Source organism: Pelecanus crispus, chromosome 2 (genome assembly GCF_030463565.1).
Source record: "Pelecanus crispus isolate bPelCri1 chromosome 2, bPelCri1.pri, whole genome shotgun sequence".
In the NCBI taxonomy this organism is placed as follows: domain Eukaryota; kingdom Metazoa; phylum Chordata; class Aves; order Pelecaniformes; family Pelecanidae; genus Pelecanus; species Pelecanus crispus.
The window spans coordinates 47,648,039-47,708,986 of record NC_134644.1 but is presented as its reverse complement, the minus strand read 5'-3'; the positions used below and the strand labels follow the sequence as shown (position 1 = coordinate 47,708,986).

The 60,948-nt window shown below is 44.2% G+C and overlaps 1 protein-coding gene across 1 annotated transcript; it reads left to right on the top strand.

Annotated features, from left to right (window-relative positions):
• Window positions 1-23,684: 23,684 nt before the first annotated feature.
• ABHD5 (abhydrolase domain containing 5, lysophosphatidic acid acyltransferase) lies at window positions 23,685-37,168 on the top strand. Its single transcript, XM_009489420.2, has 6 exons — window positions 23,685-23,727; window positions 24,117-24,489; window positions 27,382-27,536; window positions 31,017-31,128; window positions 31,678-31,864; window positions 34,202-37,168. Exons 1-6 carry the CDS (start codon window positions 23,718-23,720, stop codon window positions 34,289-34,291), a joined length of 927 nt encoding a protein of 308 aa, XP_009487695.2. The 5' UTR covers window positions 23,685-23,717; the 3' UTR covers window positions 34,292-37,168.
• Window positions 37,169-60,948: the final 23,780 nt, after the last annotated feature.

Sequence of the window (60,948 nt, the reverse complement as noted above, 5' to 3'; positions counted from 1 at the left end):
AGTCGTGGCCATAGTCTTCTAGGTTTCCCAGTCCACAGGCAGCCGCTCCCAGAGCGGGATCAGACACAAGTCTTGGAAGTGGCACAAGAAAGCTTGCCCTCCTGCACAGCATGGAAGTGAAAGGACAAGAGGCTGAGACAGATTGTTTCCCTATGCAGGGCAGGCCTCAGGCACAAGGACCACAGCAGGACACTAGCCTTGCTTCAAGAAGCGTCTCCTGTATCACCAACATCCCTGACAGCTTCCAGGACTTTGGGTATCTGTAGAAATAGCCTCCTTATGCTCACCAGAGGCGGGAAACATGTTGGTTGGAAGATGCTGGCAAAATTCATGTCAAGGAGGTCCTCCACGTAGTTGAACACTTCTTGGTCAACCTATACTGATTTTAAACTCCTTTCCCACACCCAGATATGTCTAAGAAACAGGATGACATGGAGCAGTCACACTAGGAACGTAACAAGCGTGCTGCCATTGGTCTCACACTGCCACTACAGTTTGCAGGGGAGCACTGTGACAGAGTCTACAAAGCAGTAAGACAGATAAAAAGTTGACCAAGCTGCCTGTGGGCTGCAGTGCCCTTGAAGACCACTGGGGCCTAAGAGTGCACAGTAATATGAATCTGCAGACTCTACCAAAGACTGACATGGTTATTACTTTTCCTTTCTTCACTGACTTATCCAGGGTTGAAACATCTAGCTCCAGACTGCCATAATACCGAGGTCTGGAACGAGGCAGCAGAGGCTCAGCTGATGTCAGGATTCCCCCCAAACCTCAGCAACACCAAGAGCTCTTCCCAGAGAAACACAGATGACAGGACTCTGGACAGATGTCCTCATTTACACATCCTGAGTGCTGTGTAAATCTTCAGTCCGCCGGCCCTAGTTGGGCTTCTGCTCAGGCTTAGCCACAGCTAGCTCCAACACCTGCAGCTCCAGTCCCTGAGGCATTTGACAAACATAGTAAGGCTTCTCCCCTGAAGAAGCATGGCAGATAAGCTAAGTCCTCCCGTGACAGCAAGGCATGGATAGGAGCTCCCAGGGACATCCTATGACAGCTTCAAGGTCCTCTTGCCATCACGAACAAGTTAATTTGCAGAAACCAATCAGTTTTATTCTGCTTCTTCCTTGTTCTCCTGAGTCCCTGCAAAATGTCAAAATAAGGTGGCTCTCCTTTTCAACCTGGGCTACCTGGGATGCAAGGCTCAAATTTTCAGCTGGAAGTTATGCCTGAATTAAAACTCGGAGGACATGTGGAGCAGACACTCAGAGGAAAAGGCTCTGTGGGAGCAAGAAACAAGGGGCCTGCAGAGGCTGTATGGTAGTCAACTACACGCTTGATGAAGCAGCACACGGTGCAACTAATGTGAGCCCCGTCGTTCGTGAGCTGGGGTGCCATCTTAGCTTTTGCTACCAAATCAGAATAGGCATAGCATACGATGTTCCTTTCATCAGGCTGCCAGTTTTATCACTTTCATATAAATAACAAGCATGAACAACCTTTTCCCCCTCAGTCTGTATGTACTTGGCCTGGTCAGCCTTCTCTATGGATTTTGCTCAGACTGATTTTAGCAAGCCATTTGTGATGCAGTTTAGAGAAGTAGCTTACTAAGTGGGTCATTACAAAAAACATGGGTGATAAACACTATTGTGCTCTTTTCATGCTGCCATTAAGTCACAAGCTCTAGCAGACCAGTAGCTACTTCTGTTGGATCGAAAGTAGTATCACAAGCGTAATACATATAATACAGAAATTCTGTGTATTTGAAGAATATTGACATAGACAATAGTACAACCCCAAATCTTAAACAGCTAAGAACAATGATACTTACTGTGAACTGACCTCTAAGATAGATAGTCTCAAAGTTATTATGTGAAATCCAGAGTGAGCAAGATGGTTCTGACACTCAAACTTCTGTAATGTCATCTGGAGTCTTTTCTCTAGCATGGAGATTGATTTTTTTTAATCTCAGTCCAGGACAAGGAGGATTTGTGAGGTCAGCTGGATTGCTTTTCTTCCCCCAGCAAAGGGAACTTGTTTTTTCTTCTAATGCTAGCAGGAAAAAATGTTTGCCCCCAAAAAAGTATAACAAAGGAATGTGTAAGGATAACAACAAAGTGAGCAGACATCTGTTGGTTTGGGTTTTTTTTTTAAATTTTGTTTTATCACTGTGAGAAAAGAAAGTCTCCCTATTTTAACCTTATCTATGTTAGATGATGGGATCTGAAAATAAAATTCTGGCTTACAGTAGCACCCTCTTATTAAAGAGGGTTATTAAACTAATTCAATAAAGAGAGCCAGATGCAAGTCCCACTAAAAATCAACATAGAGAGGTGAGAGACTAAACAGCAACAGGGACCATTCCCTTAGAGTGAGAGACATTTTCAATGTCCCCCAAAAGTTCTCTGAAATACAAAATGGAAAAACTCATCTGAACTATTTGCTTTTCATTATGATACAGCTGTCCTTCATTCATTTACACCATAACATCAGCCAACTGATGCATGACCCTCTTTTTTTCTGTCAGCATTATTGCAGTCATTTCTTCGTGCACAGAAATACAGCTGATTTATCCACATAATCAAATCAGCTCTAAAGAAACTGAGTCATTTCTATCAAAGGCTGAGAAAAGTAAGAGAAAGAGGGGCTGCTGAAGGTGAGTGGGCTACTCCTACATTTACATTCTTAAACAAGTGTAACCAATTAGTGCTTGTGTGAACACCACTGAATTAAAATCACAGAGATAATTGCATCTGAACACTTGCATGTTCCAGGAGTAGGGCATTAATCTTGCTTATGAGGTTTTAAACTTACTATTCCACTGAAATTAAGAAGAAAAAAATCATAGTATTCAGAGCTATTGTTTCAGGCTCTTTGCAAATTCTAGAGAGCATCATTGCAAATGTGTACCAGCAATCATATACTTTTGCACTCATAGATATTCACATTCAACCTTTCAGAGCAATAATGAAAAATAAACACACTCTTCAGAGAAAAATGTCAGATTGCCAAACCATTGTGACACAGCCAAACAAACTTTAGCTGAGATTGTGTAATCTCAACAATCACTGTTGTTAAAATTGCAGAATGGTTTTAGCCGAGAATAACTTCAGCTATTACCAAATTAACCTTATGTCTTTTATCAAAGGATTTCAGAAACCAAAAGAAACAGTAAGCAATCTTCCATCTGTTTTTCTAAAGTGCTTTAGCTCAGTGGCAAAATTCAGAAGAAATGCAAGACTTAAAAACTTCTTGCCACTCCTTCCACTCATTGCACCTTGATGCTTTATTTCAGTTAAGGTTTGTTGATTGTTCAATACCAATGCAGTCCTTACACAGCTGAAAAATAACACAGCCTACATTGTGAGGCTAAAAGCTGTCTAAAACAAGCGCATCCCTTTCCTCCAGCATTCTCCTCCCCATAGACATGGCTGCACATGTCTTTCAAAACACTTAAAAATGAAAATTGCAATAGGCATTCTACTGGTAATTGTCTCAGGGACAGATAATATTTAAGTTGCATCCCAAGCTCCTAATTTGCTGTATAAAACCAAACACAAATTACCAACCTGGAAACCTTGTGCTGACTACCATTGCTGCCATCTCTGTGGGCCCTGCTAAGCAAACTGGCGAATGACCTCTGTTTGTGGAGGGGCTGAGACTTTTGTTTGGGTTCTGCTACCTCTCCTACTTTACCTGTCAGCTGTGTGCTGGCATGGAGGCCTTGCTACCTCTCCGATACGTAATTAGTCAGCATTCAGTCCCCCAGCTGTTACACTATACGTTACGCAGTGGGAAACAGGCTCATCAGTATGTTGTCCCAAAGATGGGTTCTTTACCCGGTGCGCAAGAACCAGTTCACACACCGACTCGAGATATTTGCTTTATTCCATTTCTGCGCAGAGATGGGCGCTAGGCAGTAATTCAACAGAGCTAGCACACCCCGTTATCCTTGAATCACATATTTATACAATTAAACAGAGTCACTACGCCTACTGTTAACACCTAGTTGTTAGTCGTTGGTTATTTCTACTTTTGCTTCGACACCTACTTGTTAGTCGTTGGTTATTTCTGCTTTTGCTTCGACACCTACTTGTTAGTCGTTGGTTATTTCTGCTTTTGCTTCGACACCTACTTGTTAGTCGTTGGTTATTTCTGCTTTTGCTTCGACACCTACTTGTTAGTCGTTGGTTATTTCTACTTTTGATTTAAAGACAGAGCTCCCTTTAAAATTGCTATGCGTGCTCGGTGGGTGGGGGGGGGTCTCCCTTTGGAGGTGGGTAGCTCTTCCAACAGAGGTGTGTTTTTCGTGTTATAATTAGCTGGTTCACTTAGGGGACGCTAATTAGTGGACGTTGCTGACTAGTACAAGAGGAGCGAAGGGGAGTTCTGACGCTCAAGGATGCCTGCTCGTTGTTTTGGGGATCTCTTGGCCTGCTGCCCCTCGTTGCAGGTACCCTGGTGCCCATGTCCCTCAGTACATTCATTCACCAGGCAGTCATCGGTGAGACGCGAGGCCCACAGGGCAGAGCCGCTCCCGAGGGCGACGGAGCCGAGCCCCGCCGGGCCTTCACACACCCCCCGCCCCCCGCCGCCGCCGGGCCTTCACCCCCCCTTCCGCCGGGCCGGGAAGCCTTAGCCCTTCCTCACGGGCGGGCGCTGCCGGCCGGCGGGCGCTGCTACCTCGGCATCGGGCCCGGGGGCCGCGGGGCCTACAAACGGGATCCCGGCAGCCTGGCTGCAGCAAGGCCGCGGGCGGCTGGGAAGCGGCTGGGAAGCGCCGGGGCACCCTCCCTCCCCTCTCAGGGGTACCCCGACGCCGCGGCGGCTGCAGCGGGGCCCGCCCCGCTCCATGGCGTGCGCGGCCGCCGCCGGGATGACGCAGGGGGCGGGCGGGCAGGCGGCAGGGAGGGAGGAGCCCGTGATGGCCGGTGCCGCCGCCGCCGCCGTCGCGCTGTCCCTCGCTGCGCTGCCGGCCGCCGCCCCTCCGCCGCCAGCTGCCGGCCGCCGCGCCGCCGCCATGGCCGAGGAGGAGACCTCCAGCGAAGGGTGAGTGGAGCGGGCCCGGGACGACCCGCGTCCCCGCCATCGGTGTCCTCGGCGCGGGGAGGAAGCCTCTAGAGGCGCCCGGGCCGTAGCCCGCCGCTGCAGGCTTCGCTCGCCCGCCTGCCCCCGCCGCAGCCCGTACGAGCAGGTGCGCTGCCAGCAGGCCGGCGGCGGCCGGGGTGGGCTCCCGCCTCCCCGGGGCGGCCCGCCGGGGTCCCTGGCCCCGCAGCGCCTCCGGTGCGGCCGCCCCGCCTGCCCCTCTGCGCTCCCGCGGCGCCCCGCTGCTCTCTCGGCGGACGGGCACGCCGCCTGCCATTTTCCCGGCCGCACAGACCGCCTGCCAGCCGCGGCTGCCGCGGGTGCCTACGGGCGGGCTCCCGGGAGGTTTTGCCACCAGCTGGGTGCAAGCGCCGTGCCCCTGCTGCTTCGCCTGGGTGTATGAGCTTCGTGGTTCCTGGCCCAGCTGTTGTAATTGCACACCTGCCTACACGTATACGTACGCATTTCGCTGTCTCCTTTGCTTTGGCACATATGTACATGCTCTTACTGTCACCTACCCTTCCTTTACACTCCAGAGTCCAGTATGCACACGCCTGTATATATACTGCTGCCCTGTGCTTTTGCGTCCCTTTGCAACTTTACCTGTCCATCCAAATATCCTACCTTCTCTTTCCATCTGTTCTATACGTTCACCAAGATGTAAAGCACGCAGTTGTCAGCCTCTCTGCCACTGTATCGTCATTCTTCTGTGTAATCCTCGATACAAGCAGGAGATGAGAGCACATCTTTAAATTATAAACCTGTATGCTGCTGCTCTAACTTTTCCCTTTTCTAGTCCTGTATACCTACCGCATCCCCAGCTATCTCTACTAACCTTTTCTTTCCTTTCATTATCCCAAGGCATTCACATGTACCAAAGTAACTCCTCCGGCATCAATTATCCTGTCCCTGTTCTTAACATACATCCCTAATACTTGTTTGTAACTGCTTACTCACACCCTCAATATATGACTTCATTATAGCTATTAATCACTCTTCTGCCTGAAATTACGTAGTTCCGCACTATATCTTTTGTCTGTGTACATTCAAATGGTTCCATAATAACCAAGTTACTAATCAGTGGTCTGCTCTTCTTCAATTCACATGCTCTTTACTCGTGTATGCTTTCTCATACCTTGTCTTTCAGTGTATGTTTTATTTCTCATTGTACACTTCAGCTTCCAGATCTGTTCTTATACCTGTTCTTATATATAAGAACAGACCCATTCTTACACCCTTCCATTACCCCCAAATACATTGTCTGCCCTCCTTTGCCCCACTGTAGAATAATACAGTCGTCCTATCTCTGACTCTGTTCAGCAAACGTACTTAATGCATCTGCTGGTCACTTATCTCTCAGTTTGTTCCACCATATTTTATGGTTCTAGTCCAAAAAATACTCTATCAGAAAATATCTAGCTGTGCTCTAGTCATACATGTGCTTTATCCCCTCTGTCACATGTGTAAATGTGCTTTGTATGTTTACATGAATTTTTCCAATTTCTCCATCCTTTAAATATCCGGTGATGTATCTCATTGCTGATTGCCTGGCCCTCAAAAACTCATTTCTTGCCTTTTCTGCTCCATCTCCCTTCTCTCATAATTAACTTGTGTTATTTTGAGAAATTCCACTTAAAATTCTTTAGCTACTTGTATGAAAATCATGCTGTGCATTTGTGAATTCATATCAAGGATGTTACTCTTTGCATGTTGTCACATTACATGTCTGTTCTGTTATCTTTCAAAACTGCCTGCATTCTCAGTCTTGGTCTCTTTTCAGTCCTTTTTCCAACTTCTGGCTTTGGTATTTCATCTTACATATTTTTCTGCTCTACCAGCTCAATCTGACCAGAACTAGACTATCCATCTTTTCCAAACTCCCTGTTACGCCTTTATCACCATATATACACAGCATTCTCTTTTCAAGTATAAACTTCAAAGGCTTCCCTTTCAAAGCACTGTGCAATTTTGTCTACTCTCTAACTCTGTGCTCTCCTCCTTTCCTCAAACTTAAAATAGCTTTTTAAAATAATCTTCCCCCTCACCCCGCCTTCTGCAACACTACCCATTTGAAACTACAGTCCCCTTCGTGGTTCTGTGTTCTTTCTGACCCATTCACATTCATAAAATAGACATCATTTGTAAAGCCTCTTGTTGATGGTTTGCGGGTTTTCTAAGGAAGAGTCTTAAAATAGCTCTGCCTCAACCTGTTTTGTTTGTATGTTCATTCAGCGCATTAGCCTGAACTGTATTAGCTGTCTGGTTTGATCACATGGAGTGCTGAGTGCTGCTGAGACGGTGCCAAGCGCCCTCAACTTCAGTAGCCTGTCAGGATTGCAGGATTGTAACACTAGATGATCTGGACATAAGGTTCGGAATCGCAGGCTAAATTTTCAAAAGGATTATGACAAGTTCCTCATCATGGTTTACTCAGCTGGACAGCTTTTAAAGCGGGTTGATTTTCAGGACGTTGTCAGTGTCCCCCTTCTGGACAATCAGGCCATTTGATGTGAAATCTTTCAGACTAAGCCCCCCAATTCACTGAAGACTTCCAAGAAGAAAATCTCATCCTTCTTTTCTGTGAATTCAGAAAGTACATTAGCTTTGATGAAATGTTAGTGCTCCAAGCTGTTAGTGCTTTTATTGGTCTGTTTCTAACAATAGTCAAAATTAGCATTTCTTCATCTTTTCAAGTTGAGCAAAGCTCGGTACACAGGGGAAATTTATAAACAAGTGAAATGTGTTAAGTGTTTTTGGATTTAAAACTCTGCAGCAGTGAGAGGAAGAGTTGCCATATGCCATCAAAACCCTGGATTAAATTGTTAGTGACAGGTATATACAAACAATAAATATGAAGTTTACTTTATCGCTTTGAGCAAAATAGCATGACTCAACTTGTTACGCAACATGCTCAGTTTGTTGAAATCTCGTAACTCTGTAGGTGTGGTGAAAACAGAGTAACAGCGGCTGAGCTACTTTCAAGATCTCAGCTGAAAGATACTCATGACATTGCCCCAACTTTGAATGAGAAGATTAGCTAAACAAATGTTTTGGTTTTCATCATGGAAGGGATTACTTGGTTAACATGTCACCTGCTAATGATTTCCAAACCTCTTCACAGCCTTGGACCATCTCTGCATAAGTTCTAGATGCCGACTTCTGCCTGTGAGGCAAACAGCCTAGCATAAGCCTTTTGCCAGTAGTGAATTCACTTATACTCACTCTGGATTCAGCAGGGCTGCTTGTGGCTTGTAATATAACTAGTAATAGCAACTAGTAAATGTATGTGTATGTATACGGAAAAAATCCCAAAACCAGAATGCTGCGTTTTTCCCCCTCTGAGATAAATAGAATAGCTTACTTTAAAACAGAAATTTTCTGCATTTATGACCCTACACCAAATTGCTTGTAAGTACCCTGTAGTCTCACAAAATAATGGCTTGGAGTAATAGGTAAAAACATACACTGCAACACCAGTAATTACAATTATTTTTGTACTATCCTTCAAGCTTGTATTACAGAATTCTTTTTATAACTTTGAAGTGAGCTGTTTGATTAATAAAAGAGGAATAGTTTATTAGGCTTAATAGAACCTAAGTCTGCCTGTTAGTAGGATGGTTCAAAGGTGTATCATAGTGGTATGTTAAAGCATAATATTACAGCATGAAGGGACACTCAAAATTTTTCCTTGTTTTTTTCTTTGCGCATTGCATCATCTGGGTTTTAAGGCAAACTGAGTGGGTAGACTGCTGAAAGCAGGGTCCTGCTTACTTTTCTTTGTGAAAAGAGACTATTTCAAAGGGCCTTTTCTATAGCAGAGGCGACGGACAGCAGGTCTGGGACCTACAACTTACATTTTTAAATAGCAAGTGAGACATAAGTGCAATGTGGTAAGCACATGTGGGAAAAGGCTAGAGGACATTTCCTTCCTCTTTTCTGATTTTGTCTTTTTCGCTGGCAGGTTTGTGTCAGTCCTAGCTTAGGTGCTTAATGCCTTTTGCATTACACTTTCAGATGAGCACACAAATGTATGTGTGAGTGTGTTTTCAGGTGTTTGTAGGGTTGTTTCAAACAGTTTTCCTGATTGCCATAGACCCTCTCTTCACAAAGTCATACAAGGACAGGAAGATCTCTCTTCTCCTGCAACATAGACTCAAGGGAGAGAGGGAAAGGTGACAAAATATAATAGGGGCTATCTCCTCATTCCAGTGGCAGAAGAAAGATGGTCATGGCAATGTGGTCGTGGCCCTGTCCCTGGACAAGGAAGAATCTCATCTAAATGCCACTGTGAGAGGCTTGATTAAACACTATAGGAGAGCAGTGATGTTCAGCTTTTCCCACCTGGCAACTGCAGGCAAACATTATGGAAAAAGGTTTAAAAAAAAAAAAAAGCAGTGATTATATACAAGTAGATGATCTGTTTAGCTCTTTTTACTTGGTTTTGACTGTTCTTTGGATTCCCTTGCTTATGGGTATTCTTCGACTTATGCTTAGGACAGAGATTCAGAGAAGAGTTTCCTATTTGTTAATTTTTTTCATTTGCTTCATCCATTTCACACTGGTCCTCCACAGTTATACATGATGTACTTACCTTTGTGAAGGGGATTTTTAGATTTCAGGTAGACCCATTTATGCATTTACCTGCCACTTTTCAAGTTCCCTCAGCTTATCAGGAAATTAAATGACAGAATTGCTGGCATGGAGTCACCAAAGGACAACGGCCTGGGTCAAGATCTGTTCATGAGGTGACAGTGAGGCCCCTGGACTTTCTTTCATGGTTTAAAAACAAACCAAGTAAAATTAGGGCATCCCATACATTTAATTTATAATTCAGTAAATACATTTGTGATTTTTCAGGTAATTCTTTAGTTCTTTTTAGTTCTTTATGGTTCCTATGGGAGACTGCCTTAGGAAACATCAGCTAGACGTTTGAATGCCACAGCCTGCACACATCTAGGCGGAGAGGTTTTCTCCTCCACTGTTTCTGAAACTTATTCTTATATTAGATGATAGGAGGAAAGGCCACATCAACGTGCTCCAGCGAGCTGTGGAAGGTCTCCCCCTCTCTTCGAGCAGCAGGGCATCCTCTCAGTTGCTCCTTTCCAGTGGCCTGTGGAAATGCTGGTTGCCGCCTTCGGTGAAGCAGCACTGAAGTTTGTGGTTTCCGCTGCCATCACTGGGTGTGCAGGCGCTCCCATGCTATGTGTGTGCTTCATGCTTCATGTATGCAGTAGATGGACGTAAGTTTTTACGGATACCATCACTAGAGAACAGACACTTTCAGTGTCTGGCCTGAAGGCTTCCACTGCCTCCCCTAAACATCCCATAGAATATCCTGCTCTCCTTCAGTGATTACCTGACCAAGTCATCTGCTATGACAGAAATCCCCCATTAAAAAAAAAAATCTGACTCAATTTTCAGCCATCCGGCTCAAGAAAAGCCATATGGCTTTAACGACAAATATGAGAAACAGAGGGAGGAAGATAGTAATTATGTAGTAGCTTTTAATTTACGTATAGGATGTTACTGGTCGGGGGTAGGGCAGGTTAAAGAGGCAGCATTAGGAAGTCTGCTACTAATTGTGTGGGTCAAGTGGAAACTTTCCAAGTATCAAGCAAAGACTCTACTACAAAAGTTGTCAAAGTAGGATTAGGGAACCTGTGAGTGAGGGGAGTTGTAGCTCCAGTGGAAATTAAAGTGGAGTCATAAATCTAGAGGGGCAGCTAGCTGTGGGGTTGCCGTAGTGTTGGTGACTACAGGTCGTGGGAGAATGCAAACATTAGCCAGTATTGCTTGCATTTGGGTATATTCAAAGGTTTTTAGAGCCTGCTAGGGGGCTGGTAGGCTCAGTTAGAGACCTGACCCTCCAAAAGGGACAGTGTCTGTATCAGGAGGATCTCTGACTTTTCTGAACTTTTATGGGAGAATCTGAACAACTTTCCCAACTGATAAATTATTAAAGCATCTTTTCTCTTCCCTTTTATATAGTGGTTTATTAAGATTGCTTCTTGAGGAAATTTTGATTCTCATGCTTCATAAGTTTTGAGTATTTATTTGCAACTCTGACTTTCCTTCAGGGTAGGTTTTTGTACATGATTTGTATTGATAGCCAGAGAGAAGAGGGCATGGGAGGAAAGGTGAGCGTCTGTGTTTGCATTGGCTCTGAAAGATCCAGATGAGAAGCTGAACAGCGGGAGAGAGGTCAGTGGAGAAGAGAGATTTGTGAGTCAGTGAAGCTGTGTAAGGGAATGAGGTCAGTCTGGAATGAGGTTAAGAGGGTAAAAGAGGAGGATTTTAAGTGACACCAAGAAAACATGGTGAGGAACGGCAGAGGAGGAAGGTGCTCTGAATGAGTTGCAGTAGAAAACTCAGGGTCATAGGAGACTACAGAAAGGAGGGGAAGATACAGGTGTAAAAATGCATTCTGTGACAAAAGATGCAAGAGCACCTATTGCCATTGAGAAAGTCCACTCACATATTGAAGTGAGGAAGGGAAGGGTACTGCAATGAGGAAAAAAAAGAAATGGGGTATGTTAGTGCTAGCAGACTACTGTAGAATTTTTTTCTTGATTTCATTTAGTAAGCGTCATACTGACACTAAAGGCATGTTAATTATATCGTACCTTTCCATAAGGGGACATTTGATGCAATGGCTTTTTAGACCCATTTAACTTCTTACCTATTTTTAAGACTACTTACATTCCTTGACATCTAAAGCATTTGTAGTGTAGGCATGTACCCGAAACAGTCTGTTATGGAAGGGGTTGTGCACTTCTTAGGTTTTCCAAGAAGTGGCAGTGAGGCTAAGTAGCCCAAAATGTTGAATACCACTTCTTGAAGTTTGACATAGGTAACTGTTAGTCGCTGTAGGTGACTGTGATAAAGGAACACAACGTAGAAGCTGTTCTAATGATCTGCAGTGAAACCACACGTCTTCAGTGTGTATTCACACTCAAGTACAAATGGGGTTTGTGTATAGTGTGTTTGGAGCTAAGGGAAATAATCATGTGGCTTAGATAGTCTTTTATCTGTGTTCTTATTTGGCTCCTTATGGAAAAATTAAAACATCCCTCTCCTACTTAAGTTGTGAACTCCCTCTCCTATTTAAGTTGTGATCTAAATTGTGTGTGATACACTACGGAATATAAACAAAAGATAAGCGGGGTAGAGTGGGGGTGGGCAATGGTGCAGATTTATGAGAGGTGCCTGTTACATGTGTGTTTTGTTCTTGTCCTGTTTGATGGAACTCAGGGACAGTCTGAAATGCGGGCCTCTCATGGTAGGTGTGAGAAGGCTGACAAATAAGATTTAAGCAAGCTTGAGGTTATGCAGTATCTGAAGGGCAACAGGAGTACGTCAGGTGGATTAATAAAATGAAAGTAGTAGAAAGTTATCTGAAGGGCACCAAGAGGAAAGTTTCGTTTTCTTTATTTTAATTAGGGTTTTCTTCACAAATTCTTAATGCAATGTGTTGTTTGTAAAAACACTTAACAGCCGTGGCAATGCCAAGTTCTATCAGATGTGAGTTACTGTGGAGGAGGCAGAGGGATGCAGGCCCTCAGTGGTGCCTAACCTGTGTGCTATACATGTGATCTCTGTCACAAGGTTGAGTAGTTTTAGTGGGACTGTGCAGCTGCCCCCCTTTCCTCTGCATCTTTCTCTCTGTATTCTGTATGCTTCCATACCTGGTCTGTAGTTGCTAATATGATTTTTCTCTAGATTGTGTTTGATTTTAGCTTTTAAATCGAAATATAAAATAATGGGTCCCTAGAGGAGATGGAAGGAAATAATTGAGGGCTTGCTTAGCTGGTTACTATTAGCAGTTAGTGGACCGTAAAGTTTTTAAGGGGAAATGCCTCTATGTTAGAGAGCACGTTCTAAGTTAGGGAGGAGCAGTGTTCCTGAAAGCTTGTTAGAATTAACTAGTTCTCTGCTCTGTAGTATATTTGTGGCCTGACTGTAGGGAAGACTTTGGGATGTTTTGGAGGACGGTAGGACACTGCCCTTGTTTGCAGGTTTGGAACCTATATAGCAGTTAAGAGTAATAGGAATAAGTAATAGCTGTATGACTGCATGCATGGTTTCTTCATTATTGCACATATGCTTAATGGTTTCTCGCATTGGGTGCTAACACAGCTACTTTGTAAGCAGTATGAGCGTTACAGGTTGCAGGTCTGGGTGACAGTCCATGGATAAACTTCATTCTTGTGGTACGTACTGAAAAAGCACATGCCCTGAAATGGACGCCTGTGGGTTTATCTGGAAAGGGGATGGAAGAAATGACAAAAACATATAAAAAGGATACATAAGGATTAAAAAAAAAAGAAAGGTAATACTAGGAGACAGAGAAGAAAATGAAGAGGGGGCCACAGTGGTGCAAGGTACACAGCAAGGTGTACCGATGACTGGGGTTCAGCATGGGAGGGAGCAAAATTGTAGGTCCTCTCCACTGCCCAAATGCTCAGGTTGCCCGAATGTAAATAACACAGTAAACTTGAGTATCGCTGAAATAGCCAGAAAATGCTCATTGGTTATGGATTCACATTCATTATTTACATTTTCAGGTTAATTTTGATTAATAATAGTCCTGTGTAGCCCTGTTAATATAAATAGAGACAGTAATAAAATTAGCTTCTAAATTTTTACATTAGTTCTGATGTTGAATGTTCTGAATACAGAGTTCAAGATGCGGTAAATACATGAAGAATGCATTGTTTTTACCTCTGACCTAGTGTAGCAATATTCTGCAATAACCTATCATGGGCTTTATGTTGGAATGGGGCTGATGTACATTACACTTCCTAGAAATGTTATGCAGAGGTTTTCAAAACATTCTATTTTAATGTTACTGAAGTATCCAAGAGTTTCACAACACCTAATTGCATGGAACATCTTGGCTCAAAACTCATCTAAACAGAACTTCATAGGCAGGGTTATAATGTCATCTGGCGAAAAAAAATTGTTTGCTTTTTAACCCATTCACAGCAATTTCATATTTTTTTTCTTTGTCACATCATGAAAATGGTAAACAGACATTTGTTAAAGCATTGAGGGTTTTTGTTCCCATAACATGTTCCTAATTCTTGCTTCTGGGTCTTGCCTCCTTACTATGCTCCTCAAGGTCTTTCCCCGAGGATTACAACATTTTTGGTCTTTTCATGCAATGATTATGAAGCAGAACATGGAATATTTTTCTTTTCCTGATGTTTGGCTGCAACTGCCAGAGCCTAATTTTTTTCCTAGGAACATCTCATTCAAATTTTTGTTGTGGTTACCACATCTGGCTTCTACTGTACATGCAGAAGTTCTGCCCCTGGGTATACAGCCTTTGCAATAACAGTTACTGGACATAGATTGTGTATGCTTGAATGATCCTGACTGTATTCATTATTTGCAGAAAACTGAAGCGCTAAAGAGTGTGCTGCACTTTGGGTACAGGAAGGAAGGACTTCAAGGACTCTTAAAATTGGTTATGCTCTTAAGTTCTCATGAAACCATATCTAGAGCCTTGTTCCCGAGACATCCCTGCCCAGTTAAATCCAGACTGACTGAGGTCATGATGATGTGTTACTGTCTGTCAGTGGCAGCTCTGACTTAAAAGCTTGCCATCCTCATCGCCTCGCTAGTCTTTTTTTCCACCTTTTTGGCCCGTAGGTCTGCTGGTTAACTGTGTGGCTTTTCTGTAGCTAGGTCTCCATAATTATCAGGTTTAAAACATAGTTTCTTTTAAAGCTCAGTCATTTCACAAATCTGATAGAGCGGCCACAAAATAGTTGAATTGGCAAAATGGAGGGAATACTAAGCTTTTAGATCTGATCTGTCTGCTGGTAGGTAGTGGGGATGGCCTGAGATTCAGGCATTATATCACCCAGTTTACCGCATACTGACACCAGCAGGAATAAAAACACAGAAGTAGGGTGCTTCTCAGAGTTGGACTAACACACAGACTTCTCTGTGTGTTTTATCTTTCTCGTCTTAAAAAATTGCTTTCCTTAACAGACTAACACTAACACTGCAGTCAACTACTTCTGTCAAAGGTTTAGGTCTAATATATATTTATTTGCTGCATCTTCGTTCTCAGTTTCATGCAGAGCATGTTGCTTTCACATGATAAACGTATTTTTCTAATTTCCTAAACTTTCCAAATTTAATTAGGAAATTTGAGTCCTCTTTCATGCTAATAAGTAGTGCATTCTGTCATTTTCAATTAAATGTGCTTTGCTTTATAGTTTTTACTTAATTTCATAATTAATAAAATAACACCATTATGTTCTTATATATTATTTGAACAGAAGGAGCATTTATCTTTGTCTTTAAGAATGTATTTTATTTGCTTCTATACCTTAAAACTTTCTCAACCCCAACTTTCCTTCTCATAGCAAGGTTTCTGCTTTGAACTAGTACCAAGCTTGAATGTGTAATTTTCTTAAATATTAAATTATTACAGTTGTTGAAATGCTAAAGAGAACTGCTGGCTTGTCTGAAATCATATAGGAGAACTTGAACCTGTTCATAAAATTAAATCCACAATGATTAAGTGACACCCTAATTTTAGTGGTACTACCTTATGTGTTTCAAATTTCTTATCACTATCAGTCATTTACTATTGTGTTACCAAACAGAAAAAATGTTATCAAATTTGATTCAGAGATACACAGTTCCAATATGTAATAAAAAGCTTTCTTGATTTGAAAATAGTTCCCACTTCAGTATCTCCTCCAGTTTACTTTTCAATTTACTGGAGTTTTAGAAAGATGTTTTCTTGTTCTTTCACACACTAGTTTGAAAGAGGTTTATTGCATTTTTCCCCAAAGTTTTTTTTTCCCCCAGTGATTTGTTAAACAGCCTACATTCAAGAGGAATTCTCCTGGGAGTAAATAGAGAGCAAGATGGAACTTGGATATAGTGAATGCTGGAAAGAAAAATATTTTTCTTTACTTAAATAGTAGGTTTTTTTGTAATGGTAGTGTTGCTGGTAAATGTTAATAAAGAAGCATTAATTCTTGCAATCAGTTATGTAAACACAGCATTCAGTATTTTGGTGTTGCAGGACATTAATGAAATGGGAAAGGGAAAGTTTATTATAACTTAACTCTATCATGGACATAAATTAGCCACATGTAAACCTGCTACTTTTCTCTGACATTTTGACACACAAAGTCCTATTTGATTGTGTCATCCTTGACTGTTCCTTTTGCTTTGTATTGTTTCATGTTATTGCCTGTAAACTTGAAGTTTAGTAACAAAAATAGAATTTGCTCTGAAAACTTGGCAGTGTTGACGATGGAAGAAACCACACCCTACTTACCTTTGTGTAGACTACTGCTGATGCTGAGGAAAACGCAGAAGACATTCAGTAAACAGACTTATTTCTACTATTTCTCTTAAGAGAAAAGAAAAAAAGATAATGAAAAGGGTAAAAGGGCATCTCTGGTTATTTCACTTGAGCATCCATCCATACAAAATTCTGTGTTAACTACAATGTGTTCTTAGAGCATTATAGTAAAACAGTTTTACTTTTAAAATGGGCACTTTGCCCTAAATTTGATATATTGACATCTTGCCCCATTAGGAATACCTGATGTTCCTTTTCACTCCTTCCGTTTTGCCCATTCTTAGTATTTCTATAACAATTGAAAGGGCTGAGTGAGTTGCTTTTCCCTGCAGGTGGTTGCTCCATTCTTTTAATTATTCTCTTTTGAGTGTTGCTTATGGATTAATGATAATACTTAAGTATTTAGGGTTTGTTTTGATAAAATACTGAGCACTCTAACCTCAGTTCAGCAGAACACTTAAATATGTGACTAGTTTCACTGAAATACAAGGCTTAAGTGTTTTTGTGTGGTGGGGTTATGTGAGACCTTAGAAGAGGAAGCCTTACGATGCTTATCGTATTTAGATTTCAACACATTGGCAGTTCTGAATTTCTTTGCAAGCCCAGTCCTTTATGCGGCAACAAGGTGGGAGAGTCTGAGCTGTCTTTCCATTAGCTTACCCTTGTTTTTCTGTTGTAGTGAAGATTCTCTTAATTTGGGGCTAGCTCGAATTGATGTATGTTCATAACCGCCATGCCAGCCGGATGGCCCTGAACATCACAATACCATTCCTCCTGGTGCTGGGCAGAAACAGTACAACAAATTCTCTGCATTAATTTGGTTTTGTTTCCTTCCTTCTAAATATCTGGAATTGACGCCCATCTACAAGAAGGGCCGAAAGAAGGACCCGGGGAACTACAGGCCTGTCAGCCTGACCTCGGTGCCAGGAAAGATTATGGAGAGGTTCATATTGAGTGAACTCAACAGGCAAGTGCGGGTCAACCAGGGGATCAGGCCCAGCCAGCATGGGTTCATGAAAGGCAGGTCCTGCTTGACCAACCTGATCTCCTTTTATGACCTGGTGACTCCCCTGGTGGATGAGGGAAAGGCTGTGGATGTTATTTACCTGGACTTTAGCAAAGCTTTTGACACCGTCTCCCATAATATTCTCCTTGGGAAGCTGGCAGCTCATGGCTTGGACGGGTGTAGTCTTCTCTGGGTAAAAAACTGGCTGGGTGGCCGAGCCCAGAGAGTAGTGGTGAATGGAGTTAAGTCCAGTTGGCAGCTGATCACGAGCGGTGTTCTCTAGGGCTCAGTTTTGGGGCCAGCCTTTAATATCTTTATCGATGATCTGGATGAGGGGATTGAGTGCACCCTTAGTAAGTTTGCAGACGACACCAAGTTGGGTGGGAGTGTTGATCTGCTGGAGGGTAGGATGGCCCTGCAGAGGGACCTGGACAGGCTGGACTGATGGGCTGAGGCCAACTGTATGAGGTTTAACAAGGCCAAGTGCCGGGTCCTGCACTTGGGTCACAGCAACGCCATGCAACGCTACAGGCTTGGGGAGGAGTGGCTGGAAAGCTGCCTGGCCGAAAAGGACCTGGGGGTGTTGGTCGACAGCCGGCTGAACATGAGCCAGCAGTGTGCCCAGGTGGCCAAGAAGGCCAACAGCATCCTGGCTTGTATCAGGAATAGTGTGGCCAGCAGGAGCAGGGAAGTGATTGTTCCCCTGTACTCGGCGCTGGTGAGGCCACACCTGGAATACTGTGTCCAGTTTTGGGCCCCTCAATCCAAGAAAGACATTGAGGTGCTGGAGCGTGTTCAGAGAAGGGCAACAAGGCTGGTGAAGGGTCTGGAGAACAAGTCTTATGAGGAGCAGCTGAGGGAACTGGGGTTGTTTAGCCTAGAGAAGAGGAGGCTGAGGGGAGACCTTATCGCTCTCTACAACTACCTGAAAGGAGGTTGTAGTGAGGTGGGTGTTGGTCTCTTCTCCCAAGTAGTTAGCGATAGGATGAGAGGAAATGGCTCAGGCTGCACCAGGGGAGGTTTAGGCTGGAAATTAGGAGAAATTTCTTCACGGAAAGGGTAGTCAAGCATTGGAACAGGCTGCCCAGAGAGGTGGTGGAGTCACCATCCCTGGAAGCGTTCAAAAAACGGGTAGATGTGGCACTTTGGGACATGGTTTAGTCTAGTCTACCCTTGATTGGTTTAGTGTGGACTTGGTAGTGTAGGTTAATGGTTGGACTGGATGGTCTTAAAGGTCTTTTCCAACCTAAACGATTCTATGATTGGTTAATTCTGAGAGTCAGGAGAGGGGAGGGTTAGGGTTTTTGAAAGATCAGCTTGATTCTAATAAGATTTAAGGGTAAAGGGTAAAGCTTGAAATGGTTCACCAGTGAGTTCACTCAGTGTTTCAGCTTTTTAAGTTTTTGAGCTTGTTCCCTAGCTAAAACCTTGGTAGTTTGTCACATTGTTTTGACAAATTCAATTAAAAATATTAAATATGTTCATTTGCTGAGAGCAAGACAAAAACAGATATGCAGCTCTGTTGCTTGTGCATTGTTACATTCCCGTAATCCTTTGCTTGTGAGTTATTGTGTAATTGTTGTATACCCTGAGCTCTGGCTTCCCGATTGATGTAATTTTTAAGTCCAAATAATCCTCATGACAGGAAAGTCTACTCTCCACACTTCTGTCACTGATGCATGTTTCAGCACCTGTTTCTTGGTCTATATTGGGAGTTTTGGTTACCTTACTAACTTCCAAATTCTTAGGGAAAAGCCATTTTTTATATTCAGTGTTGTAGGAAGATCTCTACATGTCCTGTCTCGGTGGGTCAGCAATTTTTGACAAATCGTCACGTAGCAAATGGCATTGCTTTCATTTACTCTGATTTAGCGGAGTGCCGTTGCTTACAGGTTTTTCATTTTGGTTTTTGGCCACACAGGCTTTGCAGAGATTATTGCAGCTAGCTCTGCAATGGTGGTGTACGTGGGAAAATAACCTCTGTTGAATGATGTTAAGCTTAGCAAGTCTTGTAAGCCATGCATTCATATAACTCTAATGTAAGTAAATTGTAAGCTTGAAAAGTGAGAGAATGGGCTCCATGTATGTACACTTATATCTCCTAGATAGTTATAAGCAACTTCTGCTGAACATTTGTTGAACATCTTTATGTGGTAGAGTTTCATTTTTTAAATCCACGTTACAAGCCAGAAATCAGGTAGACTGTACAGCTGTTTGCGTGCGTACCTCAGTGTTACAATAGATGTTTTCAGTTCTTCAGAATTATCTAAGCTTTCATGAGCTTTTTGTGGAGTATGTTGAATTTGTAACTGGCTACAGATCTGTCAGTTGTCTTGCATGTAAACGATTCTCACCAAGCTAAATAGGATTGATCTAGCTGACAGAATAGTAGTGTCAGAGTTACCCATTTGCCATGTTCTTCATCCACTTTGACCTAATTAGTGGAGCTGGATGGATGGGTCAGGTTCACTATGCCCCTGCTTCTACTTGATCCTCAGTTCTTTTGAACGTTACCTTCAGGCAGTTAAAGCTGTGCTGTGACAAGAAGTTCTTGATTCAAATTAACATTCAGGCAACTAAGGAAAAGAAGTATTGTCCTTTAGTTACATCTTACATAACATTCAATTATTCTTTATTCCTTAGATGTCTAAAGATAGGAATCAATATTTATTTTAAAATACTTATTTATTTATTTATTTATAGCCTTTCTTATGTTTGGACCCAGGGAAACAGGACACTTGCTCCAACCAGCCAACGTGTTAGGTCCTGGCTGGCAGCTTGGCCCCTGCACACAGCAGTGGCAGCTCCACGTTGTCAGACGTCTGTGCCCGTGTCTCTTTTGTTTTCATTATTTATTACGGTATTTGGTCGTCGGCATAGGCTAGTGATGGTCTCACTAATCTTCTAGCTTCACACTAATCACCTTGACTTTCTCCATAACTAAGGGCGTTCGGTGGGTGTCTCTGGGGCTTTCCCTTACCTTCTGGTCTCCTGCCCCAGGTGTGTTACAAGAAGTGTGGAGGTCTGTTGGCAGACAGAGGGACTTCTTCGAATGCCTGGCGGGTCAGCAGCCCCCCACCTGCTGGCCTCTGATTTTTCTGGCCTCCTGTATTCCAGAATTTTTCAGGTGGCTGTGAAAAGTGTAACTGACCCCAAATAGGAGATGTGAGGAAGCATCCTATGGCATGCTCTGCCTTGCTGATTGTTGCTTATTTCAGCGTGGATGTGCACACTGGCTTATATTACTGCACAGCCACAAATGAATATACAGGTTAAATTGCACTAGCTACGTGCCTTGGTAATTTGACGTGTAACACCCATATATACAGTCAGTATAAAAATGATAGAAATTTGGCCTGTCAGTTGCCAGATTTATTTCACACTTTTTAATATAGCTAGCAGCTAAGCCTGGTGGATTACCTAACTCCAAATACAAGATTCCATTGTTGAGTTTTCTTTTTGTAAAAAGAAAGATGGAAACAGTGTCTGGGAAGTGGTGGGTGATGAGAGCAGAGTGGGGTCTGCCTCTTCTGGCAGTGGGTAGCTCAATTACAATGTGACACTATTGCTGAAATCTTTAGTATTCTTTTATATCTTATCACCGTTGCTGGTGAGCAGACTGTCTTGAAAGGTCCATTGCTTCTTTTGTGACATTACATAGCTCTTTTAACTTTATATCACAGAAATAAAAATGATAGGCCATGTAAGCAATTGACATTTTTGTGTGCGTTTAGAAGACACATTTAGCACAGATGTACTAAAGAAATGATACAGCCACACTCTAGTCTTCCAAAGCTGTCAGAGAAATGTTTCAAATAAATTAAATTGTTGATTGTTCTCCACATGTGGAAAACATCTAGCAATGTGGTAAATCAGTTTTGGAAGGAGAGGGGGAAAACCAAAGGATTAAGTCTTGAATATAGGTAACTAAATACTTTCTTTCTAAAATAACTTTCCAGAAAAGTGATCGTTTTTTTTGACAGAAAGCTTTCTTCACTTGCTCTTTTAGTTCAGCAAGTATGGAATGACTGAATTGCAAGCATTATTTTAAGTGTTTCAGCTTGCTGACTGTATTTGTTAAGCTATGTGCATGTAATGTCTTTTCTGAATGAGGATCTTGGTATTTATAAACAGTACTAATAACTAACAAAAGAAAGAGTGGGCATCTGTGTCACAACTTTCCCATTCTGATACAATTTTCTAAATGTTTTTCCTGAGTATCCAGGTGTCTCCCTAAGACTGGGAAATAAAATTCCGGCACTGTGAACTGTAGATTTTATTTTTATTTCATTGTGGTCATATCTCTGCACTATCTTCATGTTGCAGCTATACATTTCTGAAAAAAAAAAAAAAAAAAAAAAAAATCTTTAAAGAAGTTTCTTTGCTGAATCAGTGGTTTTGCCAGGAAGAAACATGTCATATAGTTTTGGCTTGGGGAAAATAGTGACTGTTTTTTGTGCTTCTGACCTAAGAGTTATGAATGAAAATGCCTAGTTGAGCATATAACTAGCAGAAAGTTTGGTGACATAGCTGTTGTTTAATAATTTACCAGAGTAATTCATAACATTGGACACAATTAGTGATATTGTTAAACTCAGATTTCACAGTTATTTGCTGGTGAAACTGCTTTTGGCTGGTGCCAGCTTTAACCTCTTAAAAGTCTTACTTTTAAATAAATGCGTAGATTAATGTGGAAGCAAAACACTTGGATGCCCATTCCTGTAAGATGCTGAGTTCCATCATTTCTTAGATTGCATGAGGACATGGCGTGGAAGGACATTCCACCATCCCTTCCCGGTCCCTCAGTACACCCCTGTAACGATTCCCACGGTCCAGTGGTTTAGGAAGGTTATTTACAGAACAGCCAGACAGACACCAGTCTGTTTCTGAGAGGAGTCAGCAATACTGAATAGCAGTGGGCATGGGTGATTGGATGATTAATCCTTTTTGATCTGGTATGGTTTGGGGTTTCTTTTCTTCATACCATCTAATATGTTTCTATGAATCTGAACAGTGCTGCTTGCCATTGCATTGTGCATCCACAGAAAACCTTCCGTGTTGTATCGTAAACTTAAGTAGCTATGCAGCTGGAGTAGCTCAGCCCCTTAAAAAGGTGGGGAGAAGGTCCTTTGGATAAAGAACTTGGGGGGCCAGATCTGTAAATTGTTATCGTTGTTGTGTACACTCTGAAAAATTGGACATTAGTAACCTTGTAGTCTTTTAACATTAATTGTTGTACAACTACTACTCGCAGCATTCAGTCCTGAAAATACTGTAACTAACTAGAAAGCAGTTCAGTGTAGGAAAAAAGTGCTAAGGAAAGTAGATTGATTGTGAGTTTGGTGACTTTATCCTTTTTCATATAAGGAATGGTCCAGGGTCCTACAGTAGCAGCCTTTGCACTAGTAGTCTGAGCCACTCCAAAAACAGGCGAGGGGGGCAGGGAAAGAGGATTCCATCTTGAAAACAAGGGATAAATTAGCACCCAGGAAGAGCTGTACTCAATTGCTGTGTCCTTTGAAGCACTGTCGGTGAGGCAATGCTGCTAGCTGAGTCATTCCCCCTGCTTTCAGGGTCAAGCTAGTACTACCAAGATAGTAACTGACAGCTGGAAAAGCAGCTTCTGTTGGGGGAATTGAAATTGCTGTTTTGTTTTGCTCTGGGACTTTGTTTCCGAGTTGGTAATGAAGGCCCTAGTTCTTTGCTTTGCTAGAATAAACCTGCTTATTTTTCACTTTTTAAATTTATCTAGCGTATGAATCCATTCAGGTGAGGCTGGCGAGCGCACAGTTCCTTGCTTTTTTGCAAGTAGTAGGTTCATGCAGGGTAACGTGTGTGCAGGCAGACTTACTTGAGGCTAGAAACCCCAATGGTTGTGTTCTGCATCCTGCCAGGCTTGTCGGGTTGGCGTGAGGGCTGATGTTTTCAGGTTCTCAGAAGAAGCCTGCTCAGACGGAGATAGATCAGCACGCTCTGGTAAGGAACACACAGTGGAGAAACAATGTGCTGGTTGAAGAACGCCCCTGATCATGACACCACTTCTATAAAAGTCAGGAGAAAGTGAACTCCCTCCCACTGCACACTCCTGTCCTGCATGGCCTGTAATTTACATAGGCTCTTCTATGAAGAGCAGCAAAAGAAATGTCTCGAAAGCATCAAATGGTGCAAAAAATTTACCACCTTGCTCAAGAAATTTTTATTCTGTATTGCTGTTCTAGGTTAGGATGGTTATTCAGCTGGCTTCCTGCGTGGTGTCCCACATCACTTCTACACCTTAAAGAGGCTGAAGACAAAATGCTAAAATGTAAGTCTTTGGTTTTTAATAAGATTTATAGATATAACTAGATTTTCTATAAATTTATGTTAAATATAACATCAAATATATGATCTAGTTAAAGCTGTCCCTGCTTACTGCAGGCGGGTTGGGCTAGATGACCTCTAAAGGTCCCTTCCAACCCAAAGCATTCTATGATTCTATGATATAATCAAAGAAGTTTTTAAATATGGCTTTTACACTGTGATGAAATAAACAGGTTTAAAATTATATTTTCATTGTTCCCTTCTTTAGATATTTGATTGTAGGCTCTCTCCTTTGAAAGGGAGCTCCTATTTAAAACGGTGGTTTCCGTAGAATGTACTTCAAATTTTATCAGGCATGTCTGGCAACATCACTTTTTCCTACTTTTTCTTCAGGTATTGCAAGCACATACAATAAACAATATGTGTATATATCTAATGGAAATAAAATATGGACACTGACATTCTCTCCAGACCTTTCACATAAAACTCCACTTGTTCTCCTGCATGGATTTGGAGGCGGTGTTGGAATGTGGGCTCTCAATTTTGAAGACCTCTGTGAGAACAGGACCGTTCATGCTTTTGACCTCTTGGGATTTGGACGTAGCAGTAGACCACACTTTGACACTGATGCTCGGGAAGCAGAAAATCAGTTTGTGGAATCCATAGAAGAATGGAGAAAGGAGATGGGATTAGAAAAAATGATTTTACTTGGACACAACCTAGGTGGATTCCTGGCTGCTGCTTACGCATTAAAATACCCATCAAGGTATGTGAAAATAAAGGAATGAAGGAATTCCTTTTCTGTATTTGACTAGTGACTTTTAACACAGATTTTATTTCATTAGGCTCTTTACAGACCATCTTTAAGTTAATGGCTGTGCTGATTTAAAGAAACTTGATACTGAATTTTAAGCCCAAAGTATTAATTGTATGGTTTGTTTCCAGGTAAATAGAAATAAGTAGGCATGGTAAATATGCTTTTCTGTGTACTTTTCTGTACCTCTTTGTTCAGTGCCCCCTTGCCACGTTATAAGGCAATACAGCAAAGATCATATTTGTGGGTGAATGTTGTCTGACATCGCTGATCAAACATAGGTTTGTGAAGGGAAAATAGGCCTGTTTCTGCCAAACTTTCCATTATTATGGATAACATTGAAACTTCTGAACATAATTCCTGTAGGTAATTTATGCCTATATGCTAGCAGTCGGCCTGGTGCCAGCATGATGATGTAAAAATTATTTTAGTGACTGTTTGGTTTAAATTGTCTGTATGCCACTTCATATTTCTTCTTTGTAAAACAACCCAGCTGCAGCAGTCCTGTAATTGTATTTCATCAGCATTTTCTGCACCACATTGTGGCCAACAACTAATCCATTTTTTCCCTTAAACTAATAATTTTTCTCTTTTTTTCATATAGTCTGGTTATATAGCCCCAGGTGAGCTAGGATCCCGCCAACTGAGGTCATTCTGTATCAAAAAAGGACATTGCTTTTGTTTAGATACACAGAGTGGACTCCTGTGAAAAACTGAATATAAGTTTAGCTTTCCACATCATATGGCAGATTCTATATTATACAAAACACATCTTATTCTTTTATATTCACATCAATTTATACCATATACATTTATTTGTCTCTCATTTGTAGATTTTGAAATAAATTAATATATAATTTTTTTGCTAAAATACTTTGCCTCTTTCTTTGCAAGTGGATGACAGCTGGCACATGCTGCTGGAAATGATGTGTGAAAGTAGGTGTGTGCCTAAATCCAGAATTGCAATGAAGAAATGCAGCCCTCTGCTCTACGGATGTAAACCTGTTGTCCTTTGGGGCATAAAGCAGCTTTTAGCTAACTGTAGTTAATTTCTTGTAGGGATCGCTTACAAGTTCCTTACCCGTTTTTCTGAATTATCTATAAATGGCACTGGCTTATCCTTGTGGGCTGGGGTATTGTTTCTGCCCCCTGCTGACTTCATCGAAAGAGACACTTTGTTTTCATGCCTCACTGTGCTTAAGTTCGGGTTAATTAATTTGGGGGTGTTTCAGTTTGTGCTCTCACATTATTAATGTTTCTCTGAAATTAAAACTAACACCATCAAATTAGCAAATTGACTGGTAGTTTCTTAAGACAGCATTGAATCAAGTGATAAATATAGCATAGCTTTCAGCCAGATTATCTAACAATGCATTAGAGGTTTAAGGGACTCATACATATTGTTAGGAAAGTAGATCTGCTTCTCCAAGCTTAGATGACCTGTTAATTTACTACATTGTACCAAAGTTGTTCATGGGACATCTGAGGTTACTAATCCAAAAAGATTCCCATTTAGAATATTCCCGGGTTGTGGTGGGTCATGATTTTCAAATATTGCAACTTCTAGACTATTGCTTTTGGAATGATTCTCATGGTCAACTTCCCATTATCCTGGGTTATGTTCTAGGTTTGATTACCAAAAGGAGAAATGCCAAATAGGAAGGAAAGTATTAAGAAAGGAAACATGAAAAAACACTTAACACTATTCATGTGTTTGCTGTAATTTCTCCTGCTTGGTTTGTATAGTTAAGTTCTACCCTGTCCTCTCTTACTGTTGGTGTTTGCTGCTGTGTGCAGTTATACTCATGGCTGAGCTGACAGGCAAGAAACATCTATGCGCGGTAAATCCTTTTCAGTGCCTCACTTCAAGCACAGATTTTTTGTTTCCTGACTGATTATAGTCTAGAAATAGCCCTTAGAATAATTTCTGACATTGTTTTAGGCACTAAGAACTTTGCTGTATTAAGTATCTCATCTCATGGCTTTGAAAGAGAAGTTATCAAGAAGGTAAAGATGATGCAGCTTGCATGGAAAAATCACCTTAAATATGCAAAACTATAGTTAAGAGTCAGTTTTTCAGTAATCGTCAGTATCTAGGACAGGTAGAGTAGGTGTCATTATGGGATTAAACAGAAATGGATGATTCCAATCTACCAAGATGAAATAGATTTTTTGCTTGAGGGGGACTCGCAGCATGAAGTGACTGATAGTTGCATGTGCTGGAGACTCCTATTATGCTCTCTGTACTGAGATTCCTTTGAGTAATAATTTTATAAATTGTCTCTCTGACATTTCTTTCATGACCTAAAATCAATAAATTTAGAAAACATCTGCTAATTTTGCTCTGCCTCTCCCAGTTCAAATATTACTTTTCCAGATAAATTGCATCTCTTCTTGGAACAGAGATCTTAGATGGCTTGGAAAAGACAGACTTTTAGCAAGTTCACTTAAATGAACAGATGCAATTATCTTCTTTTCTCTCAGACTAAACTGCTCCTGCAAATAATATTGACTGAGTGTATAGATTAGGCTATTTTTAAGAATAGAAACAAGACTGGCCTTTTTCTCAAATGTGTATGACAGTGGGTATCTATTGAATACTGAGTTTCTCATTGTGACATGAGCTTCCAAGTTTCTGGTGTTCATACGTATGATTAGTTGCAATTCAGTCTCTCTCTAATTAGTAATCGAAAGCAAAACCATTGATGAATCAGAAACTAGGTAAGGTCACTATGATAGAGGTGACTAAAACAGGTTGCATAGTCCACAGATAGCGTATTTCTGTCATACTCAGTCAAAGGAAAGTTAATGTACTCTAAACCTCTGAACCTTTTTTGCCAACAGGGTCAAACATCTTATCTTAGTGGAGCCATGGGGTTTTCCAGAAAGGCCTGACAATGCTGAACACGAAAGACCAATTCCAATCTGGATCAAAGCCCTAGGAGCCATATTGAGTCCATTTAATCCATTAGCTGGGCTGAGGATAGCAGGACCCTTTGGTGAGTTTTAGCTACTCTTAAATACTGTTTAGTTTTCATTGAACATAAACATGGGGCAGATACCACATTAAAATAAGCTTTGTTGCAAGCCCATATGACCCACAGAGAAAAGAGTTGGCGGAGAAAGTCGGAGGAGTTGAGGAAAGATGAACTCTTTAGGACAGGAGGGCAAGCTCTTTCTATTAAAAATACTAGTATGATAGTTTATAGAAAGCTACATTATATTATTGTAGGCTACAGTCATAGTGAGTCAGATTATGTGGACATCTGTTGGGGAAGCCTGACAAAGAGGCATGAATGTGAAAAGGTTTTTTTTCTGATTGCCTCCGGTCACAGTCCATTTAGTTTCCCTTGCAACTACAGTTTGATGGACAAACAGGATTTCCAAATTTGGTTAACATTAGAAGGTAGTCTCTCATAAACTCATTTGTCTTTGGCCTGAGTTTAGAGAAGCTAAATTGAAACTGGGTTCTTTCCATTAGCCATTTCCCTATTACTCTAGCAAATTTTGTGGGTCTCACTGGTGTCCTGCATTACAGTGGCAGTCTGTCCTTCCTATTTCTACATTTCTTCAACAGCACTGTTTATGTTAGATAAACTCTGTATACCCTAATCCTAGGACTAGGTAGGGATGAGCAAAAATACTATGGTTTTGGTTTATGTGGGGAGTGGGAAGAAGGGTGTGATCAAATCTTAAATTCATTATAAGTACTCCTTTGAGAGGGGAAAGAGATTTTCTGTCTGTTACTCTGTACTACAGGAGTATCTGCTGGAGAGGCTTGGAAAAATACATTCTTCAGGCACCTCACAAGTCACAATTAACTCACCTCTTCATCATTTTTAGTATTCAGTCTGAAGATCACTAATGACATTTCTAGGCTTTGTTTACATTTAAACCACATCTGTTTCCTAAATCTCTTTCTATCGAATATATGTTTTAATATGCTGATCTATTTCATTGTTTTCAGGAGTGTGACAAAATTAGCTTTTCAGACAAGCAACATGTTTTGTACAGTTTGGTTTTTTTTAAAGTAAAATGCTAATTTTGTGAACAAAACAACCTAAGCATATTGAATGATAAACACTGATTTAATGCCTTTTATCCAATAACAAATGCATGCATGAATCAATCCATGTGGAAGAGTTCAAAGCTGAAGTTGTCTCCCTTAACAAGTAAGTGCAGTCAAAATCATGCTGCAGAAACAGACCCTGTCTTGGCAAGGTATCCCCAACTTGGCCTCACTTACAGGTTGCTGTGGAGGGCAGTGCTTTTCAAAATTTTTCATCCATTTCTCACTCCCTGCCTTAAAAAAGTTTTCTGTCATCAACTTAATGTGCAATTCTTGACAGGTGAAGCATAGTTCTTAGAGAAGGGTGTTTAAACACTGTGCTGCAGTGTAGGCATCAAACCCAACCTGATGAAGGCACTGAACCAAACCCAGGTTTCCTTCTACATGCACGTGTGCTTAAGCTGCTGGGCAGGCATAGCTGTCTGATCCTCACCATAAAGCCAGTTGCTCTTGTTCAAAAGTATGAGTTAGGCACTTAAATGTGAGCCAGGTTCTTTGGGATATGATGATGGTATCACATGGATATTTAATCAGACCCGCAGACAGATGCTTAAACCTGGGAGAGAGACAGAATCCAGAGAGATCTTTTTCTTTGGGTGGTTTCCTGTTAGTTGGTTTGCACATTTTCCTTCACTTAACTGGAATAGTCACCCAGGAGGCTCACAGTAATAGGGGTTTTGGTGCTTAGATTGGATTTGTGAATTCCATTCCTAGAGCTGAATGCCTGGAAATTCCTCAGGACAGCTGTAATGTCACTGTGACCACACCCTTTTTGTGGAACTCAGTCTTCAATGTTAGTGTTTCTTTTAGTATTTCCATAAACACTATGGAAAATGTCAGCCAGACAGTTGAGGGTATCTTCAATAAACATTAGGAGAATGAACCAGTGTGATTTCATTCCAAAATTTTTTCCAATGTGCTTTGACTCCTTGTTTCATTCTCCCCTGTAAATTCCCAGGGAAGGATAACAGTTTGTGATTGGACCCACTGACAAAAAAAAAGTGTTTACTTTTTATCAAAATGGAAAGTGAGTTCTAAAATTTGGTAACTTTCAGTCCCTTAGTTATTGGAAATGGGGTTGCTGTGGCCTCTATGCTGATAGCAGGGGAAGATACAGAATTAGTCTCTTTCTTCCAGGTACTCTCACTCCAAGCCAGCTGCATCATTTGTGTTCAAAAAAAACCCCATACAGACAGAAGACAACAGAAGTCCAGCAATTGAACTCTCTATAGAGAAAATACAAGCAGCAGAGCAAATTGCAGAATATTTGCAAAATCTTCATTGCTTCAGGGCTTAAATTGCTGTTTCATAAGGGAATTATTTTCTCTTGCACTGTATTAGTTTTCTAAATTGATCTAAAGCATACATAAGGGTGTGTTGCAGTCATCTAATCTCAAGGTTACAAAAGCATAGATGACTGTGACAAGGTTTACATAAATAGGATCAGGCCTTTGGCCAGGGACAGGTGGGAAGAAGTGACATCATCATAATTGCACAGATTAACAACAGTATTCTCAGTTGATAAACCCAAGTGGTAAACTGTGAGCCTATCTCTTCAGGCATGAATAATATTCTTAGACTAAGATTAGCCTTTGGTGAGGCTCTTGTCCCAAAGATCCATCTGGTCAACTAGAATAGGCTTCTTCCTTAAAGAAGTGATTCAGAATAGGAGCTTAACTTTAGAAAGCCTGAACCGGCCCCTCAAGGGACCTGATTCTCTACTTTGGCTGTTAAGAGAGCATGGGGACAGTAGCTTTCCTAGGTTAAATCTCTTCATTTATACCAGTTCTTGTGTCTTATACTCATGTAAAGATTTCTACACCTGTTTTTCAGCATAGACTTCTGTTCTTTCGACTAAACAGTAGTTAGATGAACTAGCTTCAGAAAAAGACTGTTCTGTAAAAGGAGAGCACAGACTTACATCTAAGGAAGAAAAACAGCCCAGCTTTTTCAACAGTGCCTTCTGGTTCTGAAAGGTGGGATACTTTTGGCCCACCCAGTGCTGCCAGAGCAAGGAGAAGGAGCGTGTTGGTATCATGTGAGACTAAACTGGTGGCAAAAAGATAACTCTGCTTAGCCCTTTTTCTAGTCCCCTTTGCATGTTTCTTCTATTGCTGCAGTGGCGCTTCTCAAACATTCCACGTGTGTATTCAGCAGGGATTGAATTGCCCCTCTTCTGGTGCAGCATAAAATTCTTTAGAATATTTCTATTTCATTCCTGTTTGGTGTAATGCCATCATGTTTTCCTAAGACATGCAAGTGGTGAAACAAAACATTGGTTTAGAAGTTGTCAAGCTTAGCCACAAGTTTAAAGGCAATGTGTTTGGAGGGTTGTAATGAAAAGCATTAGGCAATCTGATAAAGTTGTCTGTACTAATTTCTCCTCTAATAGTGTTTTCTGTTTTAACAGGATTAAGCCTTGTTCAGCGTTTAAGACCAGATTTCAAGCGAAAATATTCATCCATGTTTGATGATAACACTGTGGCTGAATATATCTATCACTGCAATGTACAGTCACCCAGGTGAGTATGAGTTTCCCAGTGTATGTTTTGAAGCCTGTCTTTCATTTACTGAGTGCCCGCTTCTCCCTCCAATGGCTATGGCAACAGCATGCATGCTTTATTTTTTTTTTTAAACTCGTAACATTTATTGCATTAATTGAAGAAAAAAATAGCATTACACTTTTTCTGAATTCCAGAAACTGATAAATGTAAAAGCTATCCTAATTCTATATTTCTTCTAAACTACCTGTGTGTTAATTCTGAGAGAGTCTAGGCACTAGTTTTTAATAAAAAAACCTGTTAACAGTAGTTTAATTTGTAAAGAATTTCTTAAAAAAACTTAAAAAATAAGGCATTTTTTTCTTTTAAGTGTTTACCACTCAGCACTGTAAAAACATAGGCTCTTTCTGTTGAAAATTACATGCAAACCTTGATTTGTTAATAGTATAAAAATCCCAGCCTCATGTACTATTGCAGTCTGTGTTACCAAAAGGCACAGATACTCCAATTCAGAGAAAAGGCGGATGCAATGGAAATTTAATTTTTTTTACCCTTTTGAATGACTTGAAGCGGTGAAACAGCTTTCAAGAACATGACTATTCCTTACGGATGGGCAAAAAGGCCAATGCTGCAACGGATTCCACAAATGGATGGAGACATTCCTATCACTGTGGTCTATGGAGCACGTTCATGTATAGATGGCAATTCTGGCAGCACTATCCAGTCTCTGAGACCAAATTCGTACGTGAAGACAATAGTAAGTTGACTTTTAAAGCAGTTGTTTGTTTATTTTGTGGATTTGTTTAAATCATATCTATGGGGTTTTTTATGCCATCTGTAGAAATGCTCGCCCTTTGGTTTAAAGCCCTGGGGTAATAACTTCTGATTTCTGTAACAGCGCGAGAGGAAACAAGTTTTAGATTAAAGAAAACGTAGACAAAATAGTATTGAGTTCCCAGAGTAAGAAGGAAATTTACTGTAGCACTAGAAGCTGAATTAGATCTTTGAGCAAGGCCATTTTTCTGCTCTACAAAATATTTTGCTCTATGATGTGCTAATACAAGTAGTTTTGTGGTCACTGGTAAGTATCTGGGGTTTTGTCTCTGTTTTAAACCACAGCAGTCCTAATACTGCATACATGTATGATGTAGTGAGGAGGCGCTCATAAACTGTTCTAACCTGTCTGTATAATGCTTTTGTTTCTCTGATAAGAGAGTGGTTTGTACCTGCTGCTTAGGTTCTTGTAAGTGTCTTTAAGTCTTTAAAAAAAAAAAAAAATACTTAGTGTTGTCTTCCTAGCTAATACATTCTTGTTTAGAGGTATGGCACTGTCATTTAAAATGTGTGTACTTGCAACTTGATGTGAATGTGCATGCTGCATTTTTGTTAATTTCTATAAAAACAAACAAATTTAAAAGTATTCTTCACGCATTGTCACATCAGTCAGCCATGATAATTGAATATGCATATATGTTACAATGCTATGAGGTGATAAAATGTTTGAATACACAGCTGTCTTCTTACTGATGTCTAGGTCTATCTGGACAGAAGTGTACAGTACGTGATGTCGATAGTATACTACGACAACTCATTCAAATAAAATTTTATCATCTTGATATAGCTGACATCAGAGCTGGAACTCAGAGAAAAGACATTGTTATTGAACTGTTTGCACGTGTGAAGGAGCACAAAGAGGTTTCATAAATGTTGATATGCAGACTGAAAGTGTCGCTTAACTGCTTAACCAGAGAGAAAGTTGTAACAAGTCACTGTTAAGAAGTGTACAATAGATTGCTAGGATAAGCATATACCATTCAGGCAGATTTTTCCAGTCTGGTCAATGGCTTTTAGAAGGGACTGTGGAAAACCTTATTGTATTCCAGGTTAAAATTTTGTCAAGCCAAATACAGATTCGAAAAGGTAAATTGGAGCGGTAGAAATTATAGGGGCATTCAAAAAACCATAGGAGGGAAAGGGTTCTCATGAGGCTGAGGCTGAGACATGGACTGGCAGCGCCATCCTTGGTAAAATGCGCAGAGGTTCTGGGGTTTTGTTACGTGTGTTTATTTCTAATGAATTTTTACTTTGTGGGGTTTTTCAACACAATAACATAGCTATACTTTTATGGGCTTCAGTTAGAGAGTTAAGAGGAAGTGTTTTAATGGAGGGAGGGGAAAAATAGATTTAAACACAAATTAGTGTTGGAGTGTTTATAAAATGGAAAGAAAATAGCTCAAGTACCTTTGTACACTATGGTGATGACTTGCTTTGCACCAGTTTTGGCAAAAAATGGTAAATTGTAGAAACAGGGCAACCACCCTATGTGTGGTTACTTAAGTCCTTTAATTTTGTTATTTGTTACATAGTTGCTGTGAAACAATCTAGGTCACAAAGGTGGGGTTTTCCCCCCATATATTGCATCATTTGGATTTTACTTGTCCCTGCTTAACATAGTAGTCGTTAATTCTGAGGGTTGAAATCTGCTTCCACAAGTCTAGAAAAATCCCCAGCAATTTAAGCTTCTGAGTTCTTAATCATTTATCCTAATACCTTCTTTAGGCTCTTCCACATCATTTTTATAATAAAAGAATATAAATTATTTGATGCTCTCTCTTTAATGCAAACACTTACAGAACTAAAGAGCAACCTGGCAGAACTATTTGAGTGGAGAATGAAGGAGACTAATCAGAAGTTTGATACGTAAAACATGTTCTCCTAAGTTTGTTTTGCAGTGACTTGTGTCTGCTTGAATGCTGTTTCTTTCAACATGTTGTGCAGTTAAATAAGCAGTAATTTGACCCTCTGTTCTTGTGTAGCAAAGTTCCTTCAACGGGTGAAACAAGCTTTTGTTTTTCCTTATGTTTACAGTCCTTTTTAGGCTGTATGATCCCACCTCCTCCCAGCAGTTGCGCTAACTGCATTAACACAGCCTGGGTGCAAGAGATCAGTTCCAGTTTTGAAATTTGTCTTTTCAAGTAATAATGTATCAAGTAGGTAATGTGTAAAAGTCAGGTTCTTCACATATCCCAGTATTTATTTATTTGTTTATTACATTCTTGTGATTTTGACCTGTTTCTTCACCTTTATCCTCTAGGCTATCCTTGGTGCAGGTCATTATGTGTATGCTGATCAACCTGAAGACTTCAATCATAAAGTGAAAGATATCTGTGATTCTGTGGACTGACTGTCTTCTGTTCTTTAGAAAGTCATACTGTAGATAGCATTTAATAGCAATACTCTCTAGGAAATCACTAAAGAATGCGGAGCTAATGGAACAGGCTCTGTTTGCACACTGTTTCTTCTAAGAAGTTATTTGCACACTTAAACCACTTAGTGCCTTTTTGGGGTAGTATAGGGAGAGTTGAAGCAAACTTTGTACAGCTTTGAGATTCGTCCTTAGATCATTGGCCTGTCATGTATGAAATTACATACAACTTTTGAAACTGGAATTTTCTTCGAAATGTAATTGAATTTTGCACACAATGAACTTTTAAAGATGCTGAATTCTCCACTAACATAGAGAACTGTATCAGTATGGATACAATGTATAAAATGCAATTTGGTTTCTTTATAAACAGTCATATTTTTTAATTGGTGTTTCATAGCAAGAATATGAAATTCCTTATACATTTTATTTTTGGAATCCAGAAGTCCATATACAATATTTTAAGAGGCTGGTTTTTTTGTTTGTTTTTTTTTTAATTGGAGTGATAACAGCTTATGAAGCTGATTTTGGGGGAGGGACAGGGTCAAAATAATGAGCAGTGTCTATCACTGAAATATGTGTGTTAGTTTGTAAGGAATTGGGGCTCAATATTAGGAAATCTTTCTTCTGCTGGATTTTATTTCCATTTATCTCAAGGCGTCTTTTTCCATCTGTGCAACTTTTACGGAAGGCTCAGTTTGTGAGAGTCAATGATGTCACCAGCACTCATGCTTCCATGAGTATTTTGATATGTAGATTTCAGTGATTTAAAATACAGAAGATGGCTTGTTAGTTACTCCGTCTACTTTTAACACTTTACTGCAAGATTTGTTACTAGCCTAAACCTAACAATTGTAGATCAGTTGACAGGATTTTGATTAGGGATAGGGAATGGCCATCTGAATAGTGGGCATAATTCCCTTTTTCTTCAGGTAGAAAACCTAGTCTGCTTTTTAATAAATTCAGGGTGGAAGAGAGGCAGAGGAAGAATATTGATGTTCTCTAACTGGGAACTACAACGGGTTAGTGTATTTTAGTTAAAAGCAGCCTCCTTATAGGAAGGATTATTACTGGAATGAACAATACCACTGTAACAAATTGTAATTCTGTTTCTTGGAGATTCTTTATATAATTATATATTTTAATTGAATATTTCAATATCAGAGATAATCCAGTCTCTGCATCTTTTTGAAACCGTAGTTTGACGTTAGTTCTTCACATGCTTAGTAAACTATATTAAGCAAAATACTTTGTCACTTTAAAGCCAAATTATGCGGTGGTTTGTTTTTTAACAAGTTTACATAAAACTATTGATCTGCTTTTGAATATTAAATTGACTACTGAAGAGTTCTTGATACTTTTATACATAGAGAATTTGAATTAATGATAGCACCGTCTTAAAGCTTGAGTGGGATTCTGTGCATTTTTTTCTCAAATTAAGGAATTGTTGCACATATTTATGATGTAGAAGGCAAAGATACCTAAAATATTAAAGAAATACTCTGAATATATTCCCAGCCGAATATAATCTCTCTCTTTCGGAAGGAGATATTTATCTATATGGTGCTATGTAAACATCAAACAGTCTTTGTGACTGCCTTGACTGGTAGCACTTGATACCTAACAAGCTAAAGATTTTAATTAAAATTAACTATTGAATTAAATTACTTTTTCAATTGGAAGATGCCAGAATTTTTAAACAAAATTTCAGGATATTTGCTAAAATCTTGAGTTCAAAATGGAAAATCAGAGTATCAGTTATATTTTTGAATATAAGCTATAAATTATCAGTCATGCCACCATTTAGGTGGATGCCTTCAGTATGTATTTACACCCTTTTAAATGTCTAATTTGTATTTATCAACTTAAAACAGCTGTTCTAATTGTGTGTAAAAACCTAATGCAAAAATGTATTTTGAATCTCCTCCAAATAACAAAAGGTGAAACAAACTATTGGTATTTTCAGATAGCACTTACTGATGGGAATTCTAGATTCCACGTCAAAAGATGGAAGTAGGGATAAAAATTGCACACTGAATATGAATATTGTTTTATATATCCCTTGCTTTTTCAGCTTATTGTACTAATAAGTACTGCTTAAGTTTTGCACAATAAAAAAAAAAATCTTAAATGTTTGATTAATGTTAAGACATGATGTTGCTTTTGTAAAAAATGTGTGTAATTAAGCCCTGGAAATCAAGAGTAATTAGTAAGTTGAGCTAAACCATCCAAAATGTATTAAAATATGGTAATGCTTATTTTCAAATGTCTCAATGTTGTTAGGTTTTCTTGAATTTAACTGAAACTGGTAAGCATTTGTCAACAAGTAGCTGCAAGCTCAGAATATGTTTGTTGGTTATCTTCCAGGCAGTATTAGATACTGCTGTGAAGGTTGAGATGGAATTCTGAATATCCTATTGTGTGCAACATAACCCAATAAAGTTACTTTAATAAACATCATAGGAGATGCTGAACAGAAAATGAATGGCACATACTGGAAAGACTTGAGCAATTACTGTCTAGGAACAAGCTCAGTTTCTCCAGGAGTTCTGTTTCAGTGCAATGACCAGTTGTTTAAATGTACTGCGGCGAGCACTGAGTGCTGATGGTGCTATTTTTATTATAGCGCTATAAAATAAGACAAGAATCACAGGCATAAGCGCACCCCAAGATCTGTCCCATTCTAGCATGAAAATGAAGACAGCTTTGTACCAGAGGCTAGGGCATAACAAAAAGAATCCAAAATATTAATAAAATCCAAGATTAACTAAGTCTCCAGGACACAGTCTTCTTCCTGAGGTTGTTGTGATAAAATTTTATTAAAGTAACTTAGTAATATTTTGTTTGCATGGCTGAGTTCATCTTGTTACGTATTGAACCCTGGCAGATTAGATTTTAGTTCTGAAAAACTGATTTTCAGAGAAGTAATTTATTGATAAGACTCTATAATAAAACATTCACAACCATCACAAAAAAGTCCTCATTTGTATCTGATTGAGAAATGGAAATGGAGAATGTGAATTTGTAGGCGTTGAGCTTGGAAAAATGGGTCCAGACAGGAGAAATGCCATCATCTGGTTTCACTTGAATGAAACCAGTGCTGGCATTTTTTTTTAAACCTTATCTTTTTCAGGTTGCTACAACTGTTTGTGCTGAACTGATGTGACAGTCTCTGTCTGAAACACTCTCTGTGGTCCATTGTGGTTGCTCAGATTCCCAGTCCTTCCAGATCACAGTTATTCAGCTTTTTGAGTGGGAGTAAGACAAGATTAAGTACAATAAAAGCATCTGGAGTCAATGTATGGGCAGACATATTCAGGATTGTCTGTTTTGCTAGCATTCACTAAAATGTGAGCCTCCAGAAGCCTAAGGCTATTAGTCAACTGCTGTTGAAATGGGTCATTTCGTAGGGCTCCTCCAGCTATCTGTCATTTCGTTGGGTTCTGTTACGTCGGCCAGTTCACTGCCAGCCCATCCTGCGACGTTTAAGCATGACAGCACACCCAAGTTGCCAGAAGCCTTCATCCGGGGATTTATTTTGTAGGAAACACAAGTGAAACTTGTCAAAGGGTGAGTCACTAGAGGTAACTGGAGAGAGACACATTTTAGTGGGACTAGCGAGCTCAGATCAGGACACAGCTGTGTGCAGCAACTGCTTTCTGGTAATAGTGGCAGTAAATGAAAATGGTTGGAGACTTCAGGTTTCCAGGACCAGTGCGTAGAGCAGAGGAACATAACTGGAATGACAACATATGCTACATGGAACAGTAAGAGCTAGAAATGAATGACATGGCTGAAAACAGCAAAATTCAGCTGAAGGGGGGGGGTGTGTGTGTGCAAGTTTGTTTCAAGAGCTGGTTTTGCTCTGGATGAGGATAAGGGAAATGGTGAGGGAAAGGCTCAGGGGTGCCTAGAGCATAGAGGGAGCGAGGGCTGGCAAACAAGGAGAGAGAAGAAGCTGGCTAACGTGCCTGGAGTAGGTGTGAAGTTCTGCGCTAGAGCAGAAGGTAGCCTGCTGCTGAAGGAGCGCCTGCAAGGAGATGGCAAAGCCCCAGGTGGCCAGCATCTGTAATCCAGCTGAGCGCTAAACTGAAGTGTCTTCTCATATGATGAATTCCTCATTGCCTCCCTAAAACATTGAATCTTTGTCTTAGCTATAGCTTTCTCTCTGGGTGCTGGAGCTAGGCAGCAAGCTAGTGTTTACTGTTTACATCTCCAAGCTCCCTTCTGCTCAGTTTTATTTGGGCTAGCTAGGGCTGCCCCCCAATAACATGGCTTCGCAAGGTAAGGAAGATGCCTGCTGCACCAGCTAGAGGGAATGCTGTCTGGCAAGCTTGAATCTACAGTACGTGGGGCACTGTAAAGTTTTGGTATCCCTACTTTGACTAAAGCTTGTCCTCTGAATGCAAGTGCTATTTCACAAGCTGGACACTGTTGCCCTCAGACTGGTACTCGGATGGGAAACATTTAAAGAATGGCTGTCTCCTGCAGCGCTCAAGAAATTGTGAGAAACTGTATTCTCGCAAGTCAAAAATGAGCTGATGGCAAAGCATGAGGTAGGGGGAGATGCTGGACTGCCTGAGGTAAGATGAAAAATCAAGATGTATAACATGACTCGTCACTAAAGATCATAAATCCATCTTTTACAAGAGGAGTGGAGGCCTTTGGCTATATTCCATTTTGCCTCATTGCGTTTTGATCACAGGAATATCCTACCTTAAGATTTGGATGTGGTCAGTAGAATGTGGAAATATAAAATACAGAAATATTTGTTATGTATATCTTAAAAATAAGAAACACAAGTAGCAGGAACTTACTGCACTGAAATTTAGACATTTTTGGTTATGTACATAATGAGAGATAGTAATTAGCAGCAAGATGAAAGTGGTGACAACACTGAAAGTTAGGTGTTTACTTGTATTTTATGCTTTACTTGTAGAGGAGAGCCAGCAAGGCTGAAACAGCTTGTTTTGGAAAGCAAGGTGAGAACTGTGAGGTGGAGTGTGACCCCAAATGTATGCTAAGAAGTAGATGCACTTTGAAAATGAACTGCTGCAAAAGCAGAACCTCCATATATTTACAGGTCTATTTCTGCACTCTTGAATTCACCTACTTGATGTGTAAATGACTGGAGCTGTATGTGGAGCAAGGTGAGGCTATCACTTCCTTTGTAGCTTCGTGATACTTAAATGCTTGCCTGATAGCCAGCAGCCTTTCTGCTTTGACTTTATTTAAAGACATTTGCATTCACTCAGAGCTCAAACCTAAAATGAAGGCTAAACAGCTCAGTAGATGCAAATCCCCCAGCGAGAACACCCCCTCCAAAAAGGGGATTACTGCTCACGTTTGCCCCAGGTTCATGTTTTCGGCACCTGCCAGGAGGGAGATCAGTCTCCATCAGCTTGTCCTGCTGGATGCTGAGACCCTGTGTTTGACCACGCGCTGGTGGCCAGTTTTGCCTCCTGAATGCCCCCAGTAGGTGCTTTGATAAATACAGGGTTAAGGAAAATAACCATTCTGCAAACACTCTGCTTAGCAAGGATGTGCAGGTGGAAGATGCTGGTAGTGGGATATGGGGCGGGAAGTGATGACTCCTGAGAGCGGTGGGATGGTGAGCCCCATCCAGCCCTTGGCTCTGGCTTGTTTCCAGGCTTGCAGGCCCTGAGCACTGTGCCGCTGTCACCTCTGCTTGCTGCAAGCCCCCAACTCACAAATTTAATTCCCTGCATTCAGCTGCCCTGAGCTGCAGGATGAAACCTTTGAGCCTCTTGGGCATCTTAAACACCTGTGTCCAAGAAATCCACCGGCCATTAGCCTGCTCGCAGCTGAAGCCTTCAGGAATATGTGGCTGTTTCTACAAGAAACTTCGTAGAGTACCAGTGGGTGCAGGTAAAGTGCAGAGAAAACCGAGGAAATTATAGCCTGCCAGCCGGCTCATCCCCACGCACTGACTCCTGCCCAGCTTGCAGCCCCTCTCCATGCCCCGCAAGAGGCCCGGCATGCAGCAGGTCCCCCAGTCAGCATCGCCTCTCCCTGGCCACAAATCCTCATGCTTCCCTCCATGGAGATCTCCCATGCTTCAGCCCCCGTGCCGGTGGGTAACTTGCTGTTCTGCACAGGCAGGATCAGGTCGTGCTGGGACTCTGCGTCATCCCGTAGCAGCTTCCAGGCTGTGTGGCACCTGCCATGGTACCTGCTAGCAAACGCCTGAGTTGGTACCTACCATGAGTTAGGGTCACGCCTTCTTCATAGAAAACAAGAATTCAGGTGTGCCACAGAGGCAGTTGTGACCAAAATGTTGCATAAACCGTTTTATTTTTTTTAAATACTGGCAGATTTCAGCGGTGGTTTGTGGGACAACAACTATTAACCACACAGCAGTGTTTGCCTATTGTAGAATGGCTATAGATTTGTTTTTAAAAGGATCTAAAACCATTTTTTACCAAAATACTGAAGGGTTAGTGAGAAGTTGCATTTATGTTTTTTCCTGGCGATACCCGGAAACAGATGAAAATCCAGCTAGGTGAATGAATCTGACCTCTAGTCGAGTCACATCTTTAATTAATAGGCAAACAATTACAAAAATCTTTCCCCTGGCTCCTTCAGTGCAAGCCAGCTCCCAGCTGGGGCTGAGCATCCCCACCACCCCGATATCTCCACGCCTGCGCTGTTGGCTGCACGGGGGGATGGCAGGAGCAGGGAGGGAAGGGGAGGCTCTCGCCTCCTTTCCTCCATCAATTCTGCGCAGACCCCGCTAGAGGGGAGATGGTGCTCCCAAACCACCCCGGCACCTCCTCCGGGCTCCTGCTTCTGTATGGCGCTGCCTTGAAGGAAAGCACTGCACTGCAATTTCTCCTTCCACACCTGATAGTTTGATACCTATAGGTACAGGCAGGGGTGAAATAGGAGTTTTGTCTATTTGATTCACCCCTTTCATACGGGAAAGGGAGGATCGTGGAAGGGGTGAGTGCGGTGTGGTCCCATTAACGTAGACCTCTGTAATACTGCATCATTGTTTTATTTATCCTAATGTCTTTTCACAAGGCAGAAATTAAACCCACGCAGAGAGACTAGACATTGGAAAGAGGAGGGGGAGCACAAATGAACCTCTTCTGTTATTACAAACCAGCCCCAGAATGAGAATAAATGGTGATAAGAGGAAAAATAACTGCGACAGAATTATTAAATAAGGGGCAACTTTTAAAGTGGCTCCAGTCTGGCTTCTAATTTTGTTCCTGTAATTTGATTGTGGGTTTAAATGGGACTGCTTAGACATTAGCTACTTGATCTGCAAGCAGCAGCAGGTAAGCAGTGCAGAAGTATGCGCTGGGGCACGGGCACGCTCTGCCAGGGCTGAACGGGCACTGCACCCTGCCAGCCTGCTTGGAGGGAGGGAGGAAGGGAGGGCTGCAGCCGCCCGTGGAGGCCGGGGAGAAGCTCCCTTTGTTTCACCAAATCTGTCACGGGCAAGTGTCGAGACTCCCAAAGATGGGGAGGCGGTGGGGGCTGCGCGGACCACAGGGTATGGGTGAGGCAGCCGGGTTCCCCCAGCCTGCGCCAGCCTCGCCTCTTGATACACCCTGCTTGCTCCGGGAGATGCAGCAGCTCATCGCTGGCCCTGCCCTAGGAAAAGCCGTAGCAACTCTACTGCTGCTTAGCTGCATCTCTGCAGAAAATTTTGTACTAGGCTTACATGCGTGCATGCATGGGTGTAACAAAAAGGAGCTCGAAGAAAACAACACCGTACAAAACAGGAGCAAAATTCGTTATGCAGATAATATTGACCCATTAGTAAAAAAAAAATAAAGATGTGGCTACAGAAACCTGTTAGGTGCTGTAACTGGCACCAGCAGCTCGGGCCGAGTGCAAGGGTACCTCCGGCCTCCGTTGCAGCGTGCCACCACTGCATGTCACTGTTAGGACAGAGTGACATGGGAAGGGCGGACTGAGGTTTGTGCAGCTCTGGTGGGGACAGACCCGGCTGTCCCCGAGGTAGGGACCACCCCTGTGGAGATGGGCTGTGGCAACCCAAGGTCTGAGACCCGTTGCCCCATGGGGGCAAAGCAGCCGAGAGGCTTAGCATGCCCTGCAAAAACAAGTTGTCCCCGAAGTGACAGAAACGAGTCATCTGAGCTACGTGTTTAATTAAAAGGCAGGGTTTTTTTCTGAGAGAGGCACCAAAGTAGCACCTGGTTTGATAACTGGGGACAGGGGAGTAGAAGTGCCCCCCTGGCCGTTCCCAGTCAGCCCAGTCCCTCGCTGGGGCAACTGGGGCTGCACCAGCTGCTGCCGAGGGGTAGGGACAGTTCACCAGACCTTACTGGTGGGGCTGGTAATGGTGGGAGCTGGGGCAAGGTGAGGCTGCTTCCCTCACCTCGGCTCCTCGAGCCAGGACGGTGACCAGCCCATGGTGGGGAGCAGGATCTGGCCCCACCGTGACTGGAGCATGGGGCTGGCGGGGATGCGGAAGGGTGCTGGGGCAAGCCTGTGAGGCTGAAAGCTCATCCCACATTTTAAGGGATCATTGCCACAGCCAAGCCCACGTGGGCGTTGTGCTGCTGGACGTGGCTGCTGGGCGCCCGCCTTCCCGGTCTGGGTGCTGATGGTGCGAGAAGAGGTGACACCCCGGCGTTCGCCCGCACCCTCCCCTGTGCCCCTCCTTCCGATCAGAGGCGGGAGCATGGTGACAAACCACGCGAGGGATGACGTGTCTGCTCCAAAAGCACTTGTTACAGAAACAGGGCATGATTCCACGGTTCAAGGGGAAAATTGAAATGCCACTGTGTGCCCAGCATCAGTCATCAGGGGGCAAGGGTGTAAGTAAAAGAGAAGCTCTTGCTCTCTTCACTCCGTGTGCTGCTGGACATTTAATGACGCCCTCCAGAAACAGAGATTTGTGCTGAGGCAGGGACAAGTACATCAGGCCAGAGGGCTGTGATGGGAGGTACAGAAGGAGAGGTGATGTTGCTGCAGCCAGGAGCATTTTAAGGACACAGGCCAGCAGTGCCATCACACGTGAAGCCATGTTTCACCTAGCCAATGCCTGTATTCGTGCATGCCAGCTCCAGCTAAACAAAACCGTTATAGTGCCCAGGTGGCATTCGAAAAGATCATGTGGGAGATACCTGTGGCATCCTATCCATCCTTGGACTGACCACCTCAGCGCCTGTAACATCATCTCCCTGTCGCACTGCAGTCCCTGCCCTCCGTGGTCTGTCACCACCGAACCAACGTGCCTGGCCAGACCCTGCGGCCACATTACGTCTCTCTGTGGGAGCAGAGGTCAGGACAGGAGCGGTCTGGCAGCCCAGCACTTGCTGCAATACTGAATTTCCTAGAGCATCTCAGCCTGAAAGATGCTCCCCAACAGGGACGTTTGAGCATCTTTCAGGCTGAGATGCTCTAAGACACTCAGCTGCTCGGCAGGTCCCCCCAGCACACGTGCACAGGCTGTTTGTCTCAACAGGATATTAAAAAGAAGAGGTTATAAAAGCAAGGCGCGATACGAGGTGAAGCTTAGCTCACAGCACCAACATTTATCTCCTCTCCGCAGCTCGCATTCAGCACACAGGAAACATCTGTGGCCCCCACCGGCCCCTCCTCATGCCGCCCCGGGGCTGCCGCGCTCCCCCCAGGGGCTCTGGTGCTGTGATGGGGGTCGAGTACCCTGATCCCACCAGGTTGTTTTCTCATGGGGGACCAGGAGACCTCTTTCAGCTCTGGCTGGGGCACCTGGTCCTGCCTACAACACGCTGCCTGCCTCTGGTCCTGCCTCCAACATGGATGGTGGCCCTGTGCTGCGGGTGGCTTCTCCCCAGCACGGACACCTTGCTCATATGTTGTCACTTGTCTCCATCCCTGTCTCCTTTTGCTCCTGGCTGGATTTCCTGATGGCACCCTGGGCCTGGCTTACCGTGCCAGGGGCTGTCAGTGGTCCCCAGGTCCAACCCTGCTATGCCAAATCCCTGTCACTGGCTGATATGTGTTTACTGAGTTTCCCAAAACTCCTGAAAAAAATTCCCCTTTGCTCTTTGATTCCCACCAGCTCCGCATCTCGTTCAGCATCCAGGGCAAATGGTGTTTCCCATGACTTTATCAGGGAAAGAAAGAAAGAAGATCAGGGATCACATCCCGCTGGGCTACGGGCACTGGTGATGCTCCCAGCCAGGGCAGGGTGTGGAGGGAGAAGCAGCAGGCAGTCGTGCGGGGCTACCCACTGCAACATGAAATAGCATCTCTCAATTTTAATATCAAAATAGCTGGCCATATTTTCTTAATGCATGCAGGGACAAGTTAAGATAGCTTGCTGTCTGGCTCCTGACCCTAGTGATCAGGCACACGTGTGCTCAAGATTTCTCTCTGTCACGGCTGCCCCCTCTAATAATTGTTTATTCCTATTTCCCCCTACCAGCTGGTCATTTTTTCTCCTTTCTCTGCCCTTCTGGTTTTACAGTCACTGGATAGACAGGCTCACATGCTATTTTTAGGTCTCTACATTACTTTTCAGATCTATTCTAAATTTATCTCCCAATAATCTGAAGTCTTGACATTGCAGGAGTGGGAATCATGTCTGCAAAAGAAGAAGGAAAAAGTTTAAATCCCAGCTTACTGGGTTTCACTGTGGCAGCCTCTTGGTCTTCCTCCTCCTCAGCCCTCACCTCTCCCACTACACGTCCCCTGGCCATCCGGGCCAGCCTCTGCCAGGGGCAGAGAGTGGTTATTCCCTAATAACCTAATAAGTGGCAGGGGCCAGGCATGCCCTGGGGAGGTGGGGGGTGCAGAAGAACCTAGGGGCAGAGGGGGACGGAGGCAGCACCGCAAGGTCCCACGTTAACTGGGTGCAAACCAGGGAGCCCAGTGGATAGCTGCGTTTGCAGCTGCAGTGCATTGAAACCCATTGGACTTTTTTACCTGCAAAGCTTCCTGTGAAAAAAAAAAAAAAAAAAAATAACGTCTTTGAAAATTAACCAAATCGGATGTTCTTGAAGAAGATCACGCCCCAAGCCCAAGGCAAAGCTAGGAAGAGGAGGCGGGAGTCCCGGATACCTGCTGCGCGATTGCTGCAGGTTGCTTTTGCACAGAGCTAGAAAACAGGAAAACTTCCAAATATGCCTTCAGGGCTGGGAGCCCTTTGAGTTGTCACCAGGTCCTCCCTGCAGCGCCTGAAGGATAAACCTTTTCTTCTGACTTCTAAATGCCAATCAACCAATCCCCAAATCCTCAATAATTGCCCTGTTCCAAAATCCCATGTCGATGATTTTATCTTGTGGCCTCACAGGGATGAAACCTCAGGCTGTCAGTGCAAGGCTGTGTTCCTGTCACCCTGAGCCACAGAGCTGTGAGGGCTAAATGGTCTTAAAAATAAACTATTTCCTCCTCTGCCCTTCCTCCCAGTCAGTTCCCAGTCAAACCAGCAGGACGATGCACTGGGCCAGGGGAAAGGGAGAGGAGTAAAGGAGGGAAGGGGTTAACCCTCTTCCCATGGTAAAGTAAGGAGGCTGCCTGCCAGTTTTCGGAAAAGCTGCAAGTCATTCTGCCAGGACAAGGAGGAGGTTTTGAAGTCTCTGGGATGCTCTCACGAAAGTGCCGCAGTACAACCCCAGCCGAGCTGGCACGGCAGACAGGGGAGGCAGCGGGGAGGGGACCGACCCCAGCTGGGGAGGGGGGAAGAAACCCCAAGCAGAAGCATCCTGGTGGGACTACAAAAATGCTGTTGTCTTCAGGTTCCTTTCCTTGCCTTCCCTGCTCCTTTGGCCCTCATCCTTCACTTGTCCCAGCCCCAGCATCCTGGGTGCTGCCCACTCAGCCAAGAAATTTGGGGAACGAGATGGTGCTGCAAGCCTGAGGTGGGAGCAGGAGCAGCCACTGCAGCCCCAGCTCCCTGGTGCATGGCTCCTGCGGGGAACAGTGAAAAATATTGCAGCTTTCGGGTACCCTCTGATGGGAAGAGAGGTCTGCCAGGGGCGTGCCAAGCACTGCCTGCCTGTCCTGAACGGAGTAGCTGGCGCTGTGCCTGGCCTCCTCCTCCTTCCTCCTAGCCCCAAAGAGCCCCTGGGCATCCCGCACCCGCTTCCAGAGGGAAACGTGCCGGAGCTGATGGGATGTAAGGGGATATCTTGCTATTAACACACATTTTCTGGGAGAAAAAGTGGGATTTTTTAGAAATAGCAGTATGTGGTACATTACAGGTGGAGAGAAAATAAGTAACCCACCAACGTAAAATCTTGGTGGCAAAATACAGGGCTGCTCCCAGGCACTTCGGCTGTGTCTCGGCGCAGTGGCTACACCGAGCAGGTTGTGGATGCCCAGAACGATGCGGTTAGATTAGGCAGAAAATAAACCCCTACCAAGTGGTGCCGCTTCACAGCCCAAATTTGCAGGTCTGGGAAACAGAGGTGGCAGGGTGGAGGAGCAATGTGAGCCCACCAAACCACAGAGTTCCCATTTGGGGGGAAAAAAAAAACCAAACTCACAACTGGATCCCACCTTGATTTTGTTGCTTGGCAGCATTAAAACCCACCTGATTAAAGGCATGTAAAACCACCAGTGTAATTTCCTGGCTTATATTTTTACATTTAGAGCGTATGACATCCAGCAGGACCCAGGCTTTTGAGGGAAGCTTTGGTCAATTAAGATTAGCTGTCATTTCGCATTTATTACCGTCATTTATGAATTCTCCTCGTTGCCAAGAGGCAGAAGGAGAAGATGGTGCACGAAATAAATAGATAATTGACAGAGAAGCTCGTCGGGGCCCTGATTTCTATCCCACTGTCATCTATGGCTCAGCTCTGTCCTGTGAGTCAGCTCCAGAGGGCTCTGGAAAACCATCGTCGTTTCGGCACCGCTATTAACCCGCACATGTATTCTCCTGTCGACACTTGGGGTGAGTCAGGGGGGGCATGAGCGAGGGCTGCCTGCCAGCCAGGGTGCCACTGTCCCTAACCTATACTGGTGCCAAAGGCACCAAGCCTCTGCTGTACTGGGCATTGCTGGAAAAAGGGGATGGGGCTGGAGGGACTGCCAGGCTGGCCCGGCATGGGGGTTTCTGGCTATGACTGCTCAGGGTAAGACCAAAGAAGATGCCCTTGCTACGGATGGGTGGGAAGGAGGCTTAGATATTTCCACAGCACCCTCCTCACACGGCTCCAGCCTGGCACAGGGAGAGCAGGACCCTGAGGGACTCGGCGTATGGGACTGGGTGGCACTTCTGTGCCCCGGACTGCATAGGGGCTGCACAAAAAATGGCCAAACTGAGAGAAAGCGGGGGGAATATTTCAAACATACATACTTAAGTGGCCAGTCTTAAAGGCCCTGTGCTCCTGGGAGTGCGTCAAAACCCTCTTTGTCTTTTTACCCCGTTAGTCCCTGCCTTGTTTGTGCAATTGCATAATAACAAAATGACCTTGAGAGGGAAAAATTAGCTACTCCAGGATGCTGGTTTAGATGATGAGAGCTTGTGTAACACTGTATTTCTGGCAGGCCGTCACTCCAAAAATGTTTGTCCCTAATCAAAGGAAGATTTAAAAAAAACAACTTCTCCCCTCTGCTACCACAGCACTATTTCTAAGGCATGTGTTATTAGCAGCACGTTGTTGGGCAAAGGGGTTAAATCTATATGTCTGTTACAGTGCATGACGTGTACCTATCATTTCTGCATAGATCTGGAGTGAAGATGAAATAGCTCATTACTCATCAGTGGCAAACAAAAAGTACCATGAATCAAATTAATGGTCAAGGGGGAAAAAGGAAGATTATTGGGTTCCCATTGTTCAATGTCTGTCTTATCTCACAGGAACGCCAAGGAACGAACAAGCCCCTCCCCGGCTTGTGCAGAACACCTTCCCCAAGCAAGGTGCTCTGCAGTAACCCGCGCAGTAAACCCTAAGACCTTCTGCACGGTTAATAATTACAGAACCTGCTGAAAGCAAAAGAAAACAAACGCTGTTTGATTTGGTACCTAGGGGGAAGGTTAGGGCTACTCTTTATGTTCCCAGACAATGGGTCTTGCAAAGCTCACAGAGGTGGTGCCGGTCAGGGTGAAGATGCAAAGAACCACTATCAGCCGACCTTATCTGGTGACCCACCACGCGAGCTGGGCAGGGCTCCTTGCCTCCTGTTTGCAAAGGGTTGCTGCAGCCTGCCCAAGCGCAGCCTCGTCAATGAACAACTAACCAAAGGGCAAGAGCCAAATGGGGCCCAGCCTGGAGGCCAAAGAGCAAAGCTCACTTGGTGAGGTGAGAAGGTCCTGTGCATCCTTTTTCCTTGGGAGGGAGAACACCATGGATCTCGTCCAAAAGGTTGTGGAGGCAGTGGGACAACCCCCCTGAGGTCCCATCCCTCCCCCGGGTCTGCCCCACACCTGTATCTGTTTCTGAACTTTGGAGTTTTATCAGACCATCTTCAAATGTACGTGTGGTCACTAGGTTGTTTCTCGCTTCTCACAAGGGTAGCCACAACCTCTCTCTCCCCACAGCAACAAAACATTCACGCCAAAGGACTTCATTTCTCCTTCCATAGTTATCTTTCCATGTCCTTCACTTCAAACATTGGTCCAGCACTGAAGTCTTTCAAGTAGCTGGTGACAGGACAAACTAAACTTGGAATTACATTGACTCTTCCCTGAGTCCCAGCTCTGCTGAGCCACCAAGGGGACCGTGGGGCAGCTGACACTCAGGGGAGGTCTGCTGCAAGACCTCAGCTACCTCCTGTATTTCCCCCACCATGGTATGTGGCCTATGGGTGGAGGTACACATTATTTTCAAAGCAAACTCCCTTCTACTATTTTTCCCTCCCAGAAACATGTCCTACTTATTCTTCCCACCCTCCCAAGGAGGCCCTTGACCACACTGGGAGGCTCCATCGTCAGCACTTTCCCTGTCCTTGCAGCTGAGCTATCCCTTGGTTTCCTCCTGAAGCCTCTCAGCTCTGGGGCTCAAGGAAACCTTTTGCTTACGATGCTGGGAAAATTCAAACCAAACCAGTGTGTTTTGCATGATGGGGATGCTGCTGAGAATTGCGATTTCTTTGTGCTTGGAGAAGGTGGTGAGTGACTGGTGCGGATGTAGCAGATCTCTGGCAGAATTACAGCACTTACACTTTTGAGTAGAGGGTGGATTTTCAAATAATTTGCAAATAAATTGGATAATTTGCCTCAGTTAGAAGCACTTTGGAAAATACGCCCTTTCATAAACGTAGCAGCAGTCTTCAGACTTCTGCCTTCTTATGAGTGTGCCAGAGGAAGCATGTAAATGTTTCTCCAGCCCTCCCTTAGGGGCAAAGTATTTCACACAGGCTGCATTTGCAGGCTCTCAAAGGACTGTAGGTGAGTCTCTCTCCTGCCGTTGAGCACGGCAGGAGAAAAGCTTTGTCAGCCTTTGGGAAAGGAAAAGGAAATAACATCCGTCCCAGTGATTGTCCCATTTCGTAATGGATGGTGCTTCCTCCTGGGAGAATGGGGGTCATGAGTTGGCACAATTCATCCATTCCTTAGAGAAGAGGAAGGTGTGGAAGCATGTGTCTGCTTTGAAATGGGGATATTTGCTGGGCCAGGAATGGACTTAGTGCAACTGAAAACATTGGGGGCTGACATATCTTTTGGAAAAGCACAAGGGCTGTGAAAGGAGCAAGAGGATGGGGTGTATGGGGGCACCCGCACGCCTGCATGGGGCTTGTGTGCACAAGAGGTGTGGGGAGAGGACGTGGGCAGGAGGACGATGTAGGGGCACGTGAGGGGGTGTAAGCTGCAGCGGCAGTGGGGAGGTCTGCGGGGTGTGCTGAGTTACCTGCTTCAGGAGCTCTGCTTTGTGAAACCACCTTATCTTCCCTGCCTCCCTGCAAGAAAGCCAGAGCTTATAGACGAGCATGCTCGTGAAAGATCAGAAATGTAAATACAACCAGTATTGTCCTGATTTAAGTTGTTACATTTCCTGCATATAATAGTGTTCTTTCTGCATTTCACAGTCACTGTGCAAATCTGACATTTTCAACCTGGGCAAAAGAGGAAACTCCTCATGCTGATACATACACACTAACGCTAAATGCATCCATGGATGCATGGTTAAAGAAAGAATACCCAAATTGCACATGCTGCCATCCTTCTCTCCCCAACCCCTGCCATTGTAATGTGAAGAAGTGCAAAGATGAAATAAAACATCTAAAAATTTCAAAAGTCACACTTAAGGCATCCCCAGATCCCTGACTCTGTCCAGTGTTGATAGCATCAGAAAAAATAAAAAAGGATTAACTAGATTACATTTTGGAAATCAGACTCATCTAGTGCTGGACTGAAAACTTAGTTGCAATGTCATAGTTATATGATTACTTCAGAGTGTCAATAAGGGGAAGAGTTAAGGTTTGTCTCAGCCTACCTAATATACAACTCCTTACTCTGAATAAGTTTGGGTTTTTTCCTTAAATTCAACAATTAATTATTTGTGTTTTCAGGAGTCACATTTTGTTTTGGCAGAATCAAAACATGCCAATGATATACTTTTCCTTAAATATGGATGCTCTACATTATCTCCCTCAATGTCATAGGCTTTTTAGCTTTCTCCTGTAGGGAACAGAAACAAGGAAACCTAAAACTGTGGTTGGGGAGTTAAATAAGGTTATATACAGTGTTTTCACACCTTTTAAGCTTTCTCTAGTGCAAATTCCCTCCTGCACAGGGGCAGTGGCCTGCTGCAAAGCAGCCCCAAAGCTCTTGCTCTTCTTGCTCTCAGTCGTGGTTCTCCATTTCCCAGGGAACTGGGGTACGGATGGGTGGACTAGAGAGGTGCTGGCAGGCTGACATATGTCCTTGTGCCTCTCATTTATGGATGCATGTGCAAATGCACACGTGTTTGTCTGCATGACAGTGCAAATGAAAAAGCCTTGTCACCCTCTCCATCTCCCATCTCTTCCTTGGGACTGCTGCTGTTGTGTGAGAGCACATAAAGACAACACATGGGAAGAAAATGGGATGAACTGCCTGGAAGCTGTCAAGATTCAAAAGGGAACACTATATGGGGAACCAGCCCACCTGTGGCTTTCGTAGCCCTTGGTGTGAAATGGTGGTTTCAGCCCAGTAACACCCTTCTCCCTCATGCGTATGGTCCTTGCCTCCATCTGTAAGTGATGATCACGATCCCTGTGCTGTGCTTTCTGGGGTACCTCAGCCCTACGGGGATGTGGTGTTTTGTGGAGCCAAACACAGCCCCGTGGCCGGCCCCACCACTCAGCGCTCCTCTCTCATTGCTGCCCTTGCAGACTGCAGCACATCCCACTGCACTGTCCCACCTCATTTCCTTTAAGGTAAGAAGCCACCCAGCTTCTTTTTGGTGGTCTTTCCCCTCTGGGCTTGGGGTAGCAGATCTTGAGGCTGCACCCAGGCAGGGAGGTGGGTGGCCCTGGGCTGGAGCAAGGAGACAGGACCCCCCATGCCTGCTCTTTGCGTGTTGGAGCTGACCTCCCGAGAAGGCAAAGTGCTGACCACAGATCTTCTCTTCCTCCTCCTCCTCCGCTCGCTCTCCAGCAGTAATGCACATGTGCTTTGTCCATAAATATATTATTTTGTGTTCCTGCCAGCCCAGACTAATAGGGCTAATGTTTCCTGAGGAGCAGCCCAAAGCTACATTAGCCGCAGATGTTTGATTGATTTAAAACAAAGAGCCCGACCGCCAAACTGCTCCATATGGTTTCTCTTCCTGTCACTTTGCCTGCGGGGTTATCTCTGAAATGCAATTAAGGTGCTTAAAAGTACATTTTCAGGAAGATGCAGAATTGATGAGGGTGGGTTTGCCGATGGGTGCCTCCAAATTGTTCAAGCAAGAGCGAGGAAAGTCATGCCCTACCCTTAGCAGTTGTACACATGGTTTTTCCACTTACATGAGGATCTTAAATAGGAGGGCAGGCCAAAAAATGCCCCCACTGTAAAGACTTTGCCGTAGATGGACTTTGCCCGTACTCATGTCTCCTGATATTCTGCTCATTTATTATTGAATTCAAACTTTTCTCTAGTTAGATATTTACTTGGGAACTTAAGTGCTGCAGAGATTTCGTTCAGCCCCACCTCTCCCCTGGTCCCGTTGCCTGTACACCAGAGACGAAATTTTTCTCTTGTGTAACTCCGTTGAAGACCCGGTGATGTTGCCAAGGATGAACCGGGCTCTGCCTGTCATTTGCCACGAGGAGGGTGCCGGCCCTGCCTGAGCACTGGATGACTGACGCCATGCCTGGGGACACCCGTGCAGCCGCTGCAGACCCGGCGTGGCAAGCCCGGCTGCTGAAACCATCCTCTGGTCCCCCGTAGGGCTGAGACCTCCGCTCCATCCAACTCCCACCAGGACCACAGCCTTGTATGTCCTAGGGGGGGATGATGCCAGCAAGGGAAAGTTACGGCCTCTTTGGTTTTAATGCGCAGAGTAGATGTTTGTAGATGAAAGAAGTGTGCTCCTGTGTGCCAACTCTTCATCTTCTCCTTACTTTGCCACAAGCAGCGGCCCCTTACACTGCATTTTTAAAGAACTTAAATGTTTCGGTTTCTGCAAACAGAATTTTTAAAATCCTGTTCCATGAAAATTCCCAAGATAGGTGCCCAACATCTGACACCTTCATCCATGTCTTGGTGCATAAGGAAAGGAGAATGGGAGGAGCCACCTCTGGTGACCTGAGGGACTGCCAGGTCCCTTCTCTGGACCACCAACAAAAAAATACCCTCAGATTTGAGCAGGGAATCCCAAGCCATGGTGCAGATCTAATTTCATATTATGGAAAACAGAAATAATTACTTTGCAACAGGTCTGAAGATTCATGGCAGCAGTACATGCGGTAAATATACAGCAGCACAGGATAATTATCTGGTGCTTGACTGTCTTCAAACTAGACCTCTGTTAACTTTGTCCTTACCTCTTTCAGAATTAAAATCCTAAGGTAATTCATCATAGAAATTCTTGGTAACTTCAAGTATAATTGCTAAGTAATTTTCAAGCACATGTAATTACCATGCCCGATTAATCTCATCATGAGTCTTAAAGCCAGGTTGTTTAATGGGCCTTAGATCTAAATAAACGCTAGTATATATGTATATATATGCATGTGTGTGAGTCTGTTTGTATCGGAGAGAAGGAGAGCGGCCCTCAGAAATGCATCTTTCTCTGTAGCCTGCTTTATTCCCTAATTAGGCATTTGTAGAAATATTACCCTGGCTACTGCATAGTCCTTAAATTCACATGCGTGATGAACGTTATCCAGATCTCCATAACCATTTAAAGTGAAGTTTTTCACAGGAAACTGATTGTACAAACAACACCATATTGCACTGTGTTTATTTTCTTTCAAGGGCTTCCAGAGCAAATGTTCTTCAGCTCCAGACAAGAGGAGAAGCTTGCTTTCTTTTTTTGCCCATGCTGCAAAATCAACCTGAGACCTGAAACCTCAGCTATTTTCTTCTCTTGGCTTTCATACCCCCTCAGGGTAGGGAAACATGGATTCGAAGAGCCTACCCAGTCTTCACTACCCTGGAAGATCAAGCAAAGGAACTTAGCTGCTTTCTGATTCATGCCTACACCACTGATCATCAGTAATAAAACAGGGGAAAGGCTTACTGTGTTAATAGGTTATACGAGGTGTGCTGGCTCCCAGTACATGCAGAAGCACTGGTCCCTGCACCTTTGCAGCAAGCACATCTTCACCAGCTCATGTGAAACCTGCTGCGCCCACAACTTCTTGCTCCGGCAGTGAGAGCAGAGACCTGTTTCAGCTGATGACCACAGGATCCAGGCTGGCGGGTGGGAGCGGGGACCTTGCCTCTGTGCGTGCAGGAAACAGGGAAAGCTCCATGGAGGGTTTGGTCCCTTTGAGGGTGGGTGCAAAGCATACTGCTGGGGTGAAGAACCTTCCTGGTGGCCTCAGCAGTGCTGTGTGGGAACGTTCATTGGTGGGGGGCTCCATCCTTCCTGTGGATGCAGACCCACACCCTGCACAGCTGGGATGGACGTGGTGGCAAACCAAAGGCGTGAGCAGGCTCCTGAGTGGTAGTGTCCACCCACATCTGCAGTTCCCATGGGGCAAGGTCATTGCCAGGACCACTGCAGGACCAACCTCTTAGGGCTAATAACAATGTGGCCATTATAAACTGCTTGAGGATAACATTCAACATGCAGTTCGTAAATGAAGAGAAGTTTTCCCTGAAAAGGTCTTTATTTGATCACTGTTACGTTGTAGCACAGAGATTAAGTACCTAAGGCCTGTGGTGCTTGGGGAAGGTGCTAGAATAACATGATGGGCAACTGGAGTCATCCAACGCGACACAAATTTCCCCCCAACACTTCACCACAGTTATAATCTGAAGACATTTTCTCTGAACTGGAGACACCCACAGGGGCCCAAACACGCAACTCAGAAACCTCAAAGCAAGAAAAGCATTACTGGCCTGTGATCCTTAGAACCGAGCAAGTCCTTCAGGCTTTGAATGCATTTTATAGAAACCAGTCTAAACCAACTTGCTAAAATGGGCAGGGAGAAAGATTTGTGTATGAAATTTGAGAAAAACATCTAAAGACTTCTAGGAAGAGTAAGATGATATTTTTTTCTCCCTCATTCTGCAGCTTCACATTTCCATACAACGTTGAATCTGCAATTTCCTGCTGTTTCTCCTTTCTTCTGAAAAACATTCTTTAAAGAGAAGTGCCAGGAACATTGCCAGCCAGGCAAACATAGTACAAGGCATTATTTGCAATGTGCCTCCCCAGCCCCTGCAGACAGCTTTGTTCCCTGCCTTCTCGCCCTTGCAGATGTTGAGCTTGAGTAATACCTGTCCTTGAATTTTGCTGCCCTCGGTGCCTGCCGTGCCTCACGCCAGGATCCCTGGTCTCTGGGACAGCCCTGTTGCCTGCTCTGCAGAGGGATAAAGCCTGATCCTCCCCTGCATCTGTATCTCTGGGAAAGTGTTGCAGAAAACTCTGTACGAGCATCTCCTTCCCACCCAGAGGAGTGAACACGGCCCTGGGACCAGACTGTTGTGAGCAGCAGGAAATACGGACATGACAGGAGGCTTGTTAATAGGAAATAGCTGTGGCACTGAGCCATTGCCCGCTTCGGACCCTTCTCTGATTCCTCTCCAAGCTACAGCAAATTCAGCTGGTTCTCAGAGCTGCACTTTATCTCCCCTCTGGGAGGTTTCTGGGTCAGCTGTATTAAAATGCATTTATTCTTAAGGGGGTCAGTAATCTGACACAATAGTGATGTACGAGTGAATGGGGAGAATACATAAATTTCTAACAATGCAGAAAGAAGAATCCCGGAGTTTTGCTATCTGTAAAAACGGAGCATGGGATCTGTCGCTTCATGTCATGACAGCCAAATTAAACAAATGCAAGCTGACAGGAGGAAAAGAAACAAAGGACTTTTATCAAATTACTTCCAGAAGACTATTAAATTATGGGGGCACTTGCTTTTGTGTTAGCAAACAAGTATTTAAATGGACCTAAAGTCCTTCATATTCTGAAAGTTGGGTTTATCTGCATAGGAGAAATGGATGCCGTGGACACTCGATCCTGAAAGGGAAATGGAGGACAGGCAGTGCCTTCACCGGAGTCTGTAGGCTGACACGTGTGGATTGTGTGGCTGGGAACAGTGTTTCTATGGCTGTTGAGATAAGGAAGAGGGCAGTGAGAACAGCTGGGCATCTTGTTTTGGAGGCCTCCATCACCGCTGCCGAAGCAACAACATGAGGATATCACAGAGCCCTTGAGATGGAGATGCCTTTGCAAGCAATAGCTCAACCTCTCTTTTTGTAGCACGCAGTTGGTTGACTTTGGTGACCAGTAGCAAGAAGAAAAGAAGTCTGTCTTCTGCACTTGGAAGTGTCAAGAATATGATATGTATGGCTAAGCCCTGACATGCTGGGGGCAGGTAGAACAGCTACCTCTGATGTGTGCCGCCATGGAGGAGGGACTCTGAGCATTGCTGGCACAGAGACAACAGCCTGGGGCTGGGAGGAGATGGATGGTTACCATGAGGCATCATTGGGTGCCAGTGGGATGCACAGCCTGATCACCAGCCAGGAGGAAGCACCAGGAAGGAGCTATGGCTGACTGCACCGCCTGTCTGCAAAACACAGTAATGGTGGCTCCACATGTGCGTGGAGCAGGAGATGTCTCCCACGCAAGGGGGACACAGAGGGTACAACACAGATAGGTCAAAGGAAGAAAAGGTTGACCCTATCGCCCTTGCTGTGTGCCTTGGCCCCTCTGGCAGGAGGCTCCAGGCACTCCTGCCAAGCACTGAGTAGGGTTGGGTGCAGGGTGGGTTGGAGGTGGCAAATTGTTGATGGCCAGACTGCAAGGACCAAGTGTTCTGTGCTACATCCAGCATCAGAAAACGAGGAGCAGTGGGGACTTCGTTCAAAGCAGGATGCTCAGGGATGCAAGCAAACATAGACATGGCAGCACAAAACAGATAAATATTGCACTCCTGGAGACAGATCAGCCACAGAGAATATTTTCTGCTGGAACAAATAGGCGTGTGAGATGTTTGCAAAGAATACAGCAGAGGACAGAAGAAAGCCAAATTTAAGCCAAGTGAAAGTCCAGCCTGACCCTAGGAAAAGGTGATTGTGGACCTGAAACTTCTGGATGATCGCAAGATCAAAGTGGTCTGTTTGACCAAGTCTGTGAGGTGTGGACTATGCACAGTGAGGAAAGACAAATCCTGGCAATCTCTGGTGTATCTGACGCGCTGCACTCAGGCAAGTGGTCAGAGCAGGCTGCAGCAGGACTAAAATGCGTCATGGTGAAACAGGAATGTGAGTGGAAGACACTTTCCCCTGGGTGCCCCCAAGGAAGAGGAAGGTGAAAGTGTCAGGAAACATCAAGACACTCATGAGAGAGAGAAAACAGATACTGAAAGACAGCTGTGAGCAGTGACAGATGATGACCATGCGCTTTCCCAGGGTGCAGGTAGCCGCCCACAGCCGCAGCCCTGGGGACCTGCCTGCGTAACCCATGAAGGCTTCAGGCAGCAGGTGGCCCCATCCTGGCTTGCACAGACAAGCCTTGGGAGCCCCTGGCTGAAGGTCAGGATCCAGGGAGTCCGTGCCAGGACAGGGGTGCAACACCGGTGCACAGGGTACTGAGGAGAGGTGTGTGCCCAGGGGTGCAGGACAGTGCTGCCACAGCTTTTTAGCCACCTCCATCTCCCCCAGCAGTAAGCAAGGCAGGCAAAACTGAGGACTGGGGAGGGAGGAGTGGGTGGATCAAAGCCCCTGCATCCAGGACATCCTGGCGAACCTGTTTTGCAGGTGGTGCAGGTGCGGTGGTGAGTCCCAGGCAAAGGGAAGCCTTTGCTGGCCTCCGTGGCCATGCCAGCTGTGCAGGCGATGGGCAGGTGGCCAAGGAGCAGCTTTGACCCTTCCCTGGCAGAGCTGGGAGGGCAGTGGCTCCAGCAGCACAGGGACCTGCCTGGCAGGGAACATCAGGGAAGGAGCTGCTTGCATCAGACCTCTGCACAGCAGCAGCCTTGGCCAAGTTTTAGACTTATTTATAATTTTTTCTGCCATGTTACCTCTGCCTGTGGAAGTCCAGGAATGTCCCTGTGAAAGAAGAAGCTGTGGAGAGCTGCTTTGGATCACAGGCTGGTATGACCAGACCTTTACATCATTGAAGATTAAAGCAGGGAGGCGGGGGGAAAGAGAGAAGGCCAAATTCCTTTGTCGCATATCCAGCTGTAAGTCCAGAGTAATTACATTAAATGTAATGAGCCTCCACACTTCCTTCCCCACTCCCACTTGGGAGCAGTCATTTGCTGCTGGACAATTCCTGCAGCAAACGATGCACCCACCTACCAAGTCGGCAAAAGTCTCCTGGCCAGGGGACTGCATAGAGGAGCAAAAGCTGCTGCCCTGCCTTCTTCTCCTCCTCTTCCTCCTCATCCAGGGAAAGAAGAAACACTGTCCCTCTACTAAGGCATTTAGCCAGCCAACCTCAATTTTAACTACACCCGGGCCTTACATGCTTCTCGCCGGTGCTGCTAGTCCTGGTTCCCACGCCGATACACTGCTCAGTGCTGTTTTCCGCTCCACCTACCTGAAGAAAGATCTTACCTGAAGAAACAGCTCAGCAGGTGCTTCAGGGTGACACCAGCAGCTCTTGTGCAGGCTGGTGGTGGCCAGCACTCAGCTGCCTCGTGTGATGAGCCAGGGAAGAGGGAAAGATGGGGAAAGAGAGGCTCCAGTTCTGCTGAGAGGAGGTGGGAAAACAAAGAGGTGCAAGAGCAAGGAGCAGAGCAGCCTGACCTCCCCGAGGCCAGGGGTAAATGGGCAGTGCTTCAGGCAACCCTCAGTCTTCTAGACCCCGGGCAAAGGCTCTCCTGCTGCTCCAGGCATAGCCCACTGCAGTCCACACGGCGAGACACTGGGCACCACGAAAGTGTCCTGCTAGCTGGGCAGGTCTACCCCAGGCATGGGCAGAGAAGACCACAAGCATCAGATAGTGGCGTTTGACCCTCCCACTTTGTGCCCTGTAGGTCTGATCCTTGTGGGGTCAGTCCCCTGCATTCCCTCATTGCCCGGGGGTTCTTCGAGCTGCTCCCCCCAGCCAGGAAGCTTGTTCCAGGGAGCTGTGGAGCTCTATATAATAACTGCACGTTTGCATATATTAATTTGAGGACCTGGAGGAGGTGACAGCAAAGGCCCTATGGGAGTGATGAGTAGCTGTATTCAAGCCTATCGGTTTCACCAGAGGAAGTTTTGGGACCTTGGCGTAAGAGCAAAGCTGCCTTCAGCACTTGGGCCTCCTCTCTGCTTTCCTTCCCCATGCAAGGAAATATTTTCAGACACATAAATCAATTCTTTTGTACTCAATCCCATTGCGCATTTAAAGTGTCAGGGTTCGGATGCATCCACACTCAGCACAAAGCAAAGAGGGGGGAGATGCGATTCCCCCCGAGAGTTGCACTTTGAGAAGAAAATCCTCCAGAAAAAAACCAGCCCGCGCTCTGCTTTCCTCTGACAGTGCAGGCTGATTTCTGCTGTCTGTAATTGTAATCAAAGTTAATTTAATCCTGGTGTGGAGGTTGCTGAGCAACTGAAGACATTTATCCAGAGGAGACAGGGACTGTAATCACGTCACCTTGAGTAAAATTGGGAGGGCAGCCACGTAGCCCTGGTGATGCCCAGGGCAGAGAACTGCAGGTCATGGGAAAGCACTGGTGTTCGTGGAAGCCAAGGGGAAAGCACGAGGGTTGTGCCAAAAACTGTGCTTTCTAGCCTCATTCATAAAGATCGGATCAGATTAGGGATTGGGCCCTGTATGGATGCGATACATGAAAGCACAGCTTCCCGGAGGATGAGCAGAGAGTGCCTGCCTGGACATGTTGCTGTAAGTAAAAAGGAGGTGCAACGCTAGGAAAATGGTCAGTCAAGTGGTTTTGTGCCACAGGTAGCCCCTTGATGCCTCCTTTCCTCTGAAATCCCAGTGTTTCCTCACTGTCCAAGGAGCTACGAGCCCTCCCGCTCAAAACCAGGGAGCGCTGGGCTGTGCCGTCGCCGCCAGCACCAGGGCTGGGGGCTGAGCATCCTCAGCATCCGCAGCTGGCGGCCAGAGCCCGGGGGAGCTGCCCGGGGCAGCCGGGGAGCATCCCACCCCCCCCCGTCAGAAGAGGTGAGGGGCGGAATGCTCCGGCACTGCCGGTGAAGCTCCTCTGCGCTCGCTAAGAGCCGGCCTCGCTCGACGCCTGCTGTGCCATCATCAGGGCCATTTGCCGGTGATGAGGAGATTTCACGAGGCCGCCTCGGTGGGCACCCGCTGCTGAGGGGCGGGGGGCAGCTGCCGGAGGCGTCGGGGCCGGCCTGATTAAGTGCTTCGGCAGGGAAAGAAACTCACCGGGGAGGAGGGGTCCTGCCATCAGCTCCTCAGCAATCAAAGAGAAATTTTCCTCTGCCTTTTTTTTTTTTTTTTTTTTTTTAAAATTCTTATTTTCTCCAAAACCAAAGGGCTTTCGGGGAATTTAAAGGCCTGTGGGTACACCGAGAGCAGGAGGGGGGTGGCAGCCTGCCAGGGAAAGGGGCCAAAGCGTGGTGGCATCCCAAGCACGCCGAGCCGCTCCTCACCCCAGCTGTTTCCTCCTGTCAGACCCCCTCCAAGCACGGCATTTTTGGGGAAAAGTAGATACTGCAGAGCAGCCAGAGCCCAGCTCCTGCTGTGCCTGCTGGGCTGGCTCTGAAACAGCAGTTGCAGGGAAAAAAGGGAATTATTTTGCCTTTTTAAACAGGCAGGTTGGGTTCCTAGCATAGAGGAGGAGCAGCTTGCTAACTTACAAGGAGATCGTGGCTTTTCAAAGCAGAGCTGTGCTTGGGTATACCCAAGTCACTAAAAAGTTGGATGGATGGCAGGGAGCAAATAAAAAGACAATGCACCGAGCAGCAGTATCACTGCACGTCAGACCTCATGAACCAGCGACGGCTCAACCCAGCAGAGGCAGGAGAACAGAGGCAGGTGAAGCCTGGTTTCAAGCAGATTTCCCAAACATCAGCTTTTCAAAACCAAGACAGCCATAGGATTTTATTTAGCTTTTTTTCTTGCACTGAAAAGTTTGCTACATTTTCCATAATTTTGCTCTTCTTCCTTTGCATGTTGTGCCCAAAATGGGCAAAGCTGGGT

What these genes read in the sequence shown, in the direction of transcription:
- ABHD5 (XM_009489420.2), top strand. An exon ending in GCATTAAAATACCCATCAAG is followed by an intron (nt 24,490 to 27,381) that starts GTATGTGAAAAT and finishes TTTTGCCAACAG; the next exon opens with GGTCAAACATCTTATCTTAG. An exon ending in ATTCGTACGTGAAGACAATA is followed by an intron (nt 31,865 to 34,201) that starts GTAAGTTGACTT and finishes TTTATCCTCTAG; the next exon opens with GCTATCCTTGGTGCAGGTCA.